The 72089-nt window shown below is 42.4% G+C and overlaps 1 protein-coding gene across 2 annotated transcripts; it reads right to left on the bottom strand.

Annotated features, from left to right (window-relative positions):
• Positions 1-14244: 14244 nt before the first annotated feature.
• On the bottom strand, positions 14245-36477 carry OGFRL1 (opioid growth factor receptor like 1). 2 transcript variants are annotated; one of them, XM_070795689.1, is made up of 7 exons: positions 35601-36477; positions 30366-30452; positions 30133-30214; positions 27193-27271; positions 27031-27097; positions 26778-26923; positions 14245-21364 (listed from the first exon to the last, which is right to left on the bottom strand). In XM_070795689.1, the coding sequence occupies exons 1-7, from the start codon at positions 35847-35849 to the stop codon at positions 20701-20703; spliced, it is 1374 nt and encodes a 457-aa protein (XP_070651790.1). In that variant the 5' UTR covers positions 35850-36477; the 3' UTR covers positions 14245-20700. The 2 variants fall into 2 exon arrangements, with proteins under 2 accessions (XP_070651790.1, XP_070651791.1); XM_070795690.1 differs by having other exon boundaries at positions 30133-30211.
• Between the last annotated feature and the right edge of the window lie 35612 nt (positions 36478-72089).

Here is a 72089-nt window from a genome sequence, read left to right as displayed (position 1 = left end):
AGGGCTTATGCCACAGGCTCCATGACTCAGGTAACTTCACCCAGAGCCCCTGTCCCTATAGCTGGCCACTGCTGACCCATACCTCCACAGGAGACTCAAATAGGTCTGGCTCAGTAGTGGGGTCTCTGGGTCCTGGTGCACAGAAGTTTTTGTTTGAGCCCTCCAAGCGTCTCTAGCAGGTATGGGGTTTAATTCTAAACACGATTTTGCCCCTCCTACCATCTTGCTGGGGCTTCTACTTTGCCCTTGGATGTGGGGTATCTTTTTTTGGTGGGCTCCAGCATTCTCCTGTTGGTAGTTGTTCAGTAGCAAGTTGTAATTCTGGAGTTCTTGCAGGAGAAAGTTAAATCCCACTAGCCTTCAAAATGGAGAAGGCAATGGCACCCCACTCCAGTACTCTCGCATGGAAAAATCCCATGGACAGAGGAGCCTGGTAGGCTGCAGTCCATGGGGTCGCAAAGAGTCGGACACGACTGAGCGACTTCACTTTCACTTTCACTTTTCACTTCCATGCATTGGAGAAGGAAATGGCAACCCACTCTAGTGTTCTTGCCTTGAGAATCCCAGGGACAGGGGAGCCTGGTGGGCTGCCGTCTATGGGGTCGCAAAGGGTTGGACATGACTGAAGCGACGCAGCAGCAGCAGCAGCAGCCTTCAAAGTCAAATTCCCTGATGGCTCTCAGTCCCTTTGCTGATTCCCAAGTTGGGAAATCTGTTATGGGCCCTAGAACTTTTGCAAAAGTGCAAGAACTTCTTTGGTATAATTGTTCTCCAGTTTGTGGGGGTAGGAATACTAGTTAGAAACTAGTTAGGAAGCTAGGACAAGACAGACATGAAAGAAATGATCAAAAAGCAAATTCAAGAAATTCTTTGCCTTATGTTGAACATGATCCAATCATTTATATTGAAAATGCCATTAAAAAATGATGAAGCCAAAAATATAACACTTTCGAAGACAGAACAAAAAACATTTGAAATTGAAAATAACAAGAAATACATTTGAATTTTAGCCATTTGATTTGATGTTTTTAAAGATGTTTAACTATTTTGTAAGCTACGACAGGCAGTAAATCTGAAACCCTGGGAAGGGTGCAGAAGTGTCCCGGATATGAAGAGGATGCTGATGGAGAGAAAATTACTATCCCCTTCACTTCCTTGATGGATCAGATGGCAAAGAATCTGTCTGCAATGCAGGAGCCATAGGAGACTCGATTCGATCCTTGGGTTGGAAGATCCCCTGGAGGAAGGTACGGCAACTCACTTCAATATTCTTGCCTGGAGAATACCTGGGAAAGAGGAGCCTGGAGGGCTGAGGTCCATGGGATGGCAAAGAGTTGGACTTGACTGAAGTGACTTAGCATGCACTCACCACTCCTTAATTAAGGATAATTGCTTTACAATATTGTGTTGGTTTCTGCCATACATCAGCAAGAACCAGCCATAGATTATACATATGATCCCTCCCTCTTAAGACTCCCTCCCACCTCCCACCCTTTCCCACCCCTCTAGGTTGTCACAGAGCACCAGTTTTAACTCCCTGGAGTCAGACAGCGAATTCCCACTGGCTATCTATTTTACATATGGTAGTGTATATATTCCCATGCTACTCTCTCCATTCATCCTACCCTCTCCTTCGCCCATTGTGTTCACAAGTCTGTTCTCTATGTCAGCGTCTCCACTGCTACCCTGCAAATAGGTTCATCAGTACCATCTTTCTAGATTCCATATTTGTACATTAATCTACGTATTTGTTTTTTTCTTTCTGACTTACTTCAGTCTCTATAATAGGCTCCAGGTTCATCCATCCCACTAGAACTGACGCAAATGAATTCCTTCTTATGGCTGAGTACTATTCCATTGTATCTATGTACCACAGCTTCTTTATCGATTCATCTGTCAGTGGACATCTAGGTTGCATCCACGTCTTGCGTGTGTGCATGCTAAATGGTTCCAGTCATGTCTGACTCTCTGCAGCCCTATGAACTGTGGCACCCCATGCTTTTCTGTCCATGAAATCCTCAAGGAAAGAATACTGGAGTGAGTTGCCATGTCCTCCTCCAGGGGATCCTCCTGACCCAAGGATCAAACCTGTGTCTCCTGTGGCTCTTGCATTGCAAGCAGATTCTTAAACACTGAAACACCAGAGGAGCACCTTCCATGTCCTAGTTATTATAAACAGTGTTGCAATGAACACTGGGGTACATATGTCTCTTTCAATTATGGTTTTCTCAGGCACAGTATGTGATTGTTGGGTCATATGGTGGTCTTATTCCTAGTTTAAGGAATCTCCACACCGTCTTGCATAGTGGCTGTATCAATTTACATTCCCACCAACAGTGCAAAGAGTTCCCTCCCTCTCCATCATTTATTATTTGTAGATATGTTGATGACGGCCCTTCTGAACAGTGTGAGGTGACACCTCCTTGTAGTTTTGATTTGCATTTCTCTAATAATGAGTGATGTTGAGCATCTTTTCATGTGTTAGCCATCTGTGTGTCTTCTTTGGAGAAATTTCTATTTAGGTCTTCAGCCAACTTTTTGATTGGGTTGTTTGTTTTTCTGGTATTGAGTACATGAGCTGCTTGTATATTTTGGAGACTAACCCTAGGATTCTTTCCTGGAGAATTCCAAAGGAGCCTGACAGGCTACAGTCCATGGGGTCACAAAGAATTGGACATGACTGAGTAACTAACACTTCCGTTTCTGACGTTTTTTTCAGTCCTTCAAACTTGAAATAGGTTAGAGGGGCTTCTAGGCTGGGAAGGTAGTCTATTTCATTTATTTATTTTACCTTATCAAACTACTTTTTGCATATAATAAGATGCACCAATTTTAAGTTTGGTAAATTTAATACATACAAATTTAGTAAATTTAATAAATGCAAATTATACATCTGTACAGTCATCACCAAAATTAAGATACAGACTATTCCTGTCACCATCTTGCCCCAAAGTCCCTCCTAACTCTGCAGTCAACTCCAATCTCTACTCAAGCGGCTGCTGACTGGACCCCTGACATTATGGATTTAGTTTCACCTGTTGTAAAACTTCATGGAAATGCAATCATACTCATATATCCTTTTCTGCCTGGTTTCTTTTGCTCAGAATGTTTTTGAGATTCATCATTGTTGTTGCATATATAGTTTTTTTTCTTTTTAAATTACTGAATATGATCTCTGAATATTCCACATGTTGTTTGTCCATTCATCTGTACGTAAGTGGATGCTTGGTTTTTTCCATCTTGGTGCTATTACAAATAAAGCTGTTTGAACATAGTTTACAGACTCTTTGTGGGCATAGATTTTCACTTCTCTTGAGTAAACACCTAAGCCTGACTTATATGGAAATTTATGTTTACATTTACAGGAAACTGAAAAACTGTTTTCCAAAGTTGTTGTAGTATTTAACATTCCAACAGCAGTGTGAGAGAGTTCCAGTTGCTTTGCACCCTTTCCAACACTTGATATTGTCAATCTTTTCCAATATTAACATTCTGGTAAACCTGGGTTCACTTCCTGTGTCAGGAAGATCCCCTGGAAAAAGGAGTGGCAACCCACTCCAGTATTCTTGCCTAGAGAATTCCATGGACAGAGAAGCCTAGCAGCCTCCAATCCATGGGGTCGCAAAGAGTCGGACGTGACTGAGTGACTAACACACACTCAGGTTTGTAGTAGTGTTTCACTGCAGCTTTAATTTGCATTTTACTAATAATTAATGATATGTTCATGTCTTTATCTTCCTGTCCTCACTATATATACATGTGTGTATATACATATATATATATATATACACACACACATATACATATATAGTGTATATTCAAAAAACTAAGATCATGGCATCTGGTCCCATCACTTCATGGCAAATAGATGGGGAAAAAATGGACACTGTCATAGACTTTATTTTCTTGGGCTCCAGAATCACTGTGGACAGTGACTGCAACCATGAAATTAAAAGACACTTGCTCCTTGGAAGAAAAATTATGACAAACGTAGATAGCATATTAAAAAGCAGAGACATTATTTTGCCATCAAAGGTCCATATAGTCAAAGTCAAAAACCAAAAGACTATGGTTTTTCCAGTAGTCATGTATGGATCTGAGAGTTGGACCATAAAGAAGGCTGAGCACCGAAGAACTGATGCTTTCAAACTATGATGTTGAAGACTTTTGAGAGTCCCTTGGACTGCAAGGAGATGAAACCAGTCAATGCTAAAGGAAATCCTGAATATTCATTGGAAGGACTGATGCTGAAGCTGAAGCTCCAATACTTTGGCCACCTGATCTGAAGAGTCAACTCTTTGGAAAAGACCCGGGTGCTGGGAAAGATTGAGGGTAGGAGGAGAATGGGGTGACAGAGGATGAGATGCTTGGATGGCATCATTGACTCAATGGACATGAGTTTGAACAAACTCCAGAAAATAGTGAAGGACAGGGAAGCCTGGTATGCTGCAGTCCATGGGCTTGCAAAGATTTGGACACAACTGAGTGACTGAACAACAACATAGTGTGTGTGTGTGTGTGTGTGTGAAGTGTATATTCAAATCTTGCCCACTTTTTATTGCCATTTGTCTTATTTTTAAGTTGCAAGAGTTCTTCAGCTCTCTGCAAATTCTGGATATGTCCTTTTTTGGGTGTATGTGTTGGAGATATTTTCTCCTGATATGTGTCTTGTATTTTCATTTTCTTAGTGGTTCCTTTGTAAGTTCAGAAAGTTTTTATTTTAACAAATTCCAATTTATAAGTTTTTATGGATGGGGTTATGGTCTCTACAAAATTTTGGCCTGCCCTCAAATCTCGAAAAATCCCTACATTTTCTTCTAGAAGTTTTACAAGTTTAGATTTTTACTCTAGGCCACTGACCCACTTTGAGTTTATTTTTGTGTACAGTCTGAGTGGTGTCCAAGATTCTTTTTTTCCCTCTATTTCAATATCCAGGTGTCCCAGCACTACCTAATGACAGTTCTGTTATTTCCTCATCAAATTACCTTGACACTTTTGTCAAAGATCAATGGATTCTGTAAATGTTGGCCTATTTCCTGTCCTAACTCCCTTTTTCATTCCACCAACCTAATTGTTTATCCTTATACCAAGGTCACAATCTTGATTATTTAGCTCTGATGTAATGCTTTAAAATCAGGAAATGGAAGCCCTCCAAATTTATTTTTCTTTTTAAGCATTATTTTGTCAATTCTAGGACAAATGTATTTCCATATATCCATTAGAATCACTTTCAGGTTCTACAAAGAAGTCCTGGGGCTTCCATCATATCTAGAGATCAGTTTGGGGAGAAATGACATCTTAACAATATGAATTTTCTAGTTCCAGAATACCCTTTTTTTTTTTCTATTCTCTAAATCTTTTACAGTTTTCAATGTATGTATTTTACACATGTTTTGTTAAATTTATCCCCCAATATTTCAAACAGCCTGCCTTAGAAGTTGTCTACTGGAGAAGGCAATCTTCCATTACTTATTAATTTTATTAGCTTAATTCCCAGAATAACAATTTCTTCAAATTGATGGTAGTGGAGGAGGGGTGGTACTGGGGGAAAGGTCATTCCCATGGGAAGCATTTTTCCATTACAAGATAATTCCCTGCCTGTATGAGAAAAAGAGATCTCTGGATGAAAGCTCACTCCACCCACTTATCAGAAGGTCAATACACACACATCAAGGGAGACTGCAGATGTGAGCAAGTGTAGATGTCAATATTGAAGCTACTTGCTAAAGTAATTAGGTCTTTAAAGCTGAAAGCAGCTCTTTTATGGATTACCCAGGCTACAGATCTAATGGGAGTTACCACTAAAAAAATTATCTGATTTGGACACTTGGAACTTTTTTTTCCTAGGGCTAGATATTTCTTTTTGCAAAATTTCCATATTTCAGTTTGAATTGGTGATAGCATTTGTGCAATTAAAGAACACTTGTAGAAGACTAAAGATGAAGAGAAATGTTTATCAGCAGAACTTTACCTCAATGCACAAAATTCTCTTGAAAACACTTTCAGGAAATGTAACCACCTCACTCATCTTTTTGCTTTCCACAGAAAAATATTGATGATAAAGAGGAAACTATGATAAAGAGGAACCATCAGATATTGTATTATTCCTCTCACCAAATTCCCTGATGGGCAATTTATAGATTTTCCTTCATTTAAAAAGTAGATTATTCAAGATTCTTGAAAGAATTATATTACAAATATAACAATATCACATTAACTTACACAGTGCTTCTTCTGTAATATCAATGATTTCCTCAACTATCAAATTAGATAAAGAAGGATTAGGTGTTATTATCAAATCATGAAACCAACCCAACAAATAATGCAGAGAGCAATCTGAAATGTTATACAGAGACCTGGTTATGTGGTTTTCTTTTTTTTCCTTCCCTTTCTTCTTTCCTTCCTTCTTTCTCTCTTTTAAATTTTGGGCTTTCAAAGAAAAACCCAGAAGCCACAAATATTTAAGAAATACCAACAACAATTATATTAACTGCTCTGTTTCAGGAATAAACATTGCAATTCTATAACTTCATACTTCTCCAAGGTCAATATTACTGTCCCCATCTTACAAAGAAACTGGAGCTCATGGAGCCTAGTGGCAAGCCCAAGGTCACATGGCCAACTGTGGAAACAGGACTCAAATCACAGAACCAGCTCTCTCACACATAGCTGCCTCTAAAAGCAAAATATTTAATTAATTCAACCAAGTGAAAAAGTTGATTTAAAACTCAACATTAAAAAAATGGAGGGAGGTGGGAGGAGGGTTCAGGATGGGGAACATGTGTACACCCGTGGCGGATGCATGTTGATGTATTGTACTTTACAATACAATATTGTAAAGTAAAAAAAAAAAAAAATAAGTAATTAATTAAAAAAAAATTAAGATCATGGCATCCAGTCCCATCACTTCATGGCAAATAGATGGGGAAGCAATGGAAACAGTGAGAGACTTTATTTTGGGGGGATCCAAAATCACTGCAGATGGTGAGTGCAGCCATGAAATTAAAAGACGCTTGCTCCTTGGAAGCAAAGTTATGACCAACCTAGACAGCACATTAAAAAGCAGAGACATTACTTTGCTGACAAAGTCCATCCAGTCAAAGCTATGGCTTTTCCAATAGTCATGGGATGTGAGAGTTAGACTATAAAGAAAGCTGAGCACTGAAGAATTGATGCTTTTGAACTGTGGTGTTGGAGAATCCTCATGAGAGTCACTTGGGCTGCAAAAGGCTTAAACCAGTCCATCCTGAAGGAAATCAGTCCTGACTATTCATTGGAAGGACTGATGCTGAAGCTGAAACTCCAATACTTTGGCCACCTGATGGAAGCAACTGACTCATCTGAAAAGACCCTGATGCTGGGAAAAATCGAAGGCAAGACGAGAAGGGAATGACAGAGGATGAGGCGGTTGGATGGCATCACCGACTTGATGGATTTGAGCAAGCTCCGGGAGTTGGTGATGGACAGGGAAGCCTGGTGCTCTGCAGTTCATGGGGTAGCAAAGAGTCGGACATGACTGAGTGACTGAACTGAATTCAACCATAGGGTGAATAAAAAGGGAGACTCTAGCCTGGAGAATCCCAGGGACGGGGGAGCCTGGTGGGCTGCCATCTATGGGGTCGCACAGAGTTGGACACGACTGAAGTGACTTAGCAACAGCAGCATGTAGTTTCACAAGTCTTCCAACCTGCATCTATTTAGGAACCCACACATACAGAAAAGGCAGCCGTGCGTCACGAAAGTGCACAGAACTGCGGCTGGGAGTTACCAAATCAGATTGTCACAAAATCAAAGGAAAATCTTTAAACCTGTTCCTTTCTTTATTTTTTCTTAAAAAAAAAAAAAAAAAAAAAAACACCCGTTTTTTATAAGTAAATGCAGATACTGGACTTCATGCTTATAAAGTCTATTCCAACTCTAGATTTTACCCCCAAAAAATGTGCCTATAATTAATTACAGGGGTAATATTCTTTCTTCTTTTGAGTCTTACATGAGTAATATTTTCAACTCATATCAGAGTTTTTGGAAACATCAGAGACGTATAAAGAAGCTGGAGTCCAGGCAGGTTCCCCTCTTTCCTGGGTGACCTCTGTGGGCTGAGCCTCCAGGAGATGCTCCCAGCGGCTGCTTCCACAGAGGCTGAGATGACCACAGAAGGTGGGCAGGAAAGCGGCCCCCATCAGTACTTCTGGTTTCCTGTTGACCAGGAGAGCCCAGGGGAGAGGACATGTCCACAGCCCGAGGAGGTTTGGAACCTAAATGGTGTGGCTGCTGCTCCACACTAAAGCCTATCACCTCCATCACCAGCACCCCTGACCTAAGTTCAAATCCCCAGCTGAGACCATGAACACCAGTGGTTACCAACTCAGTAGCAGCCTAGCCTGCCACTCCACAGGGGCACCCAGAGGATACCCCAGGCATCTTCTCACCTGTTCTCTGCTGTCAAAAATTTCCAGTGAGACCACCTCAAGATCCCCCATAGCCTTCTTGAGCAAGAAAAGAGAGGGGGGTATAAAAAACGAATGACTAGTGCTTAACCAAAACAAATAGGGTCATTCCAAAGAGGCTGCCACTCCATCTACGATCCAGATTTTGAAGAGTTGGGATGTTTAAACCAAAAGTACAATCCATAGGGTTGCAAAGAGTCGGACACAACTGAAGTGACTTGGCAGAACACACAGAAATGTGAACAACAGTGACAAAGATAGCTCCAGTTGGCAAGCCTACGACACCCCCATCAATCAGTGAGGTGGGACTCATGAAGAAGTTCAGATAAGCTAGGAAGAAATCAATGCTCCATCTTCTCTACACATCTGATTGTACTGCAAATGATTTTGTGACTTCATAACAATTTCAGAATTCGAGTTTCATTATAAAAAGCTGCTGCTGCTAAGTCACTTCAGTCATGTCTGACTCTGTGCAACCTCATAGACGGCAGCCCACCAGGCTCCCCCGTACTTGGGATTCTCCAGGCAAGAACACTGGAGTGGGTTGCCATTTTCTTCTCCAATGCAGGAAAGTGAAAAGTGAAAGTGAAGTCGCTCAGTCATGTCCGACTCCTAGCAACCCCATGGACTGAAGCCTACCAGGCTCCTCCGTCCATGGGATTTTCAAGGCAAGAGTACTGGAGTGGGGTGCCATTGCCTTCTCCATAATAAGCTAAAAAAGGACAAACAAAGCAAGGAACCACCCTCTTCGCCAAGTCAAGTTCAGCTCAGATGCTTTTCTGAGTATATAACATACTCAAGCCTTTCTTAGGCTTGTAAACACATGTTCTGAAGGTTAAAGGAATTTGGGTGACAACTTACTCCACCCCTGAGGAGTTCCATAACATTTTCATTTAATGAAATCTTTAGATAAGTGAGTTCTTAGTTTCAATTTGGTTGTTAACATGGAGGAAAAAGAAAAACTCACATCACAGAAGCAATACAATCATAAAATTAAACATTAAGGGGAAAAGCCATTTCTTAAAGTGTAGCCTTTTATGTCAATTAGAATTTTGGTCTGAAATGTAAAATAGAGAGAAAAAGTGAGCTCTGCTGTGAACTGCCAAGGAATTGCCTTTATTCTGCCAAATGCTCCAGATGCTTTTCTTACAGGAATACTTCCATGTCTCACTCGCACTTATTTCCACACATCCAACTCAGCCAGGCACGGAAACAGGTAGTCTGCTAATCCACCAAATGTGATTTTTAAATGACTCCATCTTATCTCAAAGTTCAAACCAAGCAGGACAAGTAGGGCCACGTACTTCCCTTTCTTTTTTTAAACCTCCGATTTGGAACTTCTGTTAAATCAGTTTAAAACCAGTTAATGACATTTGTTACTAAGTGACCCAAGAAACCAGGAAGAAAAAAATTATGAGCTAGGCTTGTCAAACAAAGCATTAAATACTTAGGAAACGTTTCAGTATTAATCTTTGTACTGTCATACAAGTGATTTATTTTGAAAGCTGTTTGTCTTGTGGAAGACATCTTATTTCAGAAATGGATCCAGTAATAGCTATACCTTAGTTTATGCATCTTGTTCCAAGGTGTCACTGCTAAATGTCTTTTTATTCAGTGGCCATTCATTGAGTGTTTATACACTGTGGCATCTTGGGAAGCCTGCATTATCTCAGGATAAAAGCCTATAGAGGAAACAAGGGTGCAGACAAAGGGGTGGGTGGGAGACAAGTTCCAGAAGGAGAATCAACAGAATTTTTTGTCAAACCGGTGTGTGTGTGCTGTGACTCAGTTGTGTCCGAATATTTGCAGCCCCTAGAGACTGTAGCCGACCAAGCTCCTCTGTCCATGGGATTTGCCAGCAGGAATGCTGGAGTGAGTTGCCATTTCCTCCTCCAGGGGATCTTTCCAACCCAAGGATCAAACCCACATCTCCTATGTCTCCTGTATTGCAGACAGATTCTTTACCGCTGAGCTACCAGGGAAGCCCACTGTCAAACCAGATAATGGGATGAATGAATATTCTGACACAGCTCCTGGTTTCCAGTTTGTTGAGGGGATCAGCTGATGCCATTCAATGAGATTAGGAATATCAGGGAGCATAAAGGCTACCCAGGTCTGCATCACCCCAGCATGAGTTCCAAGGGGCAGCTTGTGCAGAGAGGCACATGTGGAGACAACCACAGTCAGACTGCACTGTGGGTTCTTCCCAAAGGGAAGCCTTTGACCCAGCTTCAGAGCAAGTGCCCGGGGTGGTGAGAAAGCCTCCTTCTCAGACAGGACCCTAGCCTTGGATGACAGCACTGCACACACTGGCCCCGCTGTCCAGGCTGACACATTTGCATCCCTCTGACTCCCAAAGGGCACTCAGAGGTTCAAGGGCAAACACACGGAACTGAGCGCCTGGGGCTTGGGCGCTCCCTGAACTCTTGCCCCTGCAGCATCTGAAGGAAGACAGTCTTGTCCCTTCTACACTGCCTATGACATTAGCAGCCACACTCACTGTGGATTACAAGAATCTGAAATACCCCTTCTCATTTCTGGACGTGGAAACAGATAACATGAGGGGTAATCGGTTGAAGTGAATGCTAAAGCATAAAAGGAAATGTCCAACTTCTATGATGTCAATGAGAACTCATTTCCTATCTTATTTATAGTGTGTGTCTGTGGGGTGCATTCTGAAAGGATTACTGGTTGAACAAGACGGCAGCCCTGTAACTCCAGTGACCCCATTTTAACTTCACAGTGTAAAGGTACCTACAGGTTAGAATTTTGAAAGATGAGTATTTATTTAGCAGAAGATTCACCCTCCTAATTCTGGTTGTCAGAAAACAATGGCAAGAAGACCACCAAGTTCATAGCATTTATTACATACACATTTTTAAATAGTGTTAACTGTTAAACGGCCATCTACTGAGATATGAAGCAAATGTCTATTTGAAGGATTTTATTTTTTTTAGTTTTATTTTATTTTTAAACTTTACATAATTGTAATTAGTTTTGCCAAATATCAAAATGAATCCATCACAGGTATACATGTGCTCCCCATCCTGAACCCTCCTCCCTCCTCCCTCCCCATACCATCCCTCTGGGTCGTCCCAGTGCACTAGCCCCAAGCATCCAGTATCGTGCATTGAACCTGGACTGGCATCTCGTTTCATACATGATATTTTACATGTTTCAATGCCATTCTCATCAGTGCTGATAGTGTCCTAAAATACATTCAGATCATCTCCTAATCCTGACCAAAAGGCTTCAGCTCTGCCCCAAATGCCAGCTCTTTCTTGGCAGAGAAGGGAAACCAGCTGAAAGTTATTCAGTAAGTAATAAAGGGCTATTTTGTACATTTATTATATTCACAATAAGGGAATTTTTCTATCCTATCAATATCAGTATGTCTAATATAAAATCATCCATTCCATACTTGGTAGCTTTTATAGTAAGATTTACAATAAAATAATAAACAAAGCTTACCATGTTTATTTTGATCTATGAGCTTGGGAAATGTAGATAAGGTCAGATGATCTCCATTGAGAGAAAAGCTGTACAATGTCTGCAGTGACCACGCATTTAGATTTTTTTCTAGAATGCTAGCAGTTAATATACAGAGGTGTCTTGACTATGTCCCTGGCATTTCAGCTACACTCTAATCCTCCCAAGAAACTCACAAAGTAGACACTGTTACCAACAGAGACCAGAGACCCCGAGGATTCACATGACCCATGCAAAGCCACACAGCCAAATTTGACAATGTTGCCATAGGGACCCAAGTCCATCTGGCCTCCAAGCCAGGTCTCCCCAGTAAGCAAAATACCTCCTTACCTTTACATTTTCCTCCTTTGGGGCTTTTCCTTAAATTTCCCTTCCCAACAAGAGTGAAATCATCCACTCAGGGATCTCAGACACCCTCAGGGTCCTAAGGTGAATTGTCAGGCCTTATTTGGGTCACATCATCCACCACTTCGCTGTTTATTCCTTCTCCCTCTAACCTCTTCCTTTTCTCAAGCTGAGAGTAGAAAAAGCAAGCTATTTGAATCCCAATAAAATTCGTTTTACACCATTTGAGAAGAACATATTTGTATATTCCTTGGTAGTGCTGAATATACACTAAGGTTATAAAAATAGTGGGATGCTAATGATTAGAGCTCCAACATCACCGCAGATGGTGACTGCAGCCATGAAATTAAAAGATGCTTACTCCTTGGAAGGGAAGTTATGACCAACCTAGATAGCATATTCAAAAGCAGAGACATTACTTTGCCAACAAAGGTCCGTCTAGTCAAGGCTATGGTTTTTCCTGTGGTCATGTATGGATGTGAGAGTTGGACTGTGAAGAAAGCTGAGAACCGAAGAATTGATGCTTTTGAACTGTGGTGTTGGAGAAGATTCTTGAGAGTCCCTTGGACTGCAAGGAGATCCAAGCAGTCCATTCTAAAGGAAATCAGCCCTGGGTGTTCTTTGGAAGGACTGATGCTAAAGCTGAAACTCCAATACTTTGGCCACCTCATGCGAAGTTTGAGTCATTGGAAAAGACTGTGATGCTGGGAGGGATTGGGGGCAGGAGGAGAAGGGGACGACAGAGGATGAGATGGCTGGATGGCATCACCGACTCGATGGACATGAAATTAGGTGAACTCCGGGAGCTGGTGATGGACAGGGAGGCCTGGCGTGCTGCAATTCATGGGGTCGCAAAGAGTCAAACACAACTGAGTGACTGAACTGAACTGAAACTCAACCAAGAGAGGCCACCCTGCCTGTCATGACTTTTCCCCTGGCTGAGGTTTCCTTCTGTCCCCGGACACCAAGTTCGCCAGCTCTGTGAGCGTGTGAGGCTTAAAATAAGGAATGTGTTTTACTGTAAATCTCTTCTGTGAACTCTCTCCCAGACTAGATTTTGCATCTTGAGGAAATGAAGACTCCATCCTGACGCTTTCACTCTACTGAGACTCTCTATCCTCATAAGACTGCCTGCCCTCTGACTTTGACCTTTGGGGAAAAGCAAACCTCTCTATTTTCTGTCACCAGAACATGTCCCTTCCTCCCTTAGGATGATAATTGCTTGTGCGCCTTGCTCTCTCCCTAAACAATTCATCCCAAGGTCAGGCAGTTACAATCCTGCTCATTCACCATCGCAGCTGTGATCTGTTCCTTTCCTCTCGCTGCGTTTCTCATTTATGCACAATATGATTTCATTACAATTTCATTCTTGAAAGTGTTAGTCACTCAGTCATGTCTGGCTCTGAGACCCCGTAGACTGTAGCTCAGCAGTCTCCTCTGTCCATGGAGTCCTCCAGGCAAGAATACTGGAGTGGGTTGCAGTTCCCTTCTCCAGGGGACCTTCTCGACTCGGGGATTGAACCTGGGTCGCCTGCATTGCAGGCAGATTCTTTACGGTCTGAGCCACCCTGGAAGCCCTAATTTCAATCTTAACCACAGTTTATTCTTTGTTCTGTCATCCACTCTTCACCTGCCTCTGCAGATCTGCACAGCCACACTGCAAGGTAATGCTTTTCCTCACCTTCAATCCCACTGTCCTGTGGCATCTTAAGCAGCCTCCTCACTTGCACCTCACAGCTGCATTTTTCTTAATCAAAAAAAAAAAAGTTGTTAAAAGAGTAGCCCTACTAAAGTGAAAAACATCTGTTCCATCCGTTATTCATGTTGCACTCATTTATATTAAAAATACTTTTAAATCTTTGCATTAGAGAAAAGTGAAAGAGAGCCATAAACAGCCAGCTCACATATAACACATGTGAGCTGCCCTCCAATCATCCCTGACAAAAATAACTGCCTGTGTAAATAAGATTTCACCCTGCAAAACACAACATTTATTTTAGAGGATAAAAAGGGAATAATGTTGATCTCATACAATAACCATAAGAAAGTCTAATCATAGAAAAACAGCAAAGTCATTTGTTCCAGCTCTTTAAAAATAGTTTAATCATGCAAAATCAACATAATGTACTCTAACGTAAGGCCAAAATGTTAACCAAGATGAAGTGGCTTTTAGTCATTTTACAGGACATATATTTGGCACTAGTTATTAAAAATAATTGAAGGGACTCTAAACATATAGTTTCAGAAACGATCTTTTTAAACACAGCAGTAAACAAGAGAAACTATTGCTCTTTATACATTTTTGGCATAACACTGCCATACAGTTACAGGATTATAAAATAAGTGTTTCATAGTACCAGACATATCCAGAAACTGGTTACAGCTCCTACCACATACACATGGTATTGGTGCGCACAGACACGCGCAGCATTCTGTAATTCATCCTGCAGACGATGGCGCATGGCGGAAGGCCCGCCGCTGCGGAAGAGACGCGCTCACACCGGAAGGAAAGCACCCATCTTTCTGAGAATCATACCCATCCTCCTGAATACTCAAAATACAAAGGGCACTGAAGTTTCCCAATTGAAATGGTGACTGGACCCCGTTGGCCATCTGTCTTATCAGTTTGCACAAAGGAAGAGTGGACAGCTCACTGAGGAGACAAGCAAACCAACTTTGTACAAAGAGGAAAACAAAAGGCTTGTAAAAGGACCTAACGCTTGGTCCAGTTTGTTGCTCTTCGTTGTGATGGTTCAGGAGACACGGTTACTTTGCCATATGCAACCTATCACTGCCTCTCCTCCTTGGGTCTACAGCCAGCCCCTCCACTTAACCCAGTTAAAAGCACCGGCAGAGGAATTAGACCTGGTTCCGGATCACGTGATTATTTCTCTCCGTCGTGCAAGGTCTCAGTCTACCGTGGAGTAAGCAGAATTCAGGCTTCAAAGGAGAGCAGGAATGGGACTGTTTCCAAATAGGTACTGATTCCCTTGGCACGTGTAACTCAGGGCACGTCCCCGCTGGAAAGCTCTGCAGACCCTGCCTCATCTCGTCCTCACTGCAGCCACTCTGGCACTGCACAGACCTACAATCGGTTACATCTTCGTTTCAGCAGGGAGTCTCTGTCTTCTAATTTTGTGTTTCAATCGTGTTTTCCTCTCCTCCACATGACACTGAACCCAGCAGAACTGACAAAAGTGTTCATCTGAGCAGTGAGTGCAGAACTTGGATGTTTCTTAGGACCAGAGCTTATTACACAACTAATCTCTCTAGTTAATGTTAACTGTTCCACAACTCCATTATAATTTAAAAATGAAAATAGGATAAACTTTATAACTTCCATATATTTTACATATTAAAATATATAAGGTTTCTGATTTTTTTTATATATACATAAAGGTCTTTCAGCATAACAAGACAGCACTGGTGCCTTTTCCCTTTCATTTCATCTTTACATTGAACCGTTTTATGAAGACTTTTATACAGAGGCCTGTGAAAGAACAACCCAAGCAATATTTGATTGGAGATCAGAAGTTTTGAACTGGTGGGGGAAGGGGCAGGCAGAACTGGTATTTCAATGTTTCCTGAGATACATTTAGCAGTAATCTACACAGCAGATGTCGAATTGCTCACAATTTTCTAAGCAACTACAAAATGGTGGCAAATGAACTACACCAGGTATTTTTATGAAAACTGACACCCACTGAAACAGTGTATGGAGTTATGGAGTCCCAGGTGGCCCCCAGGCCTCAGAAGTCAGTAATCGCAGAGCGAGACCCTGGTCACTCAGAGGAGGTTCTGGGGACCCTTCCTCCACTGGAGGGCCTGCACCCAGGGTCGGCTCCCCTTCACCCAGATGGTTCTCAGCCAACTCCCCTTCTCTGAACTCAACCTCCAGGCAGAGTTTGGACCATAAAACAAAGCAGTTAACTGTATCCTCCACACAGACATGTTAATTCAAGGAAACAAAAATATTAAGAAGCCATTTCCCACAAATAACTAAAATAGTAAACTTCTCAACAAAAGAAGAAAAAAAGCAGATGACAAAAAAATATTTTCTCCAACCTAAGGTAAAAAGCAAGAACAGTACTGTTTAAATGTTTCTAATAAAACTACAGCATAAAAGTCCAAATTAATTTCAGATTCCCCCAAACATCTATTGGAATTAAAGTTCTAAATCATTTCTCTAATTCCATTTTCTACATCCATCTGCATCTAAAAACAAAAGACAGATAAATATTACTTGTAGAAACTGAGACATGTTTACAGTGAAAATTACAGCATGTAGCAAAATTAAGGAGAAGCATAAATAATGTAACCATGTAGCTAATCTTTCTTACTGTAAAGGCCTTTTGTCAAATATAACACATGTTTGAACACGGTGGCTAAGTATACTCACTTTTGAACTGATGTTACTGATACAAATGGAAATGTCCCCAAAATGCAAAAGCACCAACCAAAGTAAATTTCACTAAAATAACTGATCTTCGTGGTTTGGAATGTTTCTTATGGCAAGATTTTATAATGGAGTAAAAATTTAAACTTCTGAATGAAAGCCTGATCACATTAGTTAAGGCACATCTGGACACCCCCAGGCATTCATTTATTTATAACTATATTATCATCGACTTCAGTAATTAGGAATTTCTAAAATACAGTCTGTCCCCCAGCACACTCTGCTGGGTGGGCTGGAACACGGGAGGAGGCAGGGCGTACTCACTGTTACCCTAGAGATACCCACACAGATCTGCTCGTGGAACAAACAGAATTCAGAGGTGAAAGACATCAATACATGTGCACCCCTAACTTTCTATATTCTACTAACCCGTGCCATCTTTCTCTACAACTACACCTACATTTGAAATGATTTCCAGTGTATCTAACTCCAGCTTACCTTACATTTAACAGAAATACCCCAGGAGAAAACAGAATGGATATTTTTAAAGTGGGAAACAAAATAGAAATCTTCAAAATTATTCCTATAACAAAGAATCCCCGCTCACCCCAAATAAACTTGAGAGCCCACAGATGCAATCAGAACCAAACAAGATCAAGACTGTTCTTTCCTCAGGTTAGAAAATAAAGCTTTTATAAGAGTCTCAATTATAGAAAGACAAAATAAAAGGGTTGATTTAGTTGCTCAGTAGATTAAAAATCAACCATAACTATACTATAAACTAGGGAAATTTAACTTTAAACAATTAACCAAATAGTCTCTCTCCATCGGGTCAATCAATTTTTGACCACTTTGATACGGATGTTTACTTACTAAAATGATTTTTTAAAGAGTGACTCAGATGTAACACTGTATTGTTTTCCTTTTTCACCAGATCATTCCTTCTGTCAGATTAAAGTATAAAAACTAGAAACAAAGTAGATAATTATATAAACATAACATTTATGTTTTTAAGACTTGGCAAAAAAAAAAATCTTGGAACTTCTCTGCTAACTCCTGAGTTATAAGTTCTGTTTTCTCCTTGAAGCTGAAAAAAGCTTTTTATCACAATTAAAATTCAAAATAAAGCTGTATCATATAATTTTGAACTGAGAACTGGACCTGACTCAGAGAAAGCAGACATATTTTCAGTTATCATTATTCTTTTCCGTTTCTTGTAAGATTGAGCATGAGAATGTATAATGGTATAATATTCTTAATGTTATAAACTTTTTCTCTACTTACAGAAATATATCTTATCATTATATATCACTTTATAGTATTTCAAAATATTTTCACGTATATTATCTCCTTTGAGATATGAATGCACAAAATATTAGAAATAGACTAGACTAACCAAGCAGTATAACATCTATTTGCCATGAAACGCAAATTAGTATTTTATCAATAGCCAATACTGAGTATCCTCACAGTCCATGGTACAATGATAAAGTCTATAGAATTGCAAAAATTCGATAGTTTCTAGCTATTTGGCCATGCTCCACCGCATTTTTATAATAGCTTCTCAGTAAGTTTCTGCAAGCACATAGTAGGTTTTTAAAATACAACACATCAGAGTCAAACCCAGAGGGCTGTTTCATGTCTAGCACACACATAAAGACACATCTATAGATCTTATTTTAAAACTACTGAATGTACAAAATATTCTTAATAGAAAAAAAATTTAGGTGTTTGTAATTTTTATCTGCAAAATGAATGGCACTCTCTTACTTCTTTCCACTGAACAATTCTCTCATAAGTTATTTATAGATTAAATGTAGAACTGATACTGTTACATGTGAATATACCTTTCAAAACCAGCATGATAGAAAAAGGCCCCTATTTTAAATGAAAGCCAGGCAGTTTTTCCCTTGAGACTAAATATTCTCAAATTAAATGGTACAATCTAATCAAATCCCTAATTAGGAATATTCTAAAAGTTAAATTATTGAATGAAACATTTTTACTTTTAAGGGCTCTGATATACTACTAGCTTCTAAGTAATTCAGATTATACCCATTTTAGTATCAGTCTGCTGCTTATTAATATTTTAATATCTGGTCACAAAATTTTAACATTATGTACTTAGAAAGTGGTGTGAACACTTTATCATGTATGCAAAATTGGTAAGGTATTTCCAATGTATTATATTTCTACAATTCAGCCCAATGTGACAACCTACTCTCATGCCCTAACCCTGCAAAATTGCTTATTGAGTTTGATGAGGCCATTAAAGAAAGAATGGGGCCATGAAAGAAATCTTTTTTTACATTAAAGTAAAAAAAGAAACTGAAATCCAAAAGCAGAATTGTTTCCCAAATCCTAATGCTCACTTCAAAAAAACAGAAGAAACATAAAACTGCTGTATTATGAGAAATTATAACGATAAAATATTCTATATTTATTGGAATACATATATAACACACGTTATTAACATTCTGACTAAATAAGTCAGATTTGAGAAACAGTGATGTTTTATGTAAATTTCAAGGCAATAAAATCCTTCTAAAAGCATACTGTTGGTGTGTTTAGTTTCTAGAAATCCTTTGCTAAAAATCCTCAGATCAATAAAAGTAACAGAAGATGATATGATGTGATTAAAAAACAGGACATAGTAAAAACAGTAAAAATTCTTTGGGGGTTAAAGTGAGTAGATCTTCCCTTAAAAGCCTAAGAAACACACAAAGGCAATTTCTTTCTAAATGAAATTAAGTTTTTAAAAAAGGTCTATTAATTACTTTCATTATATTTGTAGGAATGCTGAAGTTCTCACCACAGTGTTTAATTGTTTTCTAATGTGTAATAATAATCAGTAACAATATTATAGGAAATAAAGCTATTTGCTCTTACCCAATTTTGACACATTCTGTGCTTACTAAAACTGAATACATGGGATATCAAATCTACTCTCAATTTCAAGGTCTGACAACTGAGATGCAGCAAATTGTATTTTTTTAAAGATACCCTGTGGGCTAAGCAGTATGAACTTCATAGTCCACGTAACACTGAGATATTCATGGTTTCACGGACTACTGCCTTGTTGCCAGTACAAAATGCATGCATTTTAAAAATGAATAATTTCTCCTCTTATTTTTTAATTCTTTAGTCATTTGCATTCAGACACAAGCACCGAATTTATACAGAACAGCCATAAAAGGCAAGATTTTTTTCTTGTACTTTTGCATCAAAATTTGTTTTTAAGCACGTTAATACAGAAAAACATGTTTATTGTTTTAAACAAAGCAAATTCTTGAAATCGTACAGTTGACATTCTCTTCTGTCCCGTGCAAATGTCACTGTAGGAGACCATCTGAATGTCTAGATGACAACACTAGAAACGCAGGTACCGGCCGACACAGGTGGCTGATGAGAATGAGGCCAAGGGTGGAGAGAGAGGACCGGGAAAGAGACTGACAAGCAGGGGAGGGTGATTCCAAGTCCCCAAGAACATCCATCCTCCTTACCAGAACCTGCAAGTAAACACGCTGAGGTGCTGTTAAAAAAAAAAAAAATCCAAATTCCTTTCTGAATACCTCAAAGAAGACCACATTTTTTTCTTGCACCTTAAACATAGGAACCTTTAAATCTGGCAAAGGTGTGGCCACATAATGAAATTATCCTCTCAATTTCCTCCAGGTATAGTACAGTCCACTCCAAGAACTGATTCCTATCTCAGCTATATCAAACACTCCATGATTACTTCCAGATACACTGAAAATAATTTAAAAGGAATTGTGTACAGGATGCAAAAATTCACATCCCCAGAGTGTTACAGGATACACTTACTCACTGGGTCTCGTCTTCAGACTTCTTTTTAAATATTAAATTCACAGCCACACAGACTAAAAACCAGGTGACAACTAAATGCTGACCACAGAAAAATCACCAACCGCCGGCTGCGCTGAGAAACGCGGCCTCTACTGCTCAGGACACGTCACAGCCTCCCCTCCCGGGGATACACAGGCGTGGGGGCCTTCTGATAATTCACGGCAACGCGGCGTCATCATGGGAACCCGCATCGCCTGGACTTCCACCGTCTTGGTTCCGGGTGTCACTCGCCTCATCCTTCTCCGAGGGAGATGCACTCTCCTTTTGCTCCTCGGGATGAGTAACTGTCTTTTCTGCCCGAGGACTGGAATTGTTTGCAACCTCATCCTGCCCTGGGTCTCCGGGCTGGGCGGCCTCGCTGCCTGGCTCCTCACTGGGCTTGTCCGTCTCTTCTGACTCCTTAGAGGCCACTTTTTTGTCTTCAGCTGCTTTACTGATCCCATGCGCGGCTGAAGAGGCGTTTTTGGAGTCTTTGGGTTTTTTGTGCATAGACATCTGACCGTGCTGCCCCGCGGTGGGCGGCCCGGGGGGCTTCTGGGCTTTGCTGCCCTCGGGCTGTGCCTTCCTCGGGGGTCCCCAGATAAAATTCTCTGAGGGCGTGTAATGTTTCTGGGCAAACCGTAGGAGCTTTCTCCTCTCCCTTCTGTCTCTGATTGTGTACACGAAATACTCCAGCGCGCTCTGTTTAATATTGGGAATAGTATTTTCCACCAGAGCCTCATGAAGGATAAATTTTACAAGAGGAGATTTAAAACTTTCATATCCAAGCTCGCCGAGGCTTTTCAGAATACGAGTGATCCTCAAATAGTTGTGCTGAGACCTGGAAGCAGGTTGAATAAAATGAAGGAAGAAAATTAGGTGGGGTAAGAAGCCTGGGAATGAAAACTACTGGGAAAGTACTTTTGATGGAAGTGTAAACCATGAAAATATGCCTTGTAATGACTTTGCTAAAAGGAGCATTAGACTCCATGAAGAAGCGTAAAACAGAAGGTATTAAACCTCTGTGCCTCAGTGTAATGCCAATCTACATAAAACTCAAGTATATAAAATAAATTCTCCCTGGCTTGTTAGTTCTTCACATTTGAAAAACATTTAGATTCAATATGTATCCCCACGGATGTTGAATTATTATTTATAAGATACAGTGAGGATGAATATCGACTACACAAAGGTATCATTCCTGTAACAGGTAACCAGTGCTGGGCATTAGCTACCAGCCGAATGTACAATTTCCAGGGTCAGCTGGTCAGCAGAATCCACCATAAGAACCAACTCAGAAGGGAAGCAGAAAAAGCCATTCTACCTGGCTAGAACAATTCCGACAAAGGATGCAAAACTGACTTATTTAGCACAGCAGGGAGCGTGGGCTTTGGAGTCAGAACTGAACTCACATCCTGACTCAGCACCTGCAGCTGCATGAAATGATGGCACCTTGAAGGCTCAGCATCCCAGTCTGCAGATGGGGAAAAGGCCCCACACCTCCCTGAGTTTGTAAGAGTCAAACAAGCTGACCCATAAGCTAAGAATGTGAAGCTTAAATATTAGACACTATTTAACCATATAAATGTTGATACTGGTACACTAAGGAGCACCACGCTTGTACCTATCATAACATAATCACCCCAACTCTTTTCCATCTGTGACCTCTCTTGCCTCATCTTTCCCTATCACAGAATTGACAATTTTGCCTTTAATGCCATTGATTCCAAAGATGCTTATTTCCCCAGATTGCACTAGTATCATCTTTGTCTGAAAACTAAGGACATTATCAGATGAAAGCCTTCCAAACCTATTCTGTCACAATTCATAATCTCACCTCCCTGACCTCACTCAGCCCAAGAGTTGCTTTATTACAAATACCTGGCTGTGTCCAAAAGGAATCATTAATACATGATTAATTTTCATGTATTAATCACATGTGTCATCAATAGCCCAGGTGAGTTATTCACCCAATGCTGCTGCTGCTGCTAAGTCGCTTCAGTCGTGTCTGACTCTGTGCGACCCTATAGATGGCAGCCCACCAGGCTCCCCCGTCCCTGGAATTCTCCAGGCAAGGACACTGGAGTGGGTTGACATTTCCTTCTCCAATGCATGAAAGTAAAAAGTGAAAGTGAAGTTGCTCAGTCGTGTCCGACTCTTAGCGACCCCATGGACTGCAGCCTACCAGGCTCCTCCTTCCATGGGATTTTCTAGGCAAAAGTACTGGAGTGGGGTGCCATTGCCTTCTCCGATTCACCCAATACTGCCCCACAACCACTACTTATTCCTAACCTCCCTAAACCTCTTTACACCTCAGGCATTGAACTTTCTACAACCGTCACATATACTTGCCTTGGCGTCCACAAATGCTTGGTATTCACTTAGGAATAACTAGCAACTTATTTGGGAAAAGTGGAGGATGCTGAATATTTGAGGAGTGGAAGGACCTGGTTCCAGGACCTTATAGTTTGAGACTTAGTTTGGACCAAACTAAATAAACCCTGAATGATTCAGGCTCACCAAACATTGGAAAAGACAAGTACAACAGTTTTCAATGTTTCCATCTTTCTGGGTGTTTACCCAAGTAGTGTTCTCTTAATAGTCAATAGTGTTCTCTTAATAGTCTTTGAAGGCCAAAGGATAAAACATAGCACAGATAATGCTTCAGTTTTATGAATCAAGTACCAGTCTTTTGAGACAATACCAATTCGAGTGAAGTTAAGACAAGGTGCCATTATCAGCAGGACCAACCTAGTAGTTAGGTTAGGGTAGCATCTACATGGTCTGGCATTCCTGGTGGCTCAGACAGTAAAGAATCTGCCTACAATGAGGGAGATCCAGGTTTGATCCCTGGGTCTGGAAGATCCCCTGTAGAAGGACATGACTGCACATTCCAGTATTCTTGCCTGAAGAATTCCATGGACAGAAGAGCCTGGCAGGCTACAGTCCATGGGGTTGCAAAGAGTCAGACACAACTAAGCGACTAGCAGTTTCACTTTCGCTACATAGTCTAATAACTTGGTAGTGAAATCCCAACGTCTGCTTCCTAAGTCTATGAGAAAGAGAGACATGGTAAAATGGAATAATATTTTCCTTTAAAAAATCAAAGAGGAGTTATATGACACAACAAAAAATTTGCAAGTAGCTCAATTTCACATATCCAATGCAAGATGAATGACCAAGATAAAATTTTCTCTATCAACACATTCTCCAATTTAAAAGTCTACATAAGAGTGGAAAAGAACAAACACTTGGGTTAAAGTGAATAAAGATCAGGACTATGGAACAGAATTACACAAGAAAGAAACTGGGTGTTTCAGTATGATTTGAAACAAATGTCACCAAGAAATACAAAACGCCCCCACTCTCCTAATGTTGTGAGTCGACTCGGGTGGCTTAGCAGATCAAAGACAGAAGCTGGGCTTGCAGACAGAGGTGAGGTCAATGGGAAAGGCTGAGATATGTTCCCTCTTTGAGTCATGGTCCTTGTTCACTATACTTTATTTCACTTAACTTTCTTTTAATATTTTTCTCTGCTGGACTACTATGCTGCTGCTGCTGCTAAGTCGCTTCAGTCATGTCCGACTCTGTGTGACCCCATAGATGGCAGCCCACCAGGCTCCCCCGTCCCTGGGATTCTCCAGGCAAGAACACTGGAGTGGGCCGCCATTTCCTTCTCCAATGCATGAAAGTGAAGTGAAAAGTGAAAGTGCAGTCGCTCAGTCGTGTCCGACCCTCAGCGACCCCATGGACTGCAGCCTACCAGGCTCCTCTGTCCATGGGATTTTCCAGACAAGCGTACTGGACTACTATAAACACACTGAATTCCCTGCTTACTCTAAAAGACTCAAGATACTATGCAGATTAAAACACACAAAAAAGCTGTACCCATGGAAAGGAAAACTGGTGGTGGAAGGAAGGAAAGATGACAGGGCGGGAAGGGTCAGGTAACAGTCAGGCTCCCCTCCGAGTCCCAAGCCAGAAAGTCATTTAACGAAAGCCTTCTGCTTCCAACCACCAATTAAGAGTGGTGGAGATGATTAAACCCCAAGGAGGATTTAGGCAGACAAACCTGGTTTGTTCACCACTTATTCATTCAACAAATATTTACTAAACAAGAGTGCTATTCCAACTAAGAAAAAAAAAAAAACAAGTTGGAAATGGAAGTTCTCTCAAATGACATTCGTGAGCACACAGAAGATGAGACATCATCAGATCCTCTTCTGAGGTTGACTCTTGGCATCCTTCATGTCAACAGACTACCTGCACACAGCTGTCTTTGAGGGTAATCCACAGTGCTTAGAAACTGTGCACAGAGAGCTCGGGGAGAGCTCTCTGAATCGCTTCAGTATAAGTGCTCTGTCGTCACTTAGTCGCTAAATCGTGCCAGACTCTTTGCGACTCCATGGACTGTAGCCCACCAGGCTCCTGCATCCATGGAATTCTCCAGGCAAGAATACTGGAGTGGGTTGCCATGTCCTTCTCCAAAGTGCTCTCTATAAATCAAATTTAACTTGAGTTATGAGTTAACAGGTCTTCTAGTCAAGATCATAAAGTTTTATGCCCACATCTTGAGTGTTTTACTACAAGTCACCATTTTAATAATGTTGATTATAAATAATAAATAGAAGGCTCAAACAGTAATGCTTCTACTCACTTTACCAAAGCAAGATCAAAGTTATAGAAAAATACACACAAAAAATTAGTTTATCAATGTACAAAAATGCTGTTTGGTGCAAAGACATATTTCTTAGGTTAGTTTTAATTTTTTTTCTCTTGGTATTTGCCCCATTCAGCTAATTATAATGTGCTAAAAATGTTTTAAAGTTGTTGGTTTTATAGTCCAGCGCTCATAAGTCACCCTATAATTAAGAAGAAAAAAGAAAAGGCCAGTTTGCATGCAAAGAAAATATTTTTTTAAATTGGGATATAAGTATTAATGAAAGTTATAAATATCTAAGCAAAAGAACACAGAAAATCAGTTCCAGATAAACTGCTAAAATTTTCTTCACAGGTGTTTCGATTTACTAACAAAAACTGGGCTTCTGATTTTGACCTATAAGGTGATTATTCTAATTTTCTCTCTTTCTAAAACATATGAGTACCTCTCAGTCTTATAAAGTGGTTTTTACAGTAAGTCCCCTACATACAAATGAGTTCGCTCCAAGAGCATGTTCTAGGTCCATTTTGTTCAGAAGTCCAACAAAGTTAGCCTAGATATCCAACTAACTTAATTGGAAATTTAGTACTGAACTGTAATAGGTTTATAATACTTTTCACACAAGTAATACATAAAAATACACAAAAAAATAAAGAAAACATTTTTAATTACAGTACAGTACCTTGAAAAATACCACCTACACCACTGTCGCTTTTATGCTTGCTTCCAGATATCCTGGGCTGGAAATAAAGATACTGCCCTGCTGTACTCTACACAGTACTGTTCAGTAAAGTACACAAAAGCACCGCCAATTGTAGAGAATGCACACAGGCAACAACGTACACCAGACCCGTGAGCTAACTTACAACATGGGACACGTGAACACACACGTTTGCACCTTTGAAAGTTCACAGCTTGAAGGTTCATAAGTAGGGGACTTACAGTATATGTCATAGGCTTAATTATGGATTTGATCTAAGAAGGCACAGTGCCTGAGAAGCAGCCCGAGCTACCAGAAGCATACAACCCAGGAGAGGGGTCTAGAAAAGCCTATACAAACAACCACCACAAATGCTGAGAAACACGGTATAAACAGGGAGTGAGGCTACACTTGACTGTGGGCAGTAGAGTGGCTGCACGAATAAACAGTTCCGAAACCAACGTGAACGTGAAGTCGCTCAGTCGTGTCCAACTCTTTGCGACCCCATGGACTGTAGCCTACCAGGCTCCTCTGTCCATGGGATTTTCCAGGCAATAGTACTGGAGTGGATTGCCATTTCCTTCTCCAAGGGATCTTCCCAACCCAGGGATCAAACTCCGGTCTCCCACATCGTAGACAGACGCTTTACCATCGAGCCACTAGGGATGTCAAGCAGCCATATTTTTACCTGGAATATCATTCCTTTTTTTTTTTGCTATTGTTATTGTTATTTAGTTTTGCTTTAGAATATAGAATGGGGAATAAAGTGCATTTCAGATGAGCTTTCGAATTCAAATCCATGGATCCACCTGCTTGTGGCTCTATGTGCCATAGAGAAATCCAACCCAGAGAAAACCCCGTGCCTTGGGGACTCACTGCAGGGGCTCTACTTACTCATTCAGATGCTGAAACCTTTCCTGCCAGTTAACAGCCCGGGCAACGTTTCCAGTTTTATCTATCAGCTTTATTCCAAAAAACTCTAACATCATTTTATAAGCCAGGAGGAATCTTCTTATTGCTTCCTTTGTTTTCTTGAATTCCTAATGAAAAAAAGAAAAATTCAGCGGAATGACTCAGAGTTACCAGGGCCATCAAACGGCAACGTTAATTTGGCTAACTCGCATGAAATGAAATCAGCTTGCCTCACCTCAATTTCATAGGTAGTTAGTTCTTTAGCATAGAAGTTCAAGCCTTGTTCTCTCAGAGGGAAAAGCCTATGTTTTAGAGAAATAACATTTGTATATTAGTGATCTCTGGGAAGCACACGTGATTAAACAGGTCACGGTTCGAGAGAGAGCAGGCGACTGACCATTGGATGTAGGTGTGATTGTGTTCCAGCTTCTCGTAGTCCCCTTTCCACTTATTGAGAACTTCTTCAATGTAAACACCTGAAGAGGAAAGATTCAGAACATGAACCAGGTGTTAGAACATTGTTGAAGGCATTTTGAGACTGAATCACTTAAGCTTTGTGTTAAAACTTTTTAAAACGTAATAACAGCACACAAGAGCAATGCAATGCCTTTATAAGATGAAAACCCTATGCCACAGACTCAGTGGTGAAATAAGCCTAATTGAAAAGAAAAATCATGGCACCTCAAATCGCAGAAAACTCTATTGGACAGTTACTCCAAAGTAGAAGCTGGCAAACTGTGGCCTGCCATCTGTTTTATAAATAAAGCTTTTTTGGAACACAGCCATGCATATCCATTCATGTATTATGTATTTAAACCGCGGAGCTGAGTAGTTGCAACAGATATGGTATGGCCCACAGAGCTGAGGATATTTACTCAATGGCCCTGTACCAAGAAAGTTGGCCAGCCCCTGAGTTCTTGAAAGCCACTGAGTTCTTTAAATACTAGAGCAAATAAAAATGAAATGTATCCCAGGCAAAAAGGAAGGAAGGGGACAAAGGTGGGAAGGAGAGAATGCAGAGAGAAGTTGGAAAAGGGGAAGGAAAGGGAGGAAAGGAAAAGTAAAGGCAAAGGTGTTGAGTGCTTCCTAGCGGCAGGACCAGCCTGCAGTGCAGCCGCCCGCTGAATCTGCCCAGCACCGTCTCAACCCAGCATTTCTGGAGCACTGCTCCTCCTGCTTGACTACTGAGAAAACAGTGAGATCTGCTCAGTCGCACACCAGCAAAACCAGGAGCGGAAGACAGGTCTTTATGGTCCTGAAACGTAAACCCTCTTCTTCACCATGTCCTGTCCTTCTCCTAGAAGAACTTATTCGGGCAAAATTCTGCTTCCCAAATCTGTCTAGGTCCTCACAATTAACTGTAGCCACTTAGTCAATTTTACAGACCAAGACACGACAACATAATACCATTCTAAACATAGCTCATCTCACTACTGTATCCTCCAGAGGTCACCGGTTTGTATCAGAGAATCTCACGCTCAAGGTTTTCGGTAAAACGTTGCTATTTAATCCTCAGCCTATTGAAAACATTTACCCCTATAATTTCCTATTTGTTTCCCCTTCCATCTACCCTTCCTCCTACTTAATAAGTAAAATATTGGGCTGGCCAAAAAGTTTGGTCAGTTAGTGAATATGTTTTTCAATAAAGTTCTTCATGAAAATTAAAAATAGTCCTTTTATTTGTACTTAAAACCTAACAAATTTTTAGTCAACCCAATACACATCATTGAAGGCTTATGCTCACTAACAAGTGTGGTGTGTGTGTGTTCAGACATACTGGGGAGGAAAGTGTGAACAGATGTAATTTATATAATAAACTAGAATAATATTTTATGTGATCATACCTAAAACGTCTGACCCCCACTAGTCTTATAAGATTTCCAAATAAATATTTATGATAAAGATTACCCCCAAAAAATTAATTGCTTTAAGTTATTTCTCTAAATTACTACCTCAAAAATAAATTCACTGTTAGAAATAAAAAAAAAAAATTAAGTTAAACATTGTCATTGTCTCTATCCTCAATGTGTTCAGTATTTGAAGGCATTCCTTTGGGTAAATTTTATCAAAGTCACATCAGAGTCAAATTAACAATCTACCACTGCATTTCTTCAAAAGTTTTTCTTACCCCAGGTCCTAAAAAACCAATTAATTAATCTTATTTCAATTAGTATATAAAGCAGTTTACACCATTAGTAAATAAAACAGAGCATTTTCACCTAGAGGGTTCCTTCCAAACAGAGCAGACTTCTGGGACACCAGAAAATAACTAAAGTCAAGTGGATGGGGCCATGTCAGCAATACACCCTCCTTCCCAACTGGCTTGTCTGCCAGTGCACAATGTAGGGAACTCCTTAGGCATTTCTTCAGGCAGTTAGTTCATCAAGAACTAACTTGGTTCTGCTTTGCAACCCATGACCCTCATTCCCTGATTCACCCTGCTGTGAATTTGGCTCAGTTTTCACTGAGAGCAAAGAGCCGCAGCCAGGGCCATCTGGTCACCTCACAGAGACAAGGGCTCTATGGAGAGCAGCCATTTTTCCGGCTTGACCTGGATAAAGTGAGACTGCCCACCATGAAGCACAGTCTGGTGCTGGGGGCAGTCAAGCATAGGTACCGTGGGGACTGCACCCTCTCACTGTAGGTTTAGAAAAGACCCTGGGAAGGCACCTGCAGAGCTGTGGAGGGCAGGCTTATCTGACAGAGCTGTGTGGAGACCTGCAGTGTGCGTAGCTCCCTCCCTAGGATACTGAGACGCTGAAGTGAGGCTCCTCTAGCTTCCTGACCTTGAATCTGAAAACCAACAGGAAAGATGATCCCAACAGAAACATCACGTTCAATCATGCTCTACAGACTTTTGGGTTATGGCACAGTGAAAGGAACACTAAATTCTGGAACTGAGACCCAAGTCTATGATGGAGTGAACCAACCAACCAGTCATTCCAGCCTCAAGATCCAGTGACTTCATCTTTAAATTGAGGAAACTGAATTTGTCCTCTGCTAATGTTTCTTAATAATATGATACCCTAGCGTTCTAGAAATCTCCTTTTTTCCTCTCACAAAAATGGCCCCCACTACCTTCCAGACAGGAGTCCTCACTGTAAAGAGGTGGTGGGAAGGAATTGATAATCCTCAGGTTACTCCTCCAGAATCTGCCGAGTGGATGCTCACAGCTCAAGGGTCTAGACTCTGGGGACACAACAGACTGCAGGGCAGAGCCAAGCCAGACAACGAAACAACACGCTGAGAATGGACCGAGCTGGGAATAAACAAAGAACAGCTACTGCTACTACTACTATTTAAAGTTTGCTTTTTACCAAAGTAGCGGATTACTCACCATCGGGCTTAAATGGAATTTTATTCTTATAAAAACGAAGATTGCTCAAGTCATTTTGATATCGGATATCTTTGAAGTTCTGCTAAAGGAAAAAATAAATCAATCTCCAGCACATGGACATATAAGGAAGGCACAAGGACCTTCCTTGTACATTTGCTCATTGGCACCATAAAATAACAGAAACAGAAGGGAAATATTTTACAGTTTAGAAAAAAATCATTCTATAGTCTTACTGGGTACTGGTGTCGGTATTTGTACAAATCCCTCGCAGCATAAAAACTTCTCTTTGGCTTGGCAGGTGCTTCAGTGGAATCAGTCCCCTAAAATAAACGGGGAAATTCCATTTACATTTTGAAGCAAGACATTTTCGCCGAGGAATTTTCAGAACAAACTTGAAATAACAAGCACACAAAAAGAAAGGCTGAACAGTGTCCAGCTATCCATTGAGTGAAGATATTTTAAATGTCCTTTTAATAAGGCTTACTAGCAACATTTGTTGGCTCTCTCGTTTCCTGACTTGAAGCCAGTAACATTTGTTCTGAGGTGTTTTACTAAATAAAAAACTTTATTATTTACCAAAAGCCTATAGAGGCCAAATATTATGGATCAGTATCTATTAGAAAAAGAACTTACAATGAATTAAAGACCAGAGGTTAGACAAGTGATTTTACGACAAAACTTATTACAACAATACTTATTTTTAAATATTTTACATAACATGAAAAGTGTTAAGATAATAAGTCAATCCTACAAAGAAGATTGTCATCAATCTTGCAACGTTTAGCTGTACTTGGAAGTCAAGTAATATTTGTGAAGGGAAAGGGGACTTTTAAAACAAACTAAATAGCTTTCTAAACTCCATCCTTTACAGTATACAACAGGCACACAAAGGCATGAATAACCTTTGTGTTAATTCAGTGATAATACAACGTGATATAAGGTGTGTGTGTGTGTGTTAGTCACTCAGTCATGTCCGACTCTTTGCTATCCATCAGACTGTAGCCTGTTCGACTCCTCTGTCCATGGAATTTTCCAGGCAAGAATACTGGGGTGGGTAGCCATTCTCTTTTCGAAGGTAGCAGATTTCAAACATACACACACAAAGTAGTGTAACTCTCAGTTGGAATGAACTTCACATTGTAGTAACCTGTATGTGGTAGTTTACTTACACTTTTAAAATTCTAAACAAAATTCCCAGCCCCACGGCAATTTTTAAAGGATAAGATAGAAGTCAGTATAATCAGTTCTCATGCTCTTAACTCCACGTGCTATCATAGTGTACAAGAACGTGCTTTGGGTCCAGAGTCACGCAGAAGGGCAAAGAGACTGCTGGGGAAGATGAAACAGATGACAAAGCTGAAGTCTGAATATTCATTAAGAGGTTCACCCACCTTTCCTCATCGGCCCCCGCCCCTGTTGGTGCTGACAGCAAGCAGTTTCTGAAGCGGCATGATTCTATTACTACAAGTACAGAGTGACTTACTTTAACTCCAAACTAGCTGATGTTTAACAATAGCTGCTCCTTACATAAGCAAGGAAAAGCTTATATTCTGGTCCTCACCACACATTTCAAAATAGCTCTGCCTAGCAGGTTTCTGGATCTCTTTAGCCTATGCTACAACCCCATGACTCATCATCCCAGAAGCATAAGGAAAGCACTTTTCCACTTACCAGGCACATATATTATTTCATTTGATTCTTATAACCCACCTGGAAGGCCATCAGGAGTGCTTCCATCTTAGAAACAAGGGAACCCAGGCTTGGAATAAAGTTCAATAACTATCGCCCAGAGCCCAGCAATAGGGCCAGACGGAAAACTCCAGGCTGGAGGCTCCAAGTCTGACTAATTGGGTCTGAATCAATTTCAGCTCCACCCAATGCGAAGGACTGTCATAGAAACCATGGTAGAATATCAACAGTTCAAAACCAGGAGTCAGGACACTCGGGCTGAGTCTTTAACTCAGCTGCTGACGTGTGAGGATGTTAACTGCATCTTCATTTGATCATCAGCGAAATGAGAATGACTCACGCCCTACCTATATTTCCCAGGGTTATGCTGAGAACGCCTGCCTCCTCCAGGCTCTAAATGCGCCGGCCTGCCAGCATCATCCATGCTCCCTCCCCTTCCTGTTCCTCCAGGCTCTCCTCCCCACTCCCTTTCACCTGCTCAGCCACAGATTTTGTTCCTTAATATTTTATCACTAATTCCCGTGTCCCCAAAATTTCCCTGTTTTCTGGGTCATTGCCTTCAGCAAACATGCTGTAGCATCTCTAATCTTAAACATGTATCAACTAGGACTGACCCAAACTCCCCTCAAGACAGATCCATAGCCTTGCTCTGGTTTATAGCAAAACATCCCCAGAGAGTTGCCCATAGTCCCTGCCTGTCTCCCCTTCTCTCACAACCCTCCCCAATCAGGCTATTATCCTCTGCACGCCATCAAAATGGCTTTTATGAACATCACCGAACACATTCCCATCTCACTGAGCAGCTTTCCCAGTGCTCCACCCAGGTGACTTCCCAGCAGCACTGGGCCAACTGATATCTCTCCTTCTGAAACACTGTCACACGCCACACCTGCCCCGGTTTGCTTCTGCTCCATCTCACTGGTCGCCCCTGGGCAGCCTCATCTTTGACTTCTCTCCCTCACATGGTCTCCATGGAGCAGTGCCCAGGGCCCGTTCACATTTCTCATGCTCCTTGATGACCCCAGACCTTCCCATGAATTTAAATACCTCCATTCTTACATGCTGACGATTCCAGTCCTGGACTGAGGCTTCACTCATAATGAACTACTCATCAACTCCCCTTGGATATTTTATAGGATACTAAACTCAAGGGGATTCTTGATTTAACCTCTGATGCTGCTTGCTACCTTAGACTTCCCCATCTTGGTTAATGGCACCGTCATTTGTCAAATACTCACTTGTACTAGGAATACAGCAACAGAGCTGGTGAAAAGTAGTTTTTCTACTTTTTAGCAGTCTAAAAAGTAGACTGGGTTAGACTTTAAAGGTAGCTCCATTAGTTCTTGCAAATGACCATGGGGAGTAGGGAGCAGGTAAGGTGGACATTCAAAAGCAGCATTAAAGAGTAGACATTACATGGTGATCCAGACAAGAAAAATCAATCATTAAAGGGGAAAAGAAAACATTGAAGCCATCTACCATTTACTGGGGTTGTGATTAACTGATTGAAACATGAATTATAAAACTGTTTCATATAGATGGACCAGGTTAGCTGGACAGAATCTGAGCAGATGTTTTTTTGTTTTGTTTTGTTTTTTTGACATCCCAAACTTCTTCATTGAGATACAGATCAGATCAGATCAGATCAGTCTCTCAGTCGTATCCGACTCTTTTCCACCCCATGAATCACAGCACGCCAGGCCTCCCTGTCCATCACCAACTCCCGGAGTTCACTCAGACTCAGGTCCATTGAGTCAGTGATGCCATCCTGCCATCTCATCCTCTGGCGTCCCCTTCTCCTCCTGCCCCCAATCCCTCCCAGCATCACAGTCTTTTCCAATGAGTCAACTCTTCGCATGAGGTGGCCAAAGTACTGGAGTTTCAGCTTTAGCATCATTCCTTCCAAAGAAATCCCAGGGCTCATCTCCTTCAGAATGGACTGGTTGGATCTCCTTGCAGTCCAAGGGACTCTCAAGAGTCTTCTCCAACACCACACTTCAAAAGCATCAATTCTTCGGCACTCAGCCTTCTTCACAGTCCAACTCTCACATCCATACATGACCACAGGAAAAACCATAGCCTTGACTAGACGGACCTTTGTTGGCAAAGTAATGTCTCTGCTTTTGAATATGCTGTCTAGGTTGGTCATAACTTTCCTTCCAAGGAGTAAGGGTCTTTTAATTCCATGGCTGCAGTCACCATCTGCAGTGATTTTGGAGCCCAGAAAAATAAAGTCTGACACTGTTTCCACTGTTTCCCCATCTATTTCCCATGAAGTGATGGGACCGGATGCCATGATCTTCGTTTTCTGAATGTTGAGCTTTAAGCCAACCTTTTCACTCTCCACTTTCACTTTCATTAAGAGGCTTTTCAAGTGGAAGGGAAAAACAATGAATTCAAAAGGCAAGACAACCAGCTTTTGCTGCTGCTGCTAAGTCGCTTCAGTCGTGTCCGACTCTGTGCGACCGCATAGATGGAAGCCCACCAGGCTCCTCTGTCTCTGGGATTCTTCAGGCAAGAACACTGGAGTGGGTTGCCATTTCCTTCTCCAATGCGTGAAAGTGAAAAGTGAAAGTGAAGTCGCTCAGTCATGTCCGACTCTTCGCAACCCCATGGACTGCAGCCTACCAGGCTCCTCCGCCCATGGGATTTTCCAGGCAAGAGTATTGGAGTGGGTTGCCATTGCCTTCTCCAGACAACCAGCAGCAGGGCCAAATTGTCAGTCAGGTCTCCGGTTCTGCAGCAGGTGACAGGCAGACTTGGGTCTGCACCTCTCTTTCCCTGGATGATCCTGGGCAAACTTCTCTTTCTAGGCCTCAGTTTTCTCCAAAACGGGAGTTCAAAAGAGCAACTGCCACCACACTCCACTCCAAAAATTGCAGCTGGAAAGAACATGTGTATAGCACAGAGCCTGTACAGTTTGCTGCTGACCCAAACAGATGACTGTTAAGATGGATGAGGCAGCCTACTTGTAAAATATACCTGCTGATTCCTCTGCTAGAGCCGAGACACCTTGGTCTCCACTTCCCACCCTCTTCCCCTCAAGGCCGAGGAGGAGGGCCTGACCCAATACCCCGGCCTGTTAGAGCTGAGCCAGGCGCCCTTCAGAGGCTTGGCCATGCAAGTCCTCCCTTCTAAAGTTTCCTGATTTCCTGATTTTTCAGTCCATCAGAGGTTAGAAGGGTTACTAACCTCTCCTCCGAACTGAAGGAGGCAGATGACTTCAGCATATCTGGATCAACAAGTCTTCTGGATGAAAAAAAAAAAGATGTTTGGAGCATGCCCTGAACTCCTGGGTTAGAAGGCCTGACTTGGAACTCTGGCATTTTCACGTCGGATGGGGACCTTCCAGAGATTCCTAAAGGCTGGAGACCCCGCTGCAGGGAGAGGGTTCGCTGCCCCCACCTCATTCTAGGTGATTTTTTTTTTTTTTTTTTAACCAATAACACGCACTAGACAGGTTTTCACCATCCTCTATTCTCAGGCAGGTTACCCCCACCCCGCCTTCCATCACCCGGCTGCGCTGCGGAGGCTGAGAAGACACTCCGCCAAGTTGGGTTCTGCTCGGGGTGGCGGGGGGACCCTCCGGCCGGTGCCCGCGCTCAGGCCCCAGGCCGTCCGCGGGCGGCCCGGGGCGACCCCAGCGCGCAGGGCCTGGGTCCCGGGGCGGCCGCAGGAGGACGAGCCGCCGCGCCCGCGCGCGCCCGGGCCCTGCGCGCTGGGGTCGACCGCGGCCGCCCCCCGCCCCACCCCGGCCCGAAGCCCCGGCGGCCGCCTACCTGCTCTGCGCCTGCCGCCTCGGGGTCCGGCTCCGGCGCGGGGCCGGCGCGGAGCCGGCCGCCGGCTCGCTCCGGGGGCTCCGCGGGCTCCGCGGGCTCTGGGGGCTGCGCGGGCTCCCGCCCCGGGCCCTCGCCGCCGCCCGGCCCCGGCTCCTCGAGCTCGGGCTCCGAGTCTGTCTGCCAGGTGGAGTCGCAGTCCTCCACGGTGGTGGGCTCGCGCACGCTGACCCCGCCGAGCAGGTTGCCCATCGGAGAGGCGGGCGCGGGGCGCGGCGGGGCTGCGGGGCGCCGGCTCCGGGCTCCGGCTGGCGGCGGCGCTAGGGCCCGGGCAGGGCCGCGGCCGGGGCGCTGGGCGGCACCTCGGCGCCCGGCCCGCTCTGCCTGCGCGCGGCGAGCGGCGGGCGCAGGGCGGGGAGGAGCCCGCGGCCCCGGGGCCGCCGCCCGCGCCCGAGCCCGCCCATCGCTCCCGCCTCCCGGCCCGGCGCGCGCCGCTCCCGCCGCGCTGCCCCTCGGAAAGCCCTCTGCCCTCGGCTTCCGACCCTCCCTGGGCTTGGACCGGGGTCAGAGGAGGTGTCGCCGTCTGCGGGCGATTCCCGTCCGCACTCCGCCTCCTCTCCCGGCCGGTCCTGGGAGAGGACCTCCGAAATCCTCCGAAAGATGGATTGGCCGCGGCAAGAATTCGCAGCTGCTGGGGACCGGGCAGCAAACCCGAGCTACGGGGACTGCGTCTGGGCTGACACTCGCAGCGCCTCGGACATGGAAAGTCAAAGCTGTAGCCACCTCATCCAGGCAGCAAAAACAGCGAGAACCACCAAACGCTCACACGCATCCGTGCATGGTTTCGCTAATACCCACTCTGCATCGGTGCTCGAAATAGAATAAAAACTCAGGAACCTTGACCCCTTGTCTGTTTGAAATGGGAGGGACAGCCAGGGAAAGGGTGTTATAGAAGTAATTAAAGCGGGCTTCCCTGGTGGCTCAGCTGGTAGAGAATCCGCCCGCAATGCGGGAGACCTGGGTTCGATCCCTGGCTTGGGAAGATCCCCTTGGTTCGATCCCTCGGTTGAGAGAAGGGAAAGGCCAGAAATATTCTGGCCTGGAGAATCCCATGAATAGTCCATGGGGTCTCAAAGAGTCGGACACGACTGAGCCGCTTTCACTTTCACTTTCAAAGGTAAAACAGCACAATCTGATAGAACGAGTGGCTCCTGTTAACTTTGTATCATGACCTTCTGACTACAGGCGACCACGCCTGCACACCCACCCTGTCTGCTGACCGTGGACTGAAAAGAAAAGGCCCAATGTATAAGACTAAATTGCTGTGCTTGAAATAAACAGTTTCTTTCTAAATGTTTCGTGATGTAATAGGAGACTGCATCAAGAATGATGGGCCGCTCCTAGGGCGAGAAGAGGTGACAGGATGCCCATTCAGGATGGCTTCTCTTCAAGCATTGCAACTGCGGCTCCGCCCATAATCAGTTTCTGACCTTGGCCAGGTCACACAGCTACTTTAAAGCTAAATTTCCTCATCTATAAAATAGGACCTGAGTCTCTCTTCCGCATCCCTTGTAGCCCTGACTTACTATGATCCATGAGTGACCTGAAAGTAATAGACACACAAACAGACCGCAGACATAAAAAGACTTGTTGGTCGTAGGGCTTAGTGAAGGAAAAATGGGCAGCCCTAGGATCTGGGAGTTTGGCGTCGTCTTCCACTGGCAGAGGGCCAGAAGGTGGCGCAGAAGTAAGTGGTGTCCGTCTAGCCGTGAGCATCCTAGAAGAGAAAGCGTAGCGCCAGTTGCTGCGCCCGGGTGCTCCGGCAAATGGTCTACAGGTGTGTAAGTTAGAATTGGCCTCATGTTCGTTGCGCTCCTCCCATTGAGAGGTACAGTCTAACTCTCCACCTTTTGAATTAAGGCTGACTCCAGTGGCTTGCTTTGAAAAACAGAATATGGAGGATTTTCCAGAAAATCTGGAATTTACAAGATTAGGGTGAAAGGAACCTTGCATCTTCCCCTGAGGCCTTGGGAACCTACTCTTGTGTAGCCCTGAACTGACATTTAAGAAGTTCTCCTCCCTTGAGACCACTGTACCCGAAAGGCCACCCTATCTGTCTTCTGGTCACCAGTGCCAGCTGGAGGTCCTACCTTCCAGGGTCCCCTGCTGCATCCTTCTGGGTTTTATTAGCTCCTCCAGACTTGCCCATCTGCCCGCTGACCTCTTAGTGACCTCCACTGATGCCATGTGCAACAAAGGAACCACCCAGCAGAGTCTTGCTCAAATTCCTGACCCTCAAAATAGGAAAAACAGTAAAGGGAAAACTATTTAAAGTCACTGAATTTTGCAGTAGCCTGTTATACAAATAATGGCACAATGAAAAACATCTGTAAAAGCCTGTACATATTTGTATATATAACTGCTGCAATTATGTCTTTACCTTTTCCACCACCTTTTGGCAAATGTATCAGTTATTATGGGGCTATAGATTTTGTGCCATTGTGCAATGTATTTTCTAAAGAATGTAATTTACATGAACTATTGCCAAAAACCTTAAGTAGTGATTTTTAAGTTTGGAAGCAATGCTTGATCACATTGTGTCCAATATATGTGTTTAAGAAAGTTAATTCTGGAGGTCTTTCATCTTTTAGGTTCTGTATACAAGAATTACCCTACCTGAAAATCTAAATTTTTTCATTACTCCTAACTTTGACAGTATTTAACATTCCTTCATTGACACCAAAGAAGCATGTCTTTGTTTCATAGGAAAAAATTCAACACTCTTTGCCATGCACATATTAATTTTTAATTGACATATATTAACTCTAATCAGTATTCACCCAGTGAATCTTCAAAGAATATTGAGTTCAGTAATTAAATAAATATACATACACTGAAGAGAAAGTACTGTCATAATGGCCTGTAACGGCTGACTGCCTGCACCCAGAAGCTGTCCTAAGCTCTGCAGATACTATAGCCGTGTTCCAGTGCAGCTGTTTCCCACCTTGTCACGGTTTCAGCCATGTCCTTGAAGGGTGAGGCAACGATCAGGGGGACCCACTACTTCAGGATCTAAACTTTTTTGACTAGAATCCAAGACATATGTGCCATAATTTTTTTTTTAATAGTGAGTTGTGTCTTAGGGACTTTAATAGAGAAGGTTTATTGTTATACATTTCCATTAAGAGCTTTTCAAATAAAAGGAAAAGGCAGACCAAAGGCCATGTTATCTAACCTCAGGAGTTAATGTCTCAGTAGCTCTTGGGAACTGAAGACCCATGGAGGAAAAAATATATATATGTTATAAAAAGAAAAAATCACTCTCTTTTAACAAAAGCAACTCCATTGCCATTATTTCCAAGGGGACACTTTTTGTTTTGTTGTTTTAAGAGGAAAGATCTTCCCTGGTGGCTCAGACGGTAAAGGATCTGCCTGCAATCCAGGAGACCCGGGTTCAGTTCCTGGGTGGGTAACAGTGCAGGGAGAAGTAACTGACATCCTTGGCAGACCTGGGAAGTCAGCTGCCCTGGCTGTGTCCATCACGTGTCCTCTGCAGCCATTTTCAGGCCGCTGCATACAGCTGGCTAAAATCCCAAAGTATGAACACAACATATTCAAGGAGTCTAAGAAGCAACGGATTCTATGATGCATCTTATTCTAGAGATATTTAGATGTGAAGAGCTGTACATTCTACAATTCATGCATTATGATGGTTTGCTAAAAGAGAAGTTTAACATTTTTAAAGGACTCATTTATTTCTAAGAAACAGTTTACAATTCAAAGGCCGACTCTAGATCCATATCCTGTACTGAGTATTTTCATAGCTTAAAGCCCTCTGTTCAATCACAGGAAAATTATTAATAAAGCAAAAGTAAATGTTTATAGAATTTATGAGTGTTTAATTAGTGTATAATAAGATATCAGTGAAGGCAGGTTGAAATTAACCTGATAAGAATTTGGTAGTAAATCATCATTTGCATGAATATGCAAATAAATTCAGCCTGTAGACTAAAAATAGAGTCATGTTTAAATTTAAAAAGTAATAACATTTGTTCAATAACAGTGATTGGAGTCTTTAGTTGAACAAGTCAGCAGCTTTTAAACCTATACTTTGGGTTTTCATTTCAGACACTGTACTGAAAATAGAAATGAAAAGATCTTTTCTAGCTACACTTTAAGAAAACAAAACATTCAAAAATTTTTAAAGAAAATTGGCATAGAAACTATTAAATATAGGAATTTTTTTACCTCAATCAAAAAAGGAAAAGAAATTTTGCCTATCACCTCCAAAGTTATTTTTATTTTCCGTGAATAAAAATAGATATGTAGCCCCCATATTTCCTTTTTTCAATAATTACCATTAAGTATTTGTTATTATTTTATATAATTCTTGTTTGTAGCCCTTTAAATTTATCTGATCACCTAAAAACACTACAGTGACAGTAAGAAATGGGTATGTAAACACATTCTGGACTGTCTACCAGGTCAAAAGGGCGCTTGTTATTAAATGCACAGCTGGGGAATGTGTGATTCTTGTGGGTTCCTCAGAGTTTTTGCCCTTCTCTTTTACAGTTACTGTTCGCCTTATGAAAAGACTCCCCGAGGCATGCTGTAGGGGTGGGTCTCCTCCAGGCTTCTCAAAGCCCAGATGCCCCTGGAGGACACAGCAGAACCAGCAGAGGTGCTGTCACTGAGACCAGGGACACGTAGAGAGGCTACAGGGAGACCCAAAGGCAGGCATCCAGTCTAGGCCAGGCCTTGAAGGCAGCCTCAGTACAGCAGAGGAACCAAGTCTCGCTTCTGCCCAAAGACGAGTGTCTTTCAAGTCTTCACCAACCCCAGACTGCAGACTGGCCTCCCAGGAGATGGCTGTGCTGTTTGCGAGGTTAAAGAGTCACTTCTCCTAGACTCCATTGGAAGTCTGCAACTCCATCGGAAGAGAACTTGGGCCTGGGTGTTGGTGGCAAGGTACCCTCCATCCAGATGGCCGTCTCTTCAGAGAGCCACAACAGTTTCTTCCAGGCTTCAGAGCTCACAACCGCCTTCAGATGAATGCCTAGGGAGTAGCTTTGTCTCATTGTTTTCCAATGGCTAATCGTGTACTCTGCCCAGTTTCCAAGATGGTTTTGATGATCCTCACTTCTTGATATTCAGGCCCTTGCAAAGTCTCCTCCCATGCCAGATGAGGACTGGCCATGTGGGGTCAGTAAAACACGGGGACAGGACAGCATGGGACTCCTGAGGCTAGGTCACAAGAGGCGCTGGGGCTTGCACCCTGACCTGTAGCACTTGCCTGAGGGGAGGCCACCTGTCACATCCTAGTGATGCTTAAGCAGCCCTATGGAGAGGCCTACAAGGAGGGAGCAAGGGACCCCAGCCAAGAGGCAGCACAGACTTGACAGCCATGTGAGCGAGCCTTCCTGGATTCTTGGCAAAGCAGAAATCATGAGGAAAAATAATAAGTGATTATTGTTTTAAGTCACTACATCCTGGGGTGATTTATTACAAATCATTGGAGTAACTGGAGCACCGTTGCTGAGTCACACCAGTCCCCAGCTTCATTTATGCCGCAGACTTTTCCTGAGAGTCTATTATATGCCAAGCCCTGTGCTAGGCCGGGAGCCAGTGGATGCTGTACACCCCTTGGGAACACAAATGAGGAGTAATAAGTGACCACAGAAGATCTTAAGCAAAATGTTATGGGAGTCCAGAGAAGAGGTGACGCTTGTCTTTCCTTCATCAATAACAATTATTCATTCTTTCAAAAAATAATGTATTGCATGCTTTCTGGGAATCAGTCACTGTGCTCTGTGATAGACACTGGGTGGAAACATCCATTCCTGCTCTCAAGGCCAACATCACAGGCAGAGGAACATCACAAGAAAGTGGAAATGGGGTAGTTGAATTTGGCAGGTTGTGACTTCAGTGAAAGCAGTTTCTGCAGAATGGTGAAAACAGACAATAGAATAAAAAAAGGAAGTTGAGACTGCTGGCGTAGAATTTTTTTTTCCCCAAAACTATTAGTGGCAGAGAAACAGAATGAGGTCAACAGCTTGGTTCTCCTTCCTGCCTGTACCCTGGTTCCAGCTGCTCTGCGGGTTTCATCCCCATGCTGGTCTCTGTCTCTTGTTCACAGTCAGCAGGCTGAGATGATCAGAAAGGTTGATTGGCTCTTACTGTGAGAACTTCCCGGGAATGGGGGAGGGGAAACAGGCAGCATCTGCAAGTCTGAGATGCCACCCTCAGCCCAGGCCCAGGAATCTCTTAACTTGTCAGCATCACCCAGTTGACCTAGCTTGAGGGCATTTGCTCATTACCAGGACTCTCAAAAGATTATTCCATAAACCCAGGAGGCCTGTTCTTCGTTCTCACAACTGTAACTGACAGTTCTAGCATATACCGGTGTCTGCCCACCAGGCCTGGTGAGTGCTTCTCAGAATTCATAGGTTGACATCCATCCCCTAATGTGATGATACTGGCGGGGGGTGGGTACTGGGGGTTGATTAGGGCATGAGGGTGGAGCTGTAAGGAAAGAGATTAGTGCTCTTCTAAAGGAGACCCCAGAGGGCTCTCTGGCACCTTCTGTCATATGGGGACACAGTAAAAGATGGAAGCTTATAAATCAGGAAGTAGACCCCCACCAGGTTTCAAGTCACACCTTGATCTCAGACTTATTAGCCTCTAGAACTGTGAGAAACAAGAGTCTTGTTGAGGCTTGTTTTGTCATAGCAGCCAGCACTTACAGAGGGAATGAGCATGAATCAGGACAGGGACACTGCATATTGGATTCAAAGTCTGAAGCCTCTTCTTGTGTGTGATGGGGGCACGGCGGGACACCTTCTAGTCCAGGCACTGTTCCGTTAGGTCTCTGTGCCTCTGGGACTCTGGTTCTATCTGAAGATCCATCAGTGATCGAATATCCACTGTTCATAGGTTGGATTATTCAGGGAGGCTATTCCAAGTCTCTAATGTGTGCGTGTGCTAAGTGGCTTCAGTTGTGTCTGACTCTTTGCGACCCTATGGACTGTAGCCCACCAGGCTCCTCTGTCCATGGGTTTTTCCAGGCAAGAATACTGGAATGCATTGCCATTTCCTCTTCCAGGGGAATCTTCCCAAGCCAAGGATCCAACCCGCATCTCTTGTGTCTCCTGCCTTGGCAGGTGGGTTCTTTACCACTAGCACCACCAGGGAAGTCTCTCAGGACCCATTCAAACGGGCTCTAGCCAAGCTGAATGCCTGCAGGAGGGCTGGAGGCCCCCTGCCCTGCCAGCTGCTGGGTTTGGGGAGTTCCAAGGTGGCTGGGAAAGGGCAGGACTCCTGGGGGTGGCAGTCATGACTGTCTCAGTTTTCAGCTCCTTACAGGCTGACTGTCAGCCTCTCTTGTGTATGTGAACACTTTGATTGGGACAGACTCCCTCAGAAGTCTTAGTCTTTGTGGTAATTGCTCATTTCAACCCAAAACTATTTAATGCTGAATCAAAATGTGGTTCTCAGAGGAAAGCTCAGTCTCTAAGTTCTTGAAAATACACCATTGTTGCCCCAGGTATTGTTTCTAATAAAAGGCAGCAAATTGCAATGGGTTGATATTTTTGTTCCTCAGAGCCCTTCACAGTAGGTGACATATTACAGGCACTTTTAAATGCTCTCTGATGAATTATTAGGTTAATGAACAAACAAGACTAACCCAGTAACAGCATGTTCCTTCAAACTGATATCTATGACTTTCATCAAAACTTGTTAACAAATAGAGTATTAATACAAAGATAGCTCACTGGTCTCCTTCTCATTGGGAACCCTTAACGGTTCATGGATTTCAACAGTCATTCAACACCTTCACTACAATCCATTCACACACTGTGATTGTAATGGCATGATATCTTTGCCATTACAAAACACACAAAGGAGTGATTTTTATTTTGATTTTCAAAAGTATAACAAAAATTAAACAAGGCATAAACATTTAATGTGTCTTGCTATAGGTTGATCATTCAGAAATCCTTGGAGGGATCACAGAGCCCAGTCTGACCCCAAGGACCAATGAACCACAACTGCTTAATATTTTTAAATGTATTTTTAAATTTTAAAATAATTATTACACCATCCTGTCATTTTTCCTCCCAAAGTAATGGCACTAATCATCAGTCGTGACTAACCTCCTATTCATGTAGCACTTCATCTAGCAATCCGTTCTGACTAACCTCCTATTCATGTAGCACTTCATCTAGCAATCCATTTAAGTGGAAACTTTCTTCTTTAATTTCTTCTTTTATGTTTTGTAAGATAGAAGGAACAAAAAAAAAATCTCAGAGTGTAATAGATTTCTGGGCTTGCACTTTGGAGTCATGGAAATCTATATGGAATAATTCCCAAGACAGCATTTTCAAAGTTCTACCATAATAAGTAATATGTCATTCCTAGGAATTTATAGTAGACACCAGTCAGCCTCCACTGTCTTTAACCCCTGATACAGGAGTTTCTCAAAGAATATTAATTGATGGTGGCAGAATATTACATGAACTGTTTTAAGGTGAGAAGAAGTTGCCAGTCCAGGTTCGATGCACGATACTGGATGCTTGAGGCTGGTGCACTGGGAGGACCCAGAGGGATGGTACGGGGAGGGAGGAGGGAGGAGGGAGGAGGGTTCAGGATGGGGAACACGTGTATACCTGTGGCGGATTCATGTTGATATATGGCAAAACCAATACAATATTGTAAAGTTAAAAAATAAAATAAAAATAAAAAAGGTGAGAAGAAGCAAACCTGGGTAAACTCAATAGAGAAAATCGATCTTGAAGTGTCAATTCCACTTATTAAGTCAGTTATATCCTACAGTATTTCAGTAGTCCTTCAGAAGAATGTAAATGCTCTAACAGTTTTACAGTTTGGTTACAAAGACAGAGGTGAAGATTGAGGTAGAAAATAGAATGTTGCAATCTCCTTCCTGCCAAGTCCTAGGGGACCTTGATTTAATTTCTCCCACTCTTCTTCCAAGATTGTCAGTCTCTCCCACTTTACTGGCGCTCTCTCTCGCTCTCTCTCTCTCTCACACACACACACACACACACACACAGGTCTTCCTCAGCTTCAAAAAAAGTCATAGACTTAAGCAGATGCTGCTGTGGATACCATCCCGGTCTTCACCTTCCATTCACTACCAAACCCCTCCACAAATGCACATGTTTCCACGTCCTCATGATTCACTCCCTCCAAGGTGGTATTCCATTCCCCACCACTCCACCAAAACTGGAAGAAGTCACTGCAATAAGTTTTGAAATCTCTGTGACAAGTCATTCTGCTTGCTGCAGTGACCACTGGTGTGACCTGCTCCATCTTTACCAGTGTTCAGGATCCCCCCTGTCCAGGCTCTCCTCAACCTCCCAACCTTTCCTTGGCTGCTGACTCTTTTCTCCTTATACCCACTCCCTTAAGAAAGTCATCAGCTGTCACAACATCAGCTCAAAAAATCTGACCTCTCTGCTAAGGGCCACTGTTATATACCTTCACCTTTGTCTTCTCATGAGGGTTCTATTGTTGTTTCAAAAGTAGAGAAAGAAAGCTGGTATTTAATTTTTTTTTTAATTTTTCACAAGTTGAACTCTACTGATCACTTCTTCCTGAGTAAGTTACAGGTTTGTTTATGAAAACCAGAGACACAAATCTAGGGAGAGGTATGACAGGAACACATGCGTTGATGAAAAGGCTACATTTTGTGCCCCATTCACTGCCATTTGCACTGAACGTGTACTTCTCAAGAGGAGCAATGTAATGAACATGTAATTCATGTCACTGTGTATATCACAATACCCTAACTGACATATTATGCATGATTGCTATGTCTCTAGACCCCAAGACCATCCTATACTTCTGTACCTTTGAATGACGAGAACATAATCCTATGGGATACTTTCCACCATCTCAAATTCTCAGCGACATTTATCTGAAGAACAAGTGTTGAGTATCAGGTGCTGTACTAGGGGCTGGGACACAAAAATGAATGACCCACAAACCCTGTTCAAGACATCCTAATTTAAACTCATGACCTTTCTTTTCTGAAACCACAGACTGTCTTAACTTCTCACCCAAGTTAAAAATCTTGGCCTCATACTTGATTAGTTCATGCTTATTTCTCATACTGATAAATCTTCATATTGGGTTCATTTTTCACTTTAAAATGCTTGCCCTCTCCATCTATTCCTTTATGTTTCCATAACCTATTGTCACAATGCTAGTTTAAGCTCCAGACCCTGCAAGCCTGGATTTAATAGTCTCTCAGTTGCTCTTTACCATTCTACACATGCCCCTTCTTCTAACCCATGGAGTATATCATTGCCAGAATAATCATCCCTGAGAGTCCATTTAAAGATCCTTATTTCCTGCTCATCTGGCTAAGATGGGCTCTTGACTTTGTTGACCTGTCTTTATCTGTCATTCAAGCTGAGAGATTTGGTCCATTTGTCTTCTCACGGACACCTTGGGTTAGTCAATGAATTTTTAGGTGTGAAACCAAAAGCACAATTCATAAAACTTTTTAAAATCCATAAATTATTTTTGGTCAAAATTTAAAACTTTACTCTGAAAATGATTCTGTTAGGAGAATTAAGAGACAAGCTACAGATTGGAGGAAAATGTTAGCAAATCATATATCAAAAAATTAATTGTCTATGGGCTATATAAAGAACCTTCAAAATTAAACAATAAGAAAAGAACCACAATTTTTTAAATGGGCAAAAATACTTGAATAGGCACTTCACCAGAGAAAATATACAGATGGCCAAAAGACATATGAGCACATAAAAAAAAATGTTCCATAACATTAGCCATTTATGAAAATGCAAATTAAAATTACAATATGATACCATTACATGTATGCATATGTGCTAAGTCATTTCAGTTGGGTCTGACTCTTTGTGACCCTATGGACCAAACCCCACCAGGCTCCTCTGTCCATGAGACTCTCCAGGCAAGAATACTGGAATGGGTTGCCATGCTCTCCTCCAGGGGATCTTCCTGACCCAGGGATCGAACCCAGGTCTCTTATGTCTCCTGCATTGGCAGGTGGGTTCTTTACCACTGGCGCCACCTGGGAAGCCACCTACCTACTTGGGAAAGTAGCAAAAAAACAAAACACTGACAATACCAAGTATTGAGGATACAGAGCAGCTGGAGCTCTCACATATTGCTGATGGAGATCCAAAATGACCCAGGCACTCTGAAACCAGCTGGCAGTTTTTTTATAAAGTTAAAAACACACTTACCATATGATCCAGCAATCCCATTTAACCTAGAGAAATAAACACATATTCACAGGGAAAAAAAAAAAAAGCTAGCAACTTTATTCACAATCACCAATCTTTTAAAAATGTTATTGGGGTATAGTTGCTTTATGACATTGCATTGGTTTCTACTGTATAGCAAAGTGAATCAGCTATATGTAAAGTGAATCAGCTATATGTACATATTTATCCCCTCTTTTCTGGATTTCCTTCCCACTGAATGGACAGAGTTTCTTGTGTATCCAGTAGTTCCTCATTAGTTACCTATTTTATACACGGTATCAGTGGTGTAAATATGACTGTCTCAATCTCTCAATTCATCCCACCCCACACGTTCCCCTTTGGTACGCATACCTTTGTTCTTTACATCTGTGTCTATTTATTTGTAAATAAGATTGTCTATGCCAATTTTTTCAGAGTCCACTTACATGTGAAAATATACAATATTTGTTTTTCTTTTTCTGACTTACTTCACTCTGTATGGTAGTCTGTAGGTCCATACACATCTCTTCGTATGAGCCAATTTCATTCATTTTTATGAATACTCTGTTGTGAATATTCCGTTGTAAATTACTCCACAATGAGTAATATTCCACTGTGGGTGGTAAAGAACCCACATGCCATTGCAAGAGACATAATAGATGCAGGTTCGATCCCTGGGTTGGACAGATCCCCTGGAGAAGGGAATGGCAACCCATTCCAGGATTCTTGCTTGGAGAATTTTGTGGATAGAGGAGTCTGGCAGGCTACAGTCCATGGGGTTATAAGGAGTCAGACACAACTTAGTGATCAATAACTGTTTCCCTGTTTTCACAGGAAGGAAGAACAGATGAGGAGCTGCAGGAGCTAGGGCTGAGGGAAGTGGTGAGTAGAGATTGTATTAATATTAGAGAAGCTTTGTCGGTTATAGAACTGTTCTCTGTCTTGATTGGGTTAGTGATTATTTGAATCTATACATGTATTAGGGCTTTCCTGGTAGCTCAGTGTTAAAGAATCTGCCTGCAATGCAGAAGACACAGGAGACACCAATTTGATCATAGGAGACACCAATTTGATCAAGAATACCCTCTCCAGTATTCTTTCTGGAAAAACCCCTTGGACAGAGAAACCTGACCAGCTACAGTCCATGAGGTCACAAAGAGTCAGATATGACTATGCACACACACACAAACACGAATTAAAATACATAGAGGTGTATAGCAAAAGAGTTATTTTATGGTTTTTATTTTTGTGGTTATTTTTATGGTTTAACAGAATTTTAATAGCAATAAAAATAATAAAAACTTAAATTTTGTGCCTACATATAATTCTAGTGCCATCTCAATTGTTATTTAGGTTATTTAGAATGTTTTTCTATTTAAAAAATAAATGTGTTTAGTACCAGGTGATACAGATAGCGGAAAAATTTCTATGAATTTTCTTCTACAAGTCTTCCCAATACAGAGATTTGCACAGAGTTGAAAATCACAAAATACCACCCTTGATCCCCAAAAGGAAGATATCAAGATTTTCCATAAAAACTCAATATATACTTCATATCTCTAATACACCTTACTCTTTGTAAGACATTCAGTATGTATTTATTGAATACATCTGAATTAATCTACTGCAGCGACTAAACTAAATAAACAATGTAAATCGAATTTGTGGGGGAAAAAACAGGCCCTAATATACTGAGAGAGAGGCCATCACCATGGTGACTGTTTTCTAGATGCCAAAGAACCTTCCACAGTCTTCCTGGTCAGCATGTAAAAGAGACATGGATAGGACTCTTCTTCAGGATCATCCAGTGAAACTGCAGCCAAACCTGCCTGCTTCGAGATGGACATGCCTGATGGAGGCCAATGACGGGTCCACTCGCCAATCCACGGCCGTGATGAACTGAGTGAGTGGAGTCTGTGCGTGCAGTGTGTGTACAACTGAAATGTTTGCATTAGTACAACTGTTATAAACCAAAGATTTGGCTCAGGGACGTAGAGCACTTAAAAGAATGTCACTTCTTCAGCGCTCATGACAAAAACTAAAACTGTCAAAACGATTGTTAAGTCCATCACTTTTCTAGAACCCATCTGAGAGCTGAGGTTGCAGGCCACCAACGAGGCCCAAACCTAGAGATTAACAGGCTTCTCCTGGAGGGGTGAGCCATGACCACTGTTTCCCCAGAGCAGACACAACCAGACCCTCAGCCAGACCAGCCGGCAAACTGGTACAGGCTGAGTGTGAGCTGGTGAGAGACGTGGAGCCTCTGAAAACTGCAAGTGGAGGAGGGCTTGCACTTTTGCAGGCTCTTCTCCATGGACCTCAGAGGGGACTGAGAAAGCACCCTGGTCGTGGAGGTCTGACAACCAGAACAGCAGTCTCTGCTGGAGGAGTAAAACCACCCTACCAGGACCTTTCTCCCTCATCTAGCCTGGGCAACAAAAGCCTTAAGGACTCTGCGACCGTGGACTGTAGCCCTCCAGACTCCTCTGTCCATGGGATTCTCCAGGCAAGAACACTGGAGTGGGTAGCCGTTCCCTTCTCTGGAGGATCTTCCTGACCCAGGGATCAAACCCCAGTCTCCTGCATCGGCAGGCAGATTGTTTACCATCTGAGCCACCAGGAAACCCCCAAGAGAGTCAGATAGCAAATGTTGTCACCCATAGGTTGTGGGTGAAAAACTGTTGCAGTGGAGAAAAGGAACAGAAAATAATCCTTCCACCCCTAGTTTCAGTTCACCTTGGACAGACACGGGGTCTTCAGCACTAAGACTGGGGAAGTCCCTGCAGACTGAGAGGAGGTAGTTACCCTAAGCCTGGGCAAGGCCTGAGAATTCCTTCGGGATAAAGGATCACCATGTGGCTGAGCACTATGGAAACCACAGCCCCAGATACTGTGCCTGTCGAACACGGAGGTGTCACAGCAAAGAACTTCCTCCCCCACCACCAGGCTCACAACCTGAGGGATGGGCTGCTGCTGGAAGAGGGCCTGAGGCTGCAGACAGACCCTCCCCAAGGGGCAGTGCAAAGGGGGACCGAGGGCAGAGGGTGAGCAAACAAAACATCGAGCAAAAACTATCAGCAACTTGCCCTCGATGGAAACGTGAGAAGTCACTAAGGTGTCTGATGCCTGTGGGCACACCAAGGAGGGAATCTTAGGCTCATCCAAGCCCAACTCAAAGTCACACAGCTGAAATTCTAGCAGGAGGACATGTGCACACATTCCTAGGCATTTTTGTTTTTGTTCAGTTGCTCAGTCATGTCCGACTCTTTGAAACCCCGTGGATTGCAACACGCCAGGCCTCCCTGTCCTTCACTATCTCCTGGAGATTGCTCGAAATCACATCCATTGTGTCAGTGATGCCATCCAACCATCTCCTCCTCTGTCATCCCCTTCTCCTCCCACTTTCAATTTTTCCCAGCATCAGGGTCTTTTCCAGTGAGTCAGCTCTTTGCATCAGGTGGCCTAAGTATTGAAGCTTCTGCTTCAGCATCAGTCCTTCCAATGAATATTCAGGGTAGTTTCCCTTTAGGATCTACTGATTTGATCTCCTTGCTGTCCAAGGGACTCTCAAGAGTTCCAAGCTATTTTTCTCATCTCAAGAGTCTTAAACAAGGTGTCTGGCTTTCAACAAAAAATTATGAGGCATGCGGAAAGGTGAGAACAGACAACACCCGGTCAAAAATTAAAGCAATCAACAGAACAAGATTCAGGTATGGAGATATGTGAGAACTACCTGATGGAGATTTAAAATAACTCTGAGTAATGTGAAAAAGCTCTAAGAGGAGAGGAGGGCAGCATGCAAGATCTGAGGGGTCAGGTCAGCGGAGAGATGAGAAGTATAAGAATCAACCCACTGAAACGCAAACCACAGAAATGAAGCCACAGTAGATGCCTTCAGTGGGCTCGTCAGTAAACTTAACAAAAAAATCAGTGAACTTGATGAGTGATCAGCAGATATTACATAAACTGAAACACAAAGAGGAAGAAAATATTATTAGGTTGGGCAAAAAGTTGGTTCGGGTTTTTCCAAAACCAGAATGAACGTTTTGGCCAACCCAAATAAATCCCCTAGGTATTTACCCGAGAGACCTGGGAACTCGTGTCCACACAAACACCTCTCCTACCTCTATTCAGAATCACCCCAAATGATTTCTCATCTGTGAATGGAAGACCAAGGTGTGTCACCTGTTCAGCAGGTGAAGGGACTGAACTATTCACTATGGTGACAACACTGATTACTCTCCCATATATTTGCCAGTGAAAGCAATCAGACTCCGAAGGTCATAGAGTCTATGACTCTAATTTTGTAACTTTCTGGAAATGGCCCAGAGACAGAAAATAGAAGTGTGACTGCTTCGGGCCGGAGGTGGGGCCGTGCTTGTCTGCACAGAGGCAGCCAAGGGAACTTTGTGGGGACAGCATGAATTACCCTGCCTCATGCTTGTGGTGGTGGATGGCTGGATTGAAGCATCTGTCAAACCCAGAGAATTAGACACCATGACGAGTGAAGTTTATTCTAAATAAAAAGATAGCAGGGTGTATGGGGCACCTCTAAATGGAATACAAACCCTAACAAATGTTACTTATCTAACCTATGAATATGTAACATCACTACCTAATTCAGGTGGGGAAGGAAGGACCCAACCCAATAGCTTTGGAAAGCAGCATTTTGATTGAATACTATTAAGGCTAAAAACAAAAAAGTATTCTAGTTAGTAAATGTGCTCCTCATGGAGTTATGAGTTAGCAATTCTGAACCTACTTTGTGTGAGCTAGAGTAGGAGCTTGAATAAAAAAGCAAATTGTACTGTAAACCCTGAGCACCAGGTTTCTAAATGTCAGAGAAGGAATAAACTCTGTTGTATTGGTATAGGGCTGAAACGGGATTGAAAGATAGCTAGATAGACCAAAATATTACAGACAGACCAATAAAATATAGAATAAGCATAAACGTGCTTATATACACATACATGTAAAATGTGTATCTTCATCATAAGTATGTATGTATGGGGTTAATCACTGCAGATGGTGACTGCAGCCGTGAAATTAAAAGATGTCTACTCCTTAGAAGAAAAGCTATAGCCAACCTGGTGCTGGTAAGTCGCTTCAGTCGTGTCCGACTCTGTGCAACCCCATAGATGGCAGCCTACCAGGCTCCCTCGTCCCTGGGATTCTCCAGGCAAGAACACTGGAGTGGGTTGCCATTTCCTTCTCCAATGCGTGAAAGTGAAAAGTGAAAGTGAAGTCGCTCAGTCGTGTCCGACTCTTCTCGACCCCATGGACTGCAGCCCACCAGGCTCCTCCGTCCATGGGATTTTCCAGGCAAGAGTACTGGAGCATATTAAAAAGCAGAGACATTACTTTGCCCACAAAGGTCCATCTAGTCAAAGCTATGGTTTTTCCAGTAGTCATGTATGGATATGAGAGTTGGACTATAAAGAAAGCTGATGCTTTTGAACTGTGATGTTGAAAAAGACTCTTGAGAGTCCCTTGGACAACAAGGAGATCCAACCAGTCTATCCTAAAGGAAATCGGTCCTGAATATTCATTGGAAGGACTGATGCTGAAGCTGAAACTCCAATACTTTGGCCACTTTATGTGAAGAACTGACTCATTTGAAAAGACCCTGATGCTGGGAAAGATTGAAGGCAGGAGGAGAAGGGGATGACAGAGGATGAGATGGTTGGATGGCATCACCGACACTATGGACATGAGTTTGAGTGAACTCCGGGAGCTGGTGATGAACAGGGAGGCCTGGCATGCTGCAGTCCATGGGGTTGCAAAGAGTTGGACACAAATGAGCAACTGAACTATGTTACACACACAGATATGTGTATATATACATATTATCTACCTTTGTTGATTCAGATTCATGTGCCTCAATGCAACCTCCTTCACAAAGCTTCCCAGTTACAGCTCTGCAGATTCCCACGGTGCTTTATAGCTCTCAAAGCACTGATCAGATCTGTCTTATGCTTTTGTTCATGTCTTGGATATCCTTCCATAAAGCAAACTCCAAAAGGTCTTGTTTGACTTTTTTCTTTTATGACGCGCCACCACCCCACTCCCCACCCCCACCATGACCTCTTAAATGGTAGATTTCCTCAGAAAATTTACTGAATAGAAGTCATGTCAGAGGTGCCAAGATACATATCCGAATGTCTAGGGATCAACTGTGCCCTTGGGGCAGCAGTTCTCCTTAAGCTAGATTGCCAGGGGCCTTAGAAAGTCCCAAGAGCCTCTCTAGGCTTCAGTCCTGCAGCCTCGACTCTCCGCATTCTCTGTGGTGTCATCTAGTCCCAACAGCCATGGAATGAAAAGGCAGCCCTGACGACCCTGCGTGGACACCTCCAGCCTTCACTTCTCCTCGCCCTCCTGTGCCCGGCCCATCCCGCTCTCCCCCAGCTTCTGCTCCACAAGAATGCTTGTGCCACCCCTCATCCCGTTCTCCCCAGTCACCCTCTCCTGTCCATTGCTGCCAGAGCCTCTCCTGGAAACTTGTGAAGGCTTGCGAGCTGATCATCCTGTTTCGTACTCTTTACTTCAGCTCACTCTGTATATGGCAGTTAGAATGATTATTTAAAAATCTAAATCGTATCATGCATCTGTTGCCAATTCTTCAGTAACTTCCCACTGTACTTAGAATAAAACCCAGTCACTTTTTATTTATTTTCGTCCTCAAGGCTCTGCACACAACTACACACCCAGTCATGAGCCTCCTCTCAGTTCCTGAAACTCAGTTGCTTCTTTCCTTCTTCAGGGCATCAGGAATCACAGGGTACTTCCACTAAAGCAGAGCATCTTAAATCACACACTGTGAATTAGCGACTGAACAACAAGGATCAGATCTCGTCTCCTCAGTCTATTGTGGAATTCTATTTTATAAAATATAGTAAAAATTGAATACCAGAGAAAAATTATAAAGACGTTTTGGTTTTAGGTTGAACAGACATCAAGGTAGTCTATCAAATCATTACAAATGTTTTCAGATGGGCAGTCTCAATTTCTGTACAGATCGCCTTAGGGTTCAAGAACAGCTTTCTGATGTGGGCTACTAAGTTACCCTGTGTCTGTTCCATCTGCTCTTTAAGGTCACAGCTTAAATGTCATTTCCCTGATGTGTGCCCTGACCATACAGTCTAATTGGGCCCATTCCCCTCTATAATGTTTTCTATCACCACATCCTAGTTGTTTCATTCATAACACTTACCTAAATTACACACGCACGCACACGTGCGCACACACACACACGCATGCACGTTTCTCTGCTGACTGTGTTCCCTGCCTCTTCCTTGTAAATTCCAGATGGCAGGGACTGTGACCATTTTCTTTCCCTAATGCATATCAATTGCAAAGTCAAAAATGTCAAATTCTATTGGAGACTAATGGATTTCTCAGAGGCTTTCATGTGCTAATATGAAGTGTGACATTCCAAGAACAGGTTATAAAGTGCAGAGTTTCCCAAACTCATTTGCCCAAGAGACCCATTCTTAGGATGTATTCTGTGAAGTATACTATAGAAAATACTGACCTAAAGAAACATCCAGAAATCTTATTTATGCTGAAACTGCTCTCATTAGGTTATAAAATTTAAGTTGCACTGATATTTGAACTTAACCTGTCATCATCATTTCATGGGTGGAGAAAGCAGAGAACTGGCATCATACCAAAGACGTGGGGGGACGGGGCATGTGACCTTCATTTGCCCATTTTGCTCTCAGACTCCTTTCTACCTTTTCATATTCTGGGGTTAAAACACTTAAATTTCCCAGATTTCTCAGCCAGATGACTTCTCTGGACAGGTTCTTCCAAAAAGAGGTGATAGAGGAGACTGGAAAGCTGAAGGAAAAGGAACCTTTTTTTACAATTCTGCTTCTGACAGCTGTGGGTGACCTTAGGCTTCCCCAGCCTTGCAGACGCTGGCTGGTGGCTGCTGTTCTCACATCGTCCGTAGGTCCAGCCTCACAAACCGGCCACAGCCAGCCAGCCAGCTGTGCCTTCCATAGCCTTCCGTGGCTGCAGCAGCAGACAAGGGGTTTTGCAGTGGAGTGGCTCCCAGCCTACAGCAGTGACTCCTGTGAGCATCCGCCCACGTCTGGCAACACTGCCTGTTCCCTGGGGTTCCCCAGCCAAGGCTGGGAGTGACTTGCTGTCATCACTGACCCTTCATTAGTCCATCTTCCACTCTGTCAGGCCTTTCAACACTGTTGACACCAATTCCTCGTGTGAAATCTCTTCCAGCTGAAATACGTATAATGAGTTCTGACACTGACTGATATGGGGTCAGGGTGGGAAACTGTTGGGCAGTGTTGAATAATATCCCCTGAACTGGGAGAAAGAACTTTGAGAAAAGGGAGCAGGCAACTCCATAAAGTATAGCCATGAAGGTTATCATGGAGAAGTTACCTACAGGCAGGATCAGGCGGATGACAATGCATCAGCAGCTGCAACTCTGCACCTACAGAAAGGGTACAGGGGACTTGAAGGGGCCAAAGTTACAGTCCGAATCCACTAGAGAGACACATGTCTGCAGCAAAGGGAACTGGGGGCTGCTCCTCTTCCTGAGGGGTCTCATAATCATTGACCATCTGCGTCAGCAAAAGGCACCTGTCCAGTTTTCATGTCACATGAGAGCAAAGGTAAAGGTTAGTGGGGACCCACCTGTCATGGGCACATCCCTCCTGAGTTAGGCTAAAGCTAGCTCAGTGCTGCAGAGACGAGGGGGTGTGACTGGGAGCCTAAGACGGAGCTGACAAAGTACAGCCAGGGCGGTTCCTCACACAAACCGATTGCGTGAGGATAGAGAAACGTCAACTGCTGTCTGATGTCAGTATGAGTCAAGAAGCAAGCATTCAGAGAAACTTCTGGAGCGAAGCAGAACAATGAATCATGGAAACAGAAGCACGAGTGAAAACAGCTGCCCCGGCACTGATCCCTATCAGTCATGGAGTGACTTCTGCAGTCCCTTCACCGTTCTGAGCCTGACTGTCCTTGCTTCAATCCTCCACGATTGTTCCAGTACTCCAGGGTGCACAGAGGCCCATAGCCCCACCATCTCTACCAAGCCACCCAAAGCCACCCCAGCTGGATGAGCTAAGTCTATGTCAGCTGTTCACTCCGCCAACACCACTGTAGGACAGGGCCCCCAGTTCCCAACTCTCTCTCCAACTGCACCATCACGCGGAAGCCTGAGTAGACAAGCTGGAGTGGCCACTTTTCAACATTTATTAGGTACTTCTTTTGTGAGGCACTGGGCAGCGATAAAACCAGCTCATCTCATGGTGTGCAGGAGACAACAACATATACAAACAACAGTAAAGCTTAGAGGGAAGCAAGAGCCATCACAGAGATACAAACAAAGGCAACAGGAGTGGCAAGAGGGAGCAGTTAATTCTAAGGGGATCCTTTCTTCCAAAGACTCCACAGACAATTCATTGCATGTGCTAGAACACAGTTCACTCCCCAGAAAGATGGAGAGGGGTCCGACCAGGTAGGATCACCACAGGCAGAATTAGAGTATCACTGTTATGGCATCAGGAAGCTGTGCTTAGTCATGTTCGACTGTTTGCGACCCCATAGACTGTAGCCCATTTGGCTCTTCTGTCGTGGGATTATCCCATCAAGGCTATGGGAATGGGTTGCCATTTTCTCCTCCAGGGGATCTTCCCCACCCAGGGATCAAACCCATGTCTCTTGCATCTCCTGCATTGGCAGGCATATTCTTTACCACTGAGCCACCTGGAAAACTACATGAGACTTCTAAACTAAAAAAGAATGTGAAATATATAAAATATAAAATATATAAATATAGTGATAATGTTACTTGAGGAAGAAAATATTGAGCATTTCATATTATTTTTATGTCTCTGTTACCCTTAGAGTACATGTATGGTATCCCACCAGTATACCAGGACACCAAGTCATAATCAGCAAGAGGGCTACCCCATAAGAATGATACAACCAGGTCAATGGAAATGTTTTTGGAAAGAAATCATTTATGTTGAAAGACTAAAAATGCAGTTGCAAGAAAGAATGTAATAGCTCTGTGAACAATCTAGAATGAAAATGACATTTAGGTTTCCATTTATTACTGATTTGGAAGGACAGTGAAACATAATAGCTTATGGATATAAAGAATTTAGAAATATGATTCAGCCTTGCATAACAAGAAGCAAAGTCCAGAAATATATTCCAAACTGATTTAATTCCTGCATATTCCATGATCAACGAAGAAATAGTAATGCCACAGAGATTTAGAATGCCATTACATGGGAAATTAATTATGAGCATTCAAAGTGAAATGGCAGAAACACTGATAAAGTCAGCACTATTCAGAGCTATGTATAAATGAGGAACACTAATCCAGGTGAGGAAATTTTAAACCCTTTCAAACAATCTTAGGATAAATTGCTCCCAAAATATCTCATTTACCTTTGATTACCACTATATCAAAAAGATGGAAACAAGTTGAATGGAGAACTAAGAAAAGCAGCTGAGTATTGAGGAAATTGATTTATGAAAAATATTATAAGAAAAAAATAGGCACCACTTTGTAAAGAGATGACTAAGGAATGATGACACTCTATAAATATTTGAAAGGTAAAAACATCCAGTAGGGGAGGAATTATTTAGCATGTTATAAAGAGCTATAATTACAGTTTATGGAATGAAATAAGACAACCAAGATTTAAAGCATTCAAAACCACTTACCTCAAGATACTGGAGAACCGTATTTGAAAAGATAGTGTGCTCTTTGGGGACAGTGGAATGCTTTTGTCTGGTTTGTTTAAATGTCTACTTTAAAAAAAAAAAATCAGTGCAATCAAGAGAGATAGGCATGAATCTCTTCATAAGTATATTTTACTTTATTTTGTTATTTTATTAATTTTGCACACTCTTGTTCTAAAAGAATATCAAGTGGCTCACTCAATTGTTTGACAATAAAAACAGAAGACAGAAACAGAATCCATAACTTTTTCCCCAATTAGACGTTACTCTTTTTTACTAGACCTACTTGCTAGCATTGAGCAAAACTCACCAACTGGAATTTTGCCTAAACATTACTAAAGGAATGTAAAACCATTGATCTAGACTAATTGGAGTTATGTATCTAACTAAGGTAAAGACAAATGCTGGCTGCTTTACACTGAAAAGACTGAAGACTTCATTCGCACTTGACACTAATTACCGCCTCTTTCCTGAATTCTCTCTCTCCCTGGGAAAAATCTAAATGTGCAGCCATAACCACTTTGTGGCACCTCGTTCTATACCTTATCCTGGATATCCTGCTGTCTCCTCCAACTCATTAGACCTCAAATCAAATTCATTCGATGAACAAAATAAACTGTGCTGCTCATTTTGTGTGTGTCAGGCTGCGGAGTCCAGCCAGAGAGAAAACCATGGCTGTGAAAGACTCATGGGGCTGTGCCCTAGGTCTTATCCCCCACCATGAGCCACTTCCCAGTTTTAACCTGCATTATATTGTCTTAAGCACTATCTGAAGCTGGGTTCCCAAGAAGTGCATAATTTGCTGAGATTATGGGTCATAACCTATGGAGAGAGTATCTTTGGAGAAAAAGAATATGGGAAGCAAGAGACAGTGGAGGAAGCAGCTACTGGATAAGGCTGTGGTCCCAGCCGGAAGCCCAGCTTCAACCTGATCTGTGGGGAACTCTGAAGCATAAGTTGTACCGATGAGTTGATCCCACCTTGAGACCAGAGGGACTGCGTTTTGTATGTTCACATCAATTAATCATGAACCGTTGGCGGCTGTCTCCCCAGGCGGCAAGTACCTTCTCCGCAGTTCTGCTCTCATTCTTTGAGCAGATGACAATTTTCTGGGGAAGTAAGGCCACTTTGAGTAATTACAGGCAGCTCTGTAAGCAACTGGGGATCAGCATGCTCTCTGGTGCACGGCGCCTGACTGGCTCCCAGCCCTGCCTGCTTCAAACATCACCCCTGCCCAGCCGCTTAGTGACACAATTCCTATTCCTACCAAGTCAAACTGGAGCAGCCACTAAATCTTGAAAATTCTCCCTTTACACTGTACTTCTGTGTTCTTCCCTTCTTATTTTTTCCCAGTCACCATTTGAAACTGCCCAAGTTCTTAACTGACTCACACTTAAGCTACAAGCACATTTTCCTAATGAGACTCCAGATTTCCAAAGACAAAAAGGCATCACTGCTGGGCAGAGCCATTAGGTGGGGATGAGGTTTTCTGGAAAGGACATGCTTTGATGAAAGCCACAGGAGACACAAGTTCGATCCTTGGGTCAGGAGGATCCCCTGTGGCAACCCACTCCAGTATTATTGCCTAGAAAATTCCATGGACAGAGGAGCCTGGCAGGCAGACAGAGAAGCCTGGCAGGCAGACAGAGGAGCCTGGTGGGCTATAGTCCATGGGGTTACAAAGAGTTGGACATGACTCAGCACCCCCCACATACATATGCTCTGATGAAAGGTACAGCCATCAGCTCCAGATGCAGTGCCGCAGATCTTCTGATATTTCAAGTCAGAAATCCAAAATGTGTTGTGAGGTCTTCTAAATTTCATATGGGATACGTAATTTCCCAAGTTACTTGTTTTTAAGTTCTATGTGAGGTAAAAGGGAAAAAGAGAACGACAGGTCAAATGGACCCATCACAGCCATTTTGCAAATTCTGGCCAAGCGCTCATGAGAGGAGACAACATTTAAACTGATGACTATATTTCAAAGTGAGGAGAGGTAAAAGATTCAAAGGAGCCCAGGTAAAGTGCTGAAGGGGTTCAGGAGAAAGGCATCCGACCCTGAGCCTTCATGAGCAAGGATCTTGTCTTCATTAGGGTTCCCATCTCTGGTTTCCAGCACAGTGAATGTCACATAAAAATCCTTAACAAATGTTGGAGTGAGTGAATGGACGAAGGAGCAAACATAGAAACGTGTGTCTCTACATATCCTCAAGAGAGAAAGAGGCCATGATCTAGTCCATGACAGAGCAACCACCCCAGCACCCACCAAGCATCATGTTAACCCCATCACACCCTGTCCTCTAAGAGTTCTGTCAGCCTGGGTGGCTCAGAACCTCCCCACTCTCCTCTCCTTTCAGCTGCACCTCTAGTACAGAAAGCACATATCAGTTTAGTATTGCTGAACACTACTCCCAAATTCACCGGCAGTAGCTGCAGAGAAGTGGCTAGAATTCATCTCTAACTGTAGACGTGGGTCAGGTCCACTCTTGGTGCACAGCAACGGCTCCGACAGCTGCTGCTGCCCACATTCTCCACTGAGGGGAGCTGAGGGCAGGGAAGCACCATGCCCAGGGGTCTCCCTCCAGGAATTTCAACCCTTTTCCAGAACAATCCACGTTTTCATGCATCCTTCCCACCACAGTGGGTGGAGCAGCTCCATGTGCATGCGTGCATACTAAGTTGTCTCAGTTGTATCCAACTCCGTGCAACCCCATGGACTGTAGCCCACCAGGCTCCTCTGTCCATGGGATTCTCCAGGCAAGAATACTGGAGCAGGTTGCTATTTCCTCCTCCAGAGGATCTTCCCGACCCAGGGATCGAACCCACGTCCCTTATGTCTCCTGCAGTGGCAGGTGGGTTCTTCACCACTTGCGCCTCCTGGGAAGCCCGGAGCAGCTCCTTGGCAGCGTGCAATCTTTCCCCGCCCTAACTGGTGAGGGGAAACCTCCTCACCCAGTGAGCCCACCTCTTTGTTGTCTGAGTCTACTTCTCTAGAATGCTTCTGTACTGTCCGCTAAGACTGAGTTTAAGTCAGAGAGAATTCCTACATTCTGAGACCATCAATTGGCCTGGCTTTAGAAGGGGCGGGGGGAGGGGGGGTGGGGGGGAAGCGGGCAACTTCCCTGGTGGCTCAAAAGGTAAAAGCGTCTGTTTACAATGTGGGAGACCTGGGTTCGATCCCTGGGTCGGGAAAATCCCCTGGAGAAGGAAATGGCAACCCACTCCCATACTCTTGCCTGGAAAATCCCATGGACAGAGAAGCCTGGTAGGCTACAGTCCGTGGGATCTCAGAGTCGGACACTACCGAGCGACTTCACTTTTCTTTCTTTAGAAGTGGGGCAGCCCCGAGTTAGGTTAGTAAATCCTGAGTGGTTCTTCGAAATGCACATTACAACCTTCTTATCTCCTGCTTTGCATTAAAAAAAAAAAAAAAGGTTTATTTCATTACATAATTGAAATTCTTTTCACTATTTGCTGAAGCAGGTTTTGATGAGTTAGTCTTTTCCTAATTGTCCCACCTCTGTCTTCCTCCCCTTGTGCTCCCAGAAAATACCTTTTCACCTTCTGCACTACCTGGCAAAACCCCAGCCTGAAGGAAGCCAGCCATCCACCCGCCTGACCTCTGCGCTGGATGGCTGAGCCCCGAGCACATCACACAGCAGACGCAAACCTAACCCGAGAACCCTTGCTTCTCCTTTTTCCACAGATGCGGGCAGGCCTCTTCCTTCCTTCACAGGAATTAGAAGCGGTCACAAGGCACTTCCTCCAGTTCCTGCCCCCACATAACCAGCCACAAGGACATCATCTGCCCTCTCCTTCCTCCTGCTGCAGAGAGGAATTCCTCCTTGCTCCCCGGAGTCTGCCTATCACCTCCTTCCTCTCCAACCGCTCCTTCACTGCGGCCACCTTCCCAACAGCCTGTGAACACGTCCTTCTTCATCTACGCTACAGAACAGACCTTTGATCTGGGGTCATTGTTCGCCTGCTACATGCCTACTTTCCCTCCCTTCACCCCCAAACTCTGGCACCCCCAAGCCTGCTGCCACCGTGCCTCATCTTCCTAGTTCACACCCTGCTCGCTGGCTCCAGCCCCCATCAACCTCCATGCCACTAAATCCAGCACCCAGCCCCACTGGGCTTGCTTCATCACAGCAGCCTCTGATTCAGCCACACTCAAGCCAGCCAGTCCCGTGGCTTTCTGGTGACAAATGCCTTCCTCTTTAGCCCTCTTGCCTCCATTTTTGCACTTTCCTTTTAACCTTTGATCTGCCCTGGGATCCCAGCCTGGTACCTCTCTTCACTTTTCACTGCACTCTGTCTCAAAGTAATTTAAGGAATTCTTATGATTTGATTTGTCATCCGTATGCTGATAGCTTTTGAAAGACTTTTGTGTTTATTTTTTCCTAAAAGTGAGATACGCACAAGAAACCAAACAGTTCTGAAAGCTTACATAGAAAACTCTCTGCTCCCTTCTGTGACTTTCACCTAGGGCCCCATGGATCAGAAGCACCCCTTTTAACTATGCGGCTTATCTTCACCACTCAATAACATTATTTTATTTCTGATTCATGATTTATCACATTGAGACAATTTCCCATTGTAAAAGGTGAAATTAAGATTCTGAACATTGCCTTCTCCTCTTTACTTTAATATCCATTATTTTTCCCCTCGTCCGTTATCCTTGTAATTTTCAGTTCAATCATTCAGTCATGTCCGACTCTTTGCAACCCCACGGACTAAAGCATGCCAGGCTTCCCTGTCCATCACCAACTCCCATAGCTTGCTCAAACTCGTGTCCATCAAATTGGTGATGCCATCCAACCATCTCATCCTCTGTCATCCCCTTCTCCTCCTGCCTTCAATCTTTCCCAGAATCAGGGTCTTTTCCAATGAGTCAGTTCTTCGCATCAGGTGGCCAAAGTATTGAACTTCAGCATTAGTCCTTCCAATGAATATTCAGGACTGATTTCCTTTAGGATGGACTGGTTTGATCTCCTTGCAGTCCAAGGGACTCTCAAGAGTCTTCTCCAACAAGAGTTTAAAAGCATCAATTCTTCGGCACTCAGCTTTCTTTACAGTCCAACTCTCACATCCATACATGACTACTGGAAAAACTATAGCTTTGACTCTATGAACCTTTGTCAGCAAAGTAATGTCTCTGCTTTTTAGTATACTGTCTAGGTTGGTTATAGCTTTTCTTCTGATTCCTTTAACTTTAAATATTAAGAATTAAATCTCTATTTTTTTTTTTCCATCAACCTTCAACAAGTATTTCTTAACTGCTGCCTCAGGGCTGACTCCTGCATCCTCCAAAGTCTCCCATCCTGCACTGTATTTCCCAGGACACAGAACCTTGATAAAAACTTGCTACTATGCAGCTTGTCCTGCCAGAGAAACAGGGAAAGAAGACAGCATGTGGCAAGGAAGAGGGAAGCATGACTTAGAAGTTTGCAGCTGCTCCCCCAGCTGGCCGCTGGGCTCCATTTGGATATCCCCACGGTCCCTCCAGAGGGGAAGTGTACCAGCCAGTCCTATCTCCTGTCAGGGACTGTCCCATGGGGTAACTCCTCCACTGTTGCAGGCATGTATTTATTTGTGGTGAGAAGTTCCTCGTAGCTACTAGAAATGCTGGGGTGGGAGGCAAGGTGCTCTTAGCTGTTCCCTGGGTGATCTGAGGGATATGGGAGACAGCAAGTCTCTTTGTAGCAGCAGCAGCATGAACCTGGCTCCATAACCGTGTGAACAGTGCCCGTTGGGTTGGGGGTGGTGTCTAAACTGAATGCTCATGCAATAGCATGCTCTTTTGTTGTGTGCATGCAAAGTCATTTCAGTTGCATCCAACTCTTTCTGACCCAATGGACTGTACCTGCCAGGCTCCTTTGTCCATGGGATTCTCGAGACAAGAATACTGGAGTGGGTTGCCATTCCCTTCTCCAGGGGATCTTCCTGACCTAGGGATCAAACCTGCCTCTCTTAAGTCTCCTACATTTGGCAGGTGGGTTCTTTACCACTACTCACCTGGGAAGCACCTTTAGGATATTGTTTCAAACATCTTTTATTGTTTTATTTTTCTCATTCAGATTTTTAACCTCTGAGAACATTTTTACAGTCTCTATTTATACCTTTCCTGTTCTTGTTTTAAGGCTGTAATACTTCTCTTAAGATCCATTAGAATATTACTTAAGCCTGTCAATCACAATTGGCACTTGCCATGGGCACTTTCCATTTACATCTATAAGGATTAAATCACGGGCCGCTGCAGCTGCTGACCTTCCACACGCCCTGAAGGAGCTCAGGATGGAACAGATATGAGGCACTCTGAGCTCCAGGAAAAATGGCAGGACAGATCGTTAGACAGATATTCTCAGGAGCTGATTCCATAAGCCCAATTCTTGTATCTCCTCATTTCTTGAAAAGCACTAAGATCCTTCATGGTGACAATTGTTTCTCGCTACAAGCAGATGCTTCATGAGACCAGCAGACATTTTCTACAAAAAAATATGTACTCGGTTGCATGTTGTTGTTTAGTCCCTAAGTCACGTCCGGCCTTTTGTGACCTCAGAACTGCAGCATGCCAGGCTTTCTTGTCCTTCGCCATCTCCCAGAGTTTGTTTTACCTCATGTTCACTGAGTCAGGGATGCCATCCAACATCTCATCCTCTGTTGCCCTCTTCTCTTCTTGACCTCAATCTTTCCCAGCATCAGGGTCTTTTCCAATGAACTGGCTCTTCACAACAGGTGGCCAAAGTTTTGGAGCTTCAGGATCAGTGCTTCCAATGAATATTCAGGGTTGATTTCCTTTCTGATTGACTGGTTTGATCTCCTTGCTATCCAAGGGACTCTCAAGAGTCTTCTTCAGCACCATAGTTCGAAAGCATCAGTTCTTTGGTGCTCAGTTTTCTTCATGGTCCAACTCTCACATCCATACATGACTACTGGAAGAACCATAGCTTTGACTATATGGAGCTTTGTCTACAAAGTGATGTCTCTGCTTTTTAATACACTGTTTAGGTTTTTCATAGCTTTATTTCCAAGGAGCAAGTGTCTTTTAATTTCGTGGCTACAGTCACCATCTGAAGTGATTTTGGAGACCAAGAAAATAATATCTGTCACTGTTGTGACTCTTTCCCCATCTATTTGAAGTAATGGGACCAGATGCCATGACCTTAGTTGTTGAATGTTGAGTTTTAAGCCAGCTTTTTCACCTTCATCAAGAGGTTTTTTAGTTCCCTTTCACTTTCTGCCATTAGAGTGGTATTATCTGCATATTTGAGGTGGTTGATATTTCTCCTGGCAATCTTGATTCCAGCTTGTGCTTCATCCAGCCCAGCATTTCACATGATGTACTCTGCATATAAGTTAAAAAAGTAGGGTGACAACATATAGCCTTGACATACTCCTTTCCTGATTTGGAACCAGTCTGTTGTTCCATGTCCAGTTCGAACTGTTGCTTCTTGATCTGCATACAGGTTTCTCCATGATAACAGTCAGGTGGTCTGGTACTCCCATCACTTGAAGAATTTCCTTCATTTGTTGTGATTCCATGTATTCCCCTTTTACCAAAGTCACGTATACACTGTCTTTCCTCCCTCCCTCTTTGGAACAGTCTCTCAGAGCTATCTGAGGTGCTGTCTCCCAGGCTGCAGTCCTCATACTGGCCTAAACAAAACTTCACTCACAACTCTCATTTTGTTCATTTCTTATAAGTCAGCATGTCTTCAAAGTCGTCTGCCACGGGTGGCAATCTGTATAGTGGTTAAGAGGCTGGACTCTAGAACCAGACAGTCTGGGCTGAATCTCAGCTCTTTTATGATTTGGGGGAACTTTCCTGTGTTTCAGGTTTGGGCTTTTTTTGTTTGTCTGTTCTCATTTTCTTTCTTTTTTTCCCATCAAGCAAATAGAAAATGTTTATTATACAAAAATTCACTAATTCCCAAATTATCAATTTGTTAAATTTGTAAAAAAGCGTTAACTTGTTTTATAACTCTAAAAAGAAAACTTCACGTTTGGGGGACTCATACTAACTTACATCCAGGTTCTAAAAGTTGCAAAATTTGGGGTTTACAGAATGTCCCTCTAACCTTGTTCCAATGAATTTTGCCATAAAAGTGCCATTAATATGCCATAAAATCTTCTAAATGATTTGTGCTTTAAGTGAGTAATGTTTGTAACATAAACTTAATTAAATAGCTTTTACCTCAGTAAGAGACCAATCTGTAAACCAACTGCCCTCTCTGTATAAATAGGAAATACTAATGACAGTGTCAGCAGGGAATGTAATATCTATCAATTCACAGGGAATGTAATGAATAATCAGTTGTTTGTCACTATGCATCCCAGAATAACTGAGGATTAACATTCTCATCAACTGTATGCCAAGTTCATTGTCTCATATTCTCTATTCTCTTTGTCTGCAGATTAGAATAGCCTTGTGTAGAATGTGAAGAAGTAGCCCTAGAACTTGAGTGTCCTGCATCTTTGGGCCCTTGTTTCAAAACTTTGGTAAGTTCTGTAAAGCTTAGAGGACTTCAATAACATGTTTTCACTGTTTTCTTGCTTTTATTATACTTTTCCAGTCTTTTTTGTTCTTTTTAGTTTCACTTGCCTGTCTATAAGAATTTTCGATTCAAGTTTATGTAGATCTCTTTCTTGAAACTTGAAAATTTCATCAGCATCAGTTTTTCTTTTTTCTGCCTTGCATGAATTTTCACTTACTTGTTTTTCAAGCCTCAAAAATTCTTCTTTTCAATTCTTCTTGGTATAACTCAGTAATAGTAATCTTTGTCTAACGAGTATTGATGCTCTTCTGTTACTTTTGCCCTTTCTCTTCCTCTATACTTCTTTTAAATATGATGAACATATCTCATTGATAATTAGATAGTTTTCTATTTTTCTTAAGCTTCAACTAACACTTTCTGATTCTTCTCTGTTCCTGCTTTTTCTTTCATCATTATCACCAGTGTGAAGAAGCATCATTATATTCTGTCTTTAACTTGAAAGTTTCCTCCTTTTCTGCTACTTTTAGTTTTCCAATTCTTAACAGATTTTCTTTTTTCTACAGTAAGGAACTTTCATATAATTTCTCACATTGTTGCATTTAATCTTGTATTCTTCCAAGGTGTGGTTCTAGAATTTCTCCCATAAATGTTGTCTCCCCTTTATATTGTTTCTCACTTTTACAAAGGTGTGATGAGCATAATAATTAAGGGCCCTTGTGGCCCTCCTGTTCGCAAAAAAAATTTTCAAAATCTACTGCTTTTTCTGGAAGCATATGTGATGATACTTTGTCTGCATGAAGTTTGCTTGACATTGTTCTAAAAAAATCTGTTTTTGAATGACCAATAGTCCATGTGTTATTTATCTGGATATGGCACTCAATTCTGTTTTAGTTGTTTTCTTCAATAAGCTCTTTATATTTCAGTCTCTGCTCTTATCTAAAAGTGCTTGTTGCATTTTCCATTTTTTTTCCTATTATTTCTCTGAGCTTTCAATAAAATCAAGTCCAAGGGGTGCTTGTTTCAACAGATGCTGAAGTCTATTCACAAAATTATGTATTTTTGCTAGTACTTTTGCTCTTTCTGTTTTTCCTGCTTATAATTTATTTTTAAATTCTTGCACTACATTGTGTTCAGTCTCTTTTTTTTGGTGGCAGAAATAACTATCTTTTTCTATTAATAACTTGATTTTTTAAAATTTTCTGCTGCATGTCTGGTTTTTGCTTTTCAATCCAAGTAGGTTTCTGCTTTCATATTTAAAGCTGAAAAGGTTGAATTGCATCCAAAGTACTAAAGCAGCCATCATTCTGTGTCATGAATGTGACCGTCTTTTCTGATAGAATAGGACCACACTGGACACATAGCTGAGGCTGTCACACAGAGGGCACTATAGAACCAGCAGATAGTTCCATGCATGCACGCATGGGACTGTGGATGTGTCAGAGGGAGAGGGAGAGCTGTGCCTTTGTTTTGTCATTCATGGAGAGAAGCAGGAAGACACTGAGCCCACTTTCTTCCACAGGCAAATTAAAACTACAGTGACATATGGAGAAACTGTTAATGAGAATGATCTGAAGACTTTCCAAGCTAAAGATATAAAGAAGGCACCATTACAAGATGTCCAAGACAGATGGAGACACTCTCTATGGTCAAGACCCACATTCCCAGGTAAGTGACCAATGTGGGGATAACTACAGTTTCAGAGGTTATCCATAGGAAGCAAGGAGTACGACTCCCACAATAGACTCCCTAGAATATCTGGCTTTGAAGACCAGAAGGAGTTGCATATGGAGAGTCAGAAGGCTGTGGGAAACAAACTCCAGTCTTAAAGGGTACACACAAAATCTCTAATGCTGTCAGGAAAGAAACAGTAATTTAAAAGGAGCCTGGTTCAGACTCATTTGCTGTTTTTGGAGAGCCTGATAAAGACATAGGAAGCAACCCCCCTCTCCCCAGCCAGGGATATAAACATGGCCACAACCATATTCAGGGGCTTTTTCTCCCATGAGGAAACTGGTACTGCTAAGTCCCATTTGGAGTCTTCCCTTTAGCCTATAAACACTAGGGACTCACCACCCACCAGTGGACAGCAACAGGTCTGGCGTTCCCCAGCCACGCAACCCACTGCACCAGACAAGGCACCACCCATCAGCAAAGAATCTTAAAAGAAGCAAAAAAAAAAGCAACTAGTTACTTGCAAGGCAAGTTCCATAATATGATCAGTTAATATTTCAGTACAAATTCTGTAGGTCAAAAGGAGTGGCGCAATATTTGTAAGGTGATTAGTACAACCAAGAATATTCTACCTACCAAGGCTGTTATTCATATTTAAAGGAGAAATAAAGATTTCTATAGACAAGGAAAAGCTGAAAGAGTTTAGAATTACTAAACCAGCTTTAGAGAAATGTTAAAGGTACTTCACTAAGTGGAAAAGAAAAGACCATAACTAGAAATACTAAACTTAGAAAAGGAAAATCTCATTGGTAAAGGTGAACATACAAAAAGATGTAGTACCAGAACTTATATGGCTATTGGGAAGGTTAAAAGGTAAGAGTAGTAATATCATCTATATCCAAAATAAATAGTTAAGGATAAAACAAAGCAAAAAGTTATGAAATATGACATCAAAAACATTAAACATGGCCAGGGCAAGTAAAAATTCAGGGTTGTTGCAATGAGTTTGAACTTAAGAGCTCATCAGCTGAAAATAATCATTCATGTATTTATATTAACTTTTATATATGAACTTCATGGTAATAATAGATCAAAAACCTGTAATCAATACACACAAAACAAAGAGAAAGGATTCCAGATATAAAAATAATGATAGTCATAAAATTGTAAGGAAAAGAGCAAAAGAAGGAACAAGAAATTACAAAAACAATTAACATTTTGGCAATAAGTATATATCTATCAATTATTACTTTAAATAAAAATGAACTAAAAAATTCAATCCAAATACATATAGTGACTGAATGTATACAAAAACAAGATCCATATATATGATACCTACAAGAGACTTACTTCAAACCTAACAATGTACACAGACTGCAAGTGAGGCTTTCAAAAGGCATTCCAAGCAAATGGAAGTGAGGAGAAAGCTGGAATAACTACACTTATATTTGATAAGACAAATGATAAAACAAAGACTATAATAAGAAACAAATAAGGACATTACATAATAACAAAGGGATCAGTATAAGAAGGCATAACAATTGTAAATATCTATGCACCTAACATAGGAGCACCTATATAGATAAAGCAAATTTAACAGGCATGAAGGGAGAAGTGATCAGTAACACAATAATATTAGGAGATTTTAATTTTATTTATTTACTATCCAATATATCAATGACAGATCATCCATAAAATCAAAAAGGAAACACACACTGGCCTTAAATGATACATTAAACCAGGTTGAATTAGTAGATATTGGGTTGGCCAAAAAGTTTGTTTGGGTTTTTCTGTAACATCCTGTAGAAACACCCAAATGAACTTTTTGACAGCCCCAATATATACAGAACACTTCACCCCAAAACAGCATAGTGCTGTGCTGTGCTTAGTCGCTCAGTCATGTCCAACTCTTTACGACCCCATGGACTGTAGATCTTCAGGCTCCTCTGTCCCTGGGGATTCTCTAGGCAAGAATACTGGAGGGGGTTGCCATGCCCTCACCCAGGGGATCTTCCCAACCCACAGATCAAACCCAGGCCTCCCACATTGCAGGCAGATTCTTTACCATCTGAGCCACCAGGGAAGCCCAAGAATGCTAGAGTGGGTAGCCTATCCCTTCTTCAGGGGAACTTCTGTACCCAGGAATCAAATCGGAAACTCCTGCACTGCAGGTGGATGCTTTAGCAGCTGAGCTACCAAAGAAGCCTAAACAGCATAGTACATTCTTTTAAAGTGTATATGGGACATTCTCCAGGATAGATCACCTGCTAGGCCACACAACAAGCCTCTGTAAATTTAAGAAAATTGAAATCATATCAAGCATCTTTTTCAATAATGACACTGCTACTGCTAAGTCACTTCAGTCGTGTCCAACTCTATGTGACCCCATAGACGGCAGCCCACCAGGCTCCCCTGTCCCTGGGATTCTCCAGGCAAGAACACTGGAGTGGGTTGCCATTTCCTTCTCCAATGCATGAAAATGAAAAGTGAAAGTGAATTCGCTCAGTAGTGTCCGACTCTCCGAGACCCCATGGACTGCAGCCTACCAGGCTCCTCCATCCATGGGATTTTCCAGGCAAAAATCCTGGAGTGGGGTGCCATTACCTTCTCCGATAGTGACACTAAGAGACTAGAAATAAACCACAAGAAAAAACCTACGAAGAACACAAATATGTGGAGGCTAAACAATATGCTACTAAATAGATCACTGAGGAAATTAAAAAATATATTATACCTGGAGACAAATGAAAATGAAAACACAATGATCCCAAGTCTATAGGATAGAATAAAAGGAGTTTTATGAGAAAAGTTTATAGTGATAAAAATTTACCTCGGTGAAAGTGCAAGTTGCTCAGTCATGTCTGACTCTTTACGACCCCATGGACTATACAGTCCATGGAATTCTTCAGGCCAGAATACTGGAGTGGGTAGCCTTTCCCTTCTCCAGGGGATCTTCCCAACTCAGGGATGGAACCCAGGTCTCCTGCATTGCAGGCTGATTCTTTACCAACTGAGCTATGAGGGAAGCCCAAGATTTACCTCAGTAAGCAAGACAAATCTCAAATAAACAGCCTAACCTTATACTTAAAGGAGCTGGAAAAACAAAACCCAAAGTTAGTAGAAGAAAACAAATAACAAAGATTCAAGCAGAAATAAGTGAAATAGACCAAAAAGGCAGTGGAAAGAATCAATGAAACTTTGAGCTGGCCCTCTGAAAAGATAAAGTAATTGACAAAAACTTTAGCAAGTTTCATGAAGAAAAGAAATGAGAGGGCCCAAATACACTCAGAAATTAAACAGAAGAAACTACAACTGACACCACAGAAATACAGAAGATTATGAGAGGTTACCATGAAAAATAGTATACCAGTAAAATGAGCAATCTAGAAGGAATGGACAAATTTGTAGAAATTTACAGTCTCATAAGACTGAATCAGAAATGTTAGAAAATATGAAACTGATTTCCAATAATGAAATTGAATCAGAAAAGCAAAACAAAAAATTTCCACTCTTAACAAACAAAAGTCCAGAATTAGTTTCACAGGTGAATTCTACCAAGCACTTAAAATATTCCATAAAATTGAAGTGAAAGAAACACTTTCAGACTCATCCTACTCATCCTACCAAAACCAAAGACCACAAAAAAAGAAATCTATAGGCCAGTATCCCTGATAAACATAAATACAGCAAAATTCTCAACAAAATATTAGCAAACCAAATTCAACAGTATATTAAAAGGATCAAGTGAGATTTATCCCAGAGATGAAAAGATTGTTCAATATCCACAAATCAATCAATGAGATACATCACATTAACAAACTGAAGGATAAAAATCATATGACCATCTCAATAGATGCAGAAAAAGCTTTTCAAAAACCTGAATACCCATTTATGTTTAATAAGAAACTTATAGCCAACATCATACTCAGTGGTGAAAAACTGAAAATCTCAAAGATCAGGAACAAGACAAAGATGTTTACTTTCACCACTCTTTTTCAACATTGTACTGGAGGTTCTAGCCATACCAATTAGTCAAGAAAAGGAAAATGAGTCAAAGTTGGAAAGGAAGAAATAAAACTGTCATTGTTTATAGAGTGGCAAGATATTGTATTTAGAAAATCCTTAAAATGTCACCAAAAACTATTAGAAATAATATATCAATTCAGTTAAGTTTCTGGATACAAAATTAATAAACATAACTCTGTTGCATTTCTTTACAGTAACACTGAATCAGAGAGAGAAATCTCTTTAAATTCCTATTTGCAAGTGTATCAAAAAGAATAAAATATCTGGGAATATACCTAACCAGGGCAGTAAAAGACTTGTACTTGGAAAAATAT

This window comes from Bos indicus, chromosome 9 (assembly GCF_029378745.1).
Source record: "Bos indicus isolate NIAB-ARS_2022 breed Sahiwal x Tharparkar chromosome 9, NIAB-ARS_B.indTharparkar_mat_pri_1.0, whole genome shotgun sequence".
Classification (NCBI taxonomy): Eukaryota; Metazoa; Chordata; class Mammalia; order Artiodactyla; family Bovidae; genus Bos; species Bos indicus.
This window is presented reverse-complemented; position numbering and strand designations above follow the sequence as displayed.

Excerpts from the sequence above, each read along its gene's own strand:
- OGFRL1 (XM_070795689.1), bottom strand. The coding sequence starts at position 35,849 with ATGGGCAACCTGCTCGGCGGGGTCAGCGTGCGCGAGCCCACCACCGTG. Across the intron at positions 27,098-27,192 it reads AATCACACCTACATCCAATG|GCTTTTCCCTCTGAGAGAAC; the intron begins GTCAGTCGCCTG and ends TCTAAAACATAG. Across the intron at positions 21,365-26,777 it reads AGGTTTCAGCATCTGAATGA|GTCTCAGCACAACTATTTGA; the intron begins GTAAGTAGAGCC and ends ACCTGCTTCCAG.